Raw genomic sequence first — 72,089 nt, 5'->3', positions numbered from 1 at the left:
GATTAAATATGAATTTTCCAATGGGATTGCACCTCTTCTTAATGGTAAGGCAACAATCATAAGTTGTTTTGAGTAGAAATGGTTTATAACCATTTGCTCTTTTAAATAATTGTAGATTCAATTGAACGTCGTTAACTGGATAGTCCAAGGTACCATTTAAATTGAAAACTGTGACATTTCGACTAATCGCTCTCAGGCGGCATTCATACAAGTGAATCCATGTTGTGTTGTGAACTTTGCAGATCACATTTGTCCATTTTAAATAAGCAGCATCCTTAAAATTTAGAGAGAGCAAAGCATATTATAGTATTATCAATGAATAATGAAATTGGGTTTATACCAACATTATAAGTCATATGTATTGCAAATAATCCCAGTAGGAAGCCTAAGCTAACGATATTGAATCCCATCTTGTTGAATGTCAAATGAATACTAAATCATCATCTCATCAGTGCCATACGTCTATAAAATATTCGCCTTAATTTCAAAAATTATTATCTAGCAATTTAAATTCATTACCGTTTTCATATAAATAACATATATCTATTTATGTTTCTTTAATTCCAAAAATCCATATATCATATCCACCATTGACAAATCCTTAGCATTCAATATTTCTAAAATATTCAATATTCTTTTATTATAACTTTTTTTTGTTCATTAATTTGGTCTATGCTTTGCTTTTATTCAAAATGGGTAGCGGGTATCTCAAAGTGGAGCCCACTCGACTGTAGCTTTCTTACCTTATTATTCATTCTTAATCCTTTCATAATATTAATAATATAAATAACTCCTTATTTTTTTTTTATTATTATTAATGGTATATTTTAAATTCTACCCTAGCTGGCACCCAAATTATAGGGTATGCGCACAGCAAATTGTACCTGCAGTAGGGTGAATATTCTGAAATGCAAATTCCATAATTCGCATATAAATATAAAGCAATCAAAAATGAATTAAGTATTGAAATTGATTTAATATTTTTACAATCCCAGCAATAACAAGTAAGAAAGTTACAGTCGAGTGTGCTCGACTGTGAGATACCCGCTACCCATTTTTAATAAGGGCAAAATATTGCGGTATTATTTTCAAAATATACCGAAAATACTAAAAAAAAATACTAAAAATATACCAAAGGGTATGTTTGGTATATCGATACAGCACACCATTCAAAATATACCATAGACGGCACAATGTACCAGATTATCGGCCAAAGCAACTCAGACCCCTAGTAAGTAGGCGTTTTTGCCCATGCAAAAGTATTTCTTTGATAACTTCCACAATTTTTATCTGATCGCAACCAAATTTTCAGGAATCATAACTACTATAGCAATTATAGTAAGTACCAAAACTAGTAACTCTAGCTTTAAAACTACGCTTGTTATTCGATTTTTTTGATTTGCGGGGGCGGAAGTGGGCGTGGCAAAAATTTGAAACAAACTTGATCTGCGTGCAAACATAACAAATGCTGTCGAAAAAAAATTATTGCTCTATCTCTTATAGTCTCTGAGATCTAGGTGTTCATACGGACAGACGGACAGACACACAGACGGACAGACACACAGACGGACAGACGGACAGACGGACATGGCTATATCGTCTCGGCTGTTGACGCTGATCAAGAATATATATACTTTATAGGGTCGGAGATGCCTCGTTCTACCTGTTACATACATTTCCTGCCGGCACAAAGTTATAATACCCTTCTACCCTATGGGTAGCGGGTATAAAAAGTCATTGTCCGTGCAAGTACTCTGATCATTATATGTACACCCTATGTATATATAAAAAGTGCAATAATTATACAATAGATAAATTTGTGGAAATGGAATATTTTGATAATATTTTGTGTTTCGTGTATTCGGATATAATTGAATTGATAAAATCAAAATATAATTTTTAAAATTATAGTAACATGATATATTCAAAATTCATTCAAAAGCAATTTATCATTTTTGTGTATGTTTATAATTAATTTTTCAATTTAGGACCAAAGTTATTAAGAAATATTTCTAACTATGCCATATTAGTAATAGAAAGGCGGTTTTATAAAATATAATCAAATATAAAAAAATCTGTTAAATACTATAGTATAATAATGCCTTTTAATAGTTTAATAGGCTGAATAAATATCATGGAATATCGTATTTAGATCAAGCAATTTGCTAATTCATGGTTATAGAGTCAGCGATTCAAAATATTGTCGAATACAATCGCGCGCGTTTAGAGTGAGTTATGTACAGTTAGTATAGAGCATTTTCAGATCTAAATCACCACATCCGAATGAGTGTGTATGTGTGTGCACAACCAGTCGGATCAACGTTTGGATAATTATGGCTTATTGTAGTCGTATATGTGGTATGTGGTCGGACGGTTGGTTCTTTGGGTGCAGACGCGCAGCTGCTAGCTCCACTCGAGTCAACTTCACCAAACAGGGAGTGTGAGGAAGAGAAGAAGGAGAAAGAGGAGGAGGAGGAGGATGGGGATGGGGAAGCTTCTCCACAGCTCCTCGTGAGATGCGGTGAGAAGCGCGGCGGATCGCCTGGCGTGCCAGGCTAAATAAATCACTGGCTAAATACCCCAAACGAAGTTTTTTAGGCCCAACAACGCTTTGGTTTTGGTTTTGGTTTTGCTTTCTGCTTGAACATTTCTGTTGTTGCTATTGCTGTTGCTGTTGCGCCTTTTTGCTTTTTGCACTGCAACACTTCAACAATAAATAACCAAGTCATATTTTTCACCTCCGTTTTGCCGTTTTGTGTAGTTGTTGTTGAGTCACTTCCTGGTTTTTGAACTCCACACAGAGTGAGATCAAGGCAGTTGCAGCGAGCTAAACCTGGGCCACATTAACGAGCATATTACCTACTATCTGCAGCCAGAGAAAATATGCAAAAATTGTTGGACTTGCGAGTTGTGAGTCGGAGTTGGAGTCGCAGTCAAAACTTGGAGCTGGAGCTGAAGCTGGAGTTGGAGTTGGAGCTGCAAATCATTAACATCTCTCCTCGACCAGCACCACGAACATATTTTGCACGTGACCTTATTTCCCCCGCACTGCCAGAACCAAGGAAAATGTTTGAGGAGCCACACTGTGTGGTTAGAGGTTTGGCTTTGGTTTCAGCTTTGCCTGGTTTGCAGCGCAACATCAATTTTCGATCACGTTTTAAGTGTCTTGCGCCGTTCGCGTCGCCATCTGCATCGCCATCATCATCATCGCCGTCGTCGTCGTCGTCGTCGTCATCGCCATCATCGTCATCTTCTAGCCCAAGTTAAATGATTTAAAACCAACAAAAAATATCGTGCCAAGTGCTGCATATTGCACATTTTGTGGCCCAGGTCCACGTCCAGGCCTAGGTCCAAGCCCAAAAGGCCCAACAACGTCAGCGACTCGGCCAGTCACTCAATCCAATCCAATCCAATCCGTTAGACGTTGCCTGGTCTAAGGCTTGTAGGTAAATTTCGCTGCGGCTGCCGCTGTCGCTGCTAACAACACAGTCTGTCCGAGAGAGCGAATCGGCTCAGCCAGCACTTACTAAACTGCATTATCACGCCTCTCCATTGCATTATTGGCAGCAGCAGCAGCCGTAGCCGTAGCAGCCGCCGTTGTTGCCATCGCCATTTCCATCACTTCGTGTAGGTTAAGGTGAAAACAAGCTCAGGCTGCAGATATACTTGTTGCTGTTGTTGTTGTTGCTGGATCCAGTGAAGCATCGATCCTAACTACACTTCACTAAGCAGCCACAAAAATATATCTGACAGATGCGACTCGCGCTGTGACTTCGAAGCGGACCAGAGTGGAGTGCAGAGTGCAGAGTGCGGTTGCAGAGACGTGGTTCGCATTGCTACGATTCGTTGCGCTATTCACATTTAGGTGTCTACTTAAAAAATCAAAAAGTTATACAATCCCAGCCAAAACGACATTGCACGCGGCGACTCCAGCTAACCGCAAATCAACAAAAAAAAAGAAATAACAGAAAAATTAAAGAAAAAACTAAGGCAGCCAAAGCATAGAATAGACACTTCAAGATACCCTTTGATCTATTTGATTCAATTATCAAGGTGTTAAGCAATTAATTTACAAACTTTTAATCAGTTTGCTATCTGCGAAATAGGCAACTGTTATGCAATATTAATTAAGTACTAAGAAAGCACGAGAATTTCAAAGCTTTAGCTTTACAGATTTTTAGCTGAAATGAATATACATTTGATCCAAGGTTACTCCATTGATATTTATGAAAAATTAACCTATATTGCATTTAAAAAAATAAATAAAAAATTAACCAATATTTGTTAACTTTAAAATTATGAAACTGCGTTGAATTTTGTGTTGTTGTCAGTTATAGAAATTAAATACTAAAATATTTCCAGCAGTTAATAATGAAAGTACATTTATATTTTAGCAATTCGAATACGATCTCGATAACAGATAATAATATATTCCAAGAAAGTATAATTATTAAAAATATTCTTTTAGACTCTCTGAAGAGTAGATATGAATTCTAAAAGTATTATGTTGACACAATTTCGAATACTCGAAGATTCCATTGCAACCTTGCACAAAATACCCTTTAAAGCTATTTGCATATAGGGTATAGAAAAATGACGTGGCAAATAAAACAGAGCGACGTCTGAAACTGGACAGCGACTTGGGGCTGTGACTGCGACTGAGATTGAGACTGAGACAGAGGGACAGACACAGAGACTGAGACTGAGACTGAGACTGTGGCCTGAGATCGAAGACGAAGCTTTAACTTTGGCTTGTATGCCTTGCATTGTATGTTTGTTGTGTATGCGAGTGTGTGTGTGTGTAGTGTGAATGTTATGGAAATTTGTTAAGTTCTGCATACACAAAACTCGAAACCCGAAAAGCACTTGGCAATTTGCACGAAAGTTGCCCCAAACGGCATTGCCAGCTGTGAGCTGTGTTAAGAAAGAGAGAGAGAAAGAGAGAAGGGGGAATCAGAGTTTACGGAGGGTAGATGTAAAGTTTCTTTTTGATTTTCACACCCAAACAACAGTGCCAGGGCACACAAAAGGCTTCTTCTTAGTGGCGGGCACATGTGACAGCTTTATTGGATTCCCATACACACCCAAAGCTATTTAACTGCACAGCCAATTGATATGAGAGCTGAGTTGAGTTGAGAGCTCGTCGTCGGTTGGCCCCGAGATTTGCTTAGACTTAACTTAACTTGCCACAAAATGATTTGTCAGTTATGGATTTGCTGTGGCCAGACAGACGGACGGACAGCATTGTAGTGAGTGGGAGGAGGGGAAATCCAACTGAGAGATGCCTAATGCATTTGGTATTCAATAATTTAAATGCTATTGGAACTCGAAAGTTGCTCGCTTGGGTTTCTCTTCTTCTCTTCCCCCGTCGGATTTTGGCGATTGCGATTGCTGCATACAATAGCTTTAGCCAGCAGCTGCTGATTGATTGAGAGCTTAAGTCGTTATTTTTTACTTGAGCAACGATGATGATGAGTTGGGGAATTGCTTTGATGAGTTTGGCAAGTCCTTGAAAATCCCTCAAAGGAGTTTTCTGCTAGATCATGTATGCACAAGGACAGCCACACATACAGACACGCTCACACTTACACACATGCTTTGGAAATTTAATATAAAAATTATAAATTCTTTGCTGCTCTTCTTTGAGCCAAAGGATTCAAGCTGTCAACTTGACAGACAATCGCTAAGGCTACAAAACGGACACTTATCGCACCCTTATCCTTATCCTTAACAGCAAATTAATCATGAACGCTTGGCCAGACCAAAGATTAATACGTTCAAACATAAAAACATATTTAAACAGCCACTAGAACTCAGTCTTCTGAGTTGGAGTGGCAGATTTAGTTTTCATCAATTGACACAACAATTATGTTTCTTTATGTCGATCCTTTGGATACAAATTGAAGACATATGAATGGTCTACCATTCAATGTTAAAATGCATTATTTTGCTAACCAAACTATTGAAGATGTTTCGACATAACTTTTAACCAGGAAATTTATTTGTTCGTAAAATTGTTAAGCTTGTTACTCAAATAATTTAAAGTGAACTGTCGATATTTTAACCTAAAATTCTTATTTCAAGATTTTTAAAGATTGAAAACATTTTTGTTATATTTTAAACAATGTATATCTTAACTTTTAATCTCGATTTGATATTTTTCCTTCTTGGTTCATTAAATGTTATTAATGGTATATACAATATTATTTCTTATTATCAAGTTTACCTTTAGAAAGTTCTAATAAATCAAATTAGCATTGTCACATTGTGCACCTAACAGTATTATAAGAGTGTGCTGTAGATCCTCTTCCGCTGAAAATGACAAAATAAGGAAGTCAAGACTCGACACTATCAAAACTCTGCTTGTTCACAAGCATTTGTATCCCACTGTGCGTGATATACAATGAGCATGTGCTTCAGCTGACGGTGGGGAGCTATGCATTTAGTGGCCACAGTAGTCGAATCCTGTCAGCCCACCTGGCTAGTCATGAGAACCGAGTCTTATAGTCACAAATGTCGTGGAAATGTCCACACACAAATGGTGTGTGAACATGTGCAATTTTCGGGAACTATTTGTGGGGTATTCTCGATGAATGGAGAGCGACCAAAATTAAGACTATAAATAAACAAGGTAAATGAAAAGAAAGTCGAGGGATGTCCCGAAGGGAAATGGGAAAAGATTGAGCATGACGACTAAGCAGATCGTTCAGTTCTTAAGCCCAAAAGAAAACGAACAACGATCGATCAAAATAAATCACAAATGTATAGAAAACATTGGGCAAAACGAACGAAGAACTCTAAGCCAGCACAATTTACCAATTTTCCGGCTTTGTCCAATCGTTTTTTTCTTCTTTTTTGATTTTTGGGTAAACAAACGTTTTGCGTAACAAAAGGTGAACACGGCGAGGACAAGAAAATGGCCTGTAGGGCGCAACGAATATGCCCGAAAGGAGAAGAAGAGCGCAAGACACAAAGAAGCAGCTGTCAGTGTTCTTAGCTAGCTATGTTATGTAGCTCATATGAAGAGAAAGGCAGATAGAGTCCCGATAGGTAGATTGAGGTACGTGGTAGTTGTTGTTGCTGTTGTTGTCGTGCAATAGGTAGAATCGACCCAAGTCACAATAACCATGGCAAAAAGCACAATTACTTTGCTCTGCTGGCTAAACAAACCTTTGAAAGCAAGAAAGGACAACAGCTGGCATGCTGTGCGCACATCGGAGATGTTTTGAAACGCTCGGAAGGACTCACAGAGCTCAGCTCGCAGTTAACTGGGCTGGCCTTTTGTTAGACACGGCCAATTGCTTGGAAATAGTCAAATGTGTGGTATCCGTGTCTCTGTCTAGGTAAAGGACCCAAAATGTGTGGTCTTTGCTCGCGGTCAACCCAACGGGACAGGAATTGAGAACTGAGAACTGAGAACTAAGGTCTGCGGCAATATATCAATCCCAAAATGCGGTTGACCCGAACCAAGACACTAATCATAGCTCAAGCGTAAAGGCGTTGATAGCATTTTTCAGGTACTAAGACTTTGACTTCGATGTCGACTTCAACTGTGACTTCTATTGTGGCTACAACTGCGATTGTGACTTTGCCTTCAACTTTTGCGCTTCCAGAAACTCATTAGAGTTTTCTTTTCGACATTTTATTTTGAATTTTTGTGCAGTTTAGCACAAAGCAACAGCAGCAGCTCACAAAAATCTTAATAAATTCATCAAAAATCAGCAGCAAACATCTCACGACCAAAAACAAGCCAACACCAAGCTAAGGGCAACTGAGGGGGCTAAAGGGGAAAGCGGGAGGGAAGCGTTGTGAGGCGTTACCGCTGCTTGAAAATCAATGCCAGGCGATCGTCAGCAACATATTTCAAAACACAAACTTACAAATATATTTAGCATTTTGTCGCTGCTGCCCCCCCAAAAAAAACAACAAAACAACAGCAAGAAGACAACGAGGGGGAAAATAAAAAACGAAAAGCCAAAGCTGCTGCAATCGGACACGTTTCTGTCCATGCCAGTTAGCCGGTTTCGGACTTGCGACTTGCAACTTTATGCAGCACTGTTGAGGCTGCGACTGCGGCTGCGACGGTGGAGGCGTCTTTACACATTTGCATGCTCAAACAGCAATCGATCACAGGCAGGCAACAGTCGAGGCAACAACAGGCAACAACAGGCAACGGCAACCAGAAGACACCGTTCACCCAAACCATATGAGGAGCAGCAACAGCTAAAGCAACAGCAACAGGAGCAGAAGCAGGAGCTGTTGGAGCGGAGGGGAGCGGAGGGATAAACTGGTTTACTCTGCGTACACATGCGATGTTATGCAGGCGAAAGAGAGGCGACTTATTGCTGAGATTTTTCGATCGTCGGCTACGTTTTTGGTTGTGCCAGGAGCAACAACGCTGACGACGATGACGACGACGCCGACGACGACGAGCTGCAAAGTGGAGGTTAAAAAAATTTGCAAAAATATTAACGAAACGTAGCCAGCAACTGCTGCTGTGGCTGTAGCTGTTGTGGCTGCTCGCCTTTTTCCACTGCAATCTGCAATTATAGCGCATGGTTAAGCGGTCCGAAGAAGGTAACAAGAAAAGGGAAAGGGAAGAGGGGTGGAGAGATAGCAGCAGTGCTTTTGACTGGGCGGTTTGTTGAACTTTGACAGGAAGTCGAGTGCCGAGCGAGAGACCAGACAGGAGACTAAGACTAAAACTAAAGCTGAAGCTGAAGCTGAAGCTGGAACTGCGACTGCAACTGAGGCTGTAGCTGTAGCTGAAGCCTTCTGCCTGCTGCTGATGTTGAAGTTGAAGCTTTATTCTCCATTTTCAGTTGTTGTTTTTTGATGTGACTTGGCTTTTGTTTGCTGCTCGGCTGCTTGGCTGCTGAGCTGCTGAGCTGCTGCTGTTGATGGGTGAAGGTTGTGGAGGACATGGACATGGACATGCAGAGTGCTGCAGACAATTGACAATGTGAAAACGATGTCGATTAAGTTGCTGCTGTTGCTTGCATACGACAGACAGACGGACAACCGGACAGACTTCTGAGGGAGTAAGGGCAGCAGGCACACAAAATGCTCTTAACGATCACCGAACGAACGAAGCAAAGTTATGCGAGATTCGATTGTTGTTGCCTTGCAGCCAGTCCCCCATCCACCTCAATCCCTCCGCATGTCTGCTGCATTGCTTCGTCCCTGTTGGTGTAAATTGTTTTAACAGCCTTGAAGGATAAGCAGCCACCGGATTGTGGTTTGCCAATGCAGATGTGTGAACCAAAATGTACATTTATCAAGCCAGAAGCCGAGAATCGAGAACCGAGAACTAAAAACCGACAGCCGACACATACTATAATTTTTGATCGTTTTATTTGACCTACCTAAGGCAGACCTTGAGTTCAAAAACGCAGTTTGCAAAAAAAAAAGAACTAATTGCTCTGCATTGTATAGGCAAAAATGTGTTTTTTCCTTCAATATATTGTCTCCGTTTATTATGCTGCAGTCAGAAGGGAAAAACTATTTACAAGCAGCTTCAAGGTTAAGCCAAGTTTCAATGAATGAAATATTTTCGAGTTTGCTTTTAAAATTATCAAATACATATAGAGAAAAGAGATTTGAAATTCAAATATAGGTTTATTATAAATATTAAATTAAAAAATTGAAAGGGAACTACAAACTGTAAACTACAAATAAAGTATTGGTTGTTTCATATATAAATAAAAAACAATAATTTATAATTTAAAGAATTAAAACGCTCATCAATAATTATGGTGTAATTAAAGACAGCTCCATTGAAAGATAATGTATTAAAACATATTCCAAAAATCATTTAAATTTGCAGCTGTAATAAAAGGCCGAATGAAGAATACAAAAATATCAAATTAAAATAATAGATTTTATTGAGAGGCAAGGAAAATATAGAAAAAAGCTGTTACCATCTTTTCCTCGAATTAATTTCAATTAATTAGCAAAAATACATAGAAACTCAACTTAAAAGAAAACATTCTTAAGTGTAGATAGTTTCGTGTTCAGCTCTTAATTTATTTGAAAGTACACAAGGTTGCCAATAATTGGCACTCGGTTAACATAGGTATGCAATTGCAAGTTGAGCTACCTTCCGCCAACTGAATGTTGCATCTTATCGCTTGCTATCAGATTTTGCCACATAGTCAAGCGATGTTGCGCGTTGCAAGATAACTTTTACACCGTGAAGAGATCTTCGACTTAATTTTGTAATTACTATAATATATCCCTTGGTGCTTGGTACTTGAGTCTTGTTGCTGCTGCTGTCTCACATCGATGGCTGGCATCCTTAACTGCCTGCGATGCTCAAACAACTGCGGGGCACAAACTGAAAAGTGTTGCCCCATGCAACAATTTCAGTGAATGGCCGTGAAGCAACGGCAGCAAGAACAAAAAAATTGAAAACTAACTGCTCCCTGTTTATATTTATATTATATTACGCGTCATGCCAGGCAACAGCAACAGGTACAGCGGGCAATAATAACAATAACGAGAGCAACAAGTGAACGACACGTTCTTCGTTCGCTCTTCTTTCTGGGGGTGTGTGTCTCGGCTAAAGAGCAACGTTTAAGCCAGGTTGCCTTTGCAGTCGCTTTGCCTTTTACTTGCTGCGCAGACGCGCGCGTGTTCGCGCACCCCAACAACAGCAACAGCAACAGCAACAACAAACGACTCTCGAAATAATTATGGAAAATGCATTTGGTCGCAGCGAAGTGGAGGGAAATAACTAGACAGAGAGAGAGAGAGAGAATTGCTCTATGGAATGGGATATAGCATGTTTCCTTTACAGCATGGGCATGGGCATGGGCAATGAGCTATGATGAAAAACAACAAGCTCATAATAAATAATAACCAGGCAGACGCAGGCAAAACATGCGCGGCCAAACGGAGCGCGGGGTAACAAGCGCTAATTATCGACAACAAGCTAAAACAGTGGCCTACAATTACGCAGCGACGCCAGCAGCAGCCGCAGCCGCAGCCGAAGCAGCAGCAGCAGCGATGGTTGCTGTTGCAGTTGGCAGCGAAGCCAGCTGAAGGCGCCCTACGCACCTAGCTGCTGGTGAACTGGCCTGGAACATACTACTTTATAACGACTCTGCGCTGCGAGTTTGGGTCTGACTTTACCTGTTGAAAGCTGCCTGCCTGACTGACTGACTGACTGACGATCAACTTGGCTGGGGGGATGTATGTGAATGTGGATGTCGCTGCTTTGGCTGCTGCTGTTGCTGTTGCTGCTGCTGCTGCCGCGGATGCAACTGCAGCCATTAAAATTTACACAGCTCTTTTTAAGCATTCATCGTCAACGCAGCAACATCGCTGCTGCTGCTGCTGTTGCAGCCTCATTGCCGCATGACTCGCGTCTCCAACTTCATCCCCATCCTCATGCAGAGCCTCATCAGCGTCGTCATCGTCGACGGCCTTTCTCCCATTGGCGGCGACGGCGCAAACTTGTTAACTTCTTGGCATGATGGTCATCATGCAAGCCAAATTCAAGCGAGAGAGAACGCAAACACAAGCCAGCAGCAGCATGCAACAGCAGCAACAACATCAGACATGAGGAGTCTCAAGCTCGTAAAACGCATTTTGAATTCTCTGCCGGAAATTTGAATGAAGGGGAAATAATAATATAAATGTAGATTTATTTTTGCATTGCACTTTGTACCAATTATTGAATACATTTAAAAATGAATATTTAAGAGTTACACAAACTAGTAGAAGAACTATAGTTTATAATAAAATAAATATATTTGTTATGGATATTTTAAAGGGAGATAACAATTAATAGTTAAGCAAGAATCCTATGCTGTATAGGAGATTGAAAGTTTGAAAGCTTAAATTTAAAATGTTGCTATCGATAAACTTGTGATGAAAAGATTGCTTAAGATAATCGAATTAAATTTCTTCAGAACATCAAATTTATGACAAGAATTCGCAATAGAAAGAAAATAGAAAGCTCTATTGCCTAAAAATATATGTCGAGAACAAAAAACCTTTCCAAATATTTGAAAAATAGGTAAACTCATTCGATTCCTTTTAAAAACTATTCAGTGTGTGCTTCTCCTTGGCACAATGATGGATCTGGATATGTTGCTCAAATTGCATGGCATAGTCCAGATTCCTTTGGGCCAGAACCACAGAGCGAGAGCAGAGTGTATAACAAGCAGCCGCGGGTCTGGGCCGCGTGTATTGGTTGCAATTTATAGGCGCAGGATCGGTTACAAGCCAACGAGTTGGTAACACAAACCGGCGGCAGTTGCAACTTGGCAGCGACTCAAGCGTTGGGCGCTGATTTTCATGCTACAGCGGCAACTTTAACTCGAACTACGTTGCCAGGAGATTTGCAACGCATCTCCGACTCTCGCTGCAAACTCTGCATCTGACTCTGACTCTGGTTGTGGTTGTGGCTGGGCGTTAACTGCGAAGTAATTGCGTTTCGGCTATGCAAGTACATAAATTGGATTTGAAATATGTACACATGTTGATGGATTCCTCCGAGCAAGCAAGCAAGCAACATCAGCAGCACCAACAGCAACAGCAGCCCGTGCTGCGGGTATTCGTACCTGCCACCGCCTCCTATCTGTGGCTGCTATCTGCCGACTGCCTCAGCTCGGCAGGGACACCCGGACAGCCGCTGAGTGTTGCATTTCTAAACGGAGTCGATGGCGATGGAGATGGCGATGGCGATGCCGTTGAAGAAGTTAAAAAAGACGAAGAAGAAGAAAGAGAAAAAACACAAACAGGCACCGTACCATTTGTCTTTTGATAATTATCATTTCACTCTGATAGCATCAATTTCAAAACAGTTGATGATTTTTGCTTGCTGCGTGTGTCGCTCGTTAACAAGCCAAACCCAACCAGCTGCTGCTGCTGTTGCTCGCTGTGTGGAACCTGATAAGTAAAATACTCTAGCAAAACGGTAGCCGACGAGGCCCACAAATGCAATGCCTAGGCACTGGACAAGTGTCTGCCCCTCCCTCTCTCTCTCTCTGCAGTGACCGAGTGTGCCACAAAAAATGCTGCATCATGATCGATTTCAGCTGCTGCATTGGCATGTTAACGAACCGTAAACGGACATGGGTCATACAAATTTATAATAACATTACGTAAGGCCAGATTTCTCCAAACATTTAACTTGCAGTTTTCATCAGTATATTTCGAGTAACAATTTGAATTTTTTATCAAACTAAAAAAATAAGTCATTGTTGTACTTCGTGTACATAATGTTGCATACTTTTGCGAGCCCAACAAATTAAATTTATCCAGGAGTTGTAGTTCAGTTCTGCAATAGCAGGGGGCGCCACAACGCGCTTCAGTCGCTATTGTAATGCAATCGAAAAACGTAGCATACTTTTAGGAGCTTATGGATCTAGCCAAGATTAAAACTATAGAGGGCGACACTTGTCATTTTCAATTATGAGTGTTCTTAGTTTTACAGTGCTCATCAAACTGTAAAGCATGGTGAGAAAATAAAATAATAAAAGTTAAATAAACTTCCGTCTTTAGTAAAAATTATTTGCTTTGATGGCGTCTTTATGCATGTGCTCAAAATACCACTTTTGTTGTTCGTTTCTAGTGCTGCAAGTTCGCACCATAAGGAAAAATTTAGGATGAACCTCCAAGCACAAGGTATTACTAATCAGATTATTGTAGTTCAAGTCAAAGTGCCAGTTCTGTGGACCTCCCAGAGTGGTGCATTGACTCAAAGCCAGCTTGCGATTGGACTGAACCTCAACACAGTGATTATCGCCAAGTCGCAGATCGTTCATATCGCTGAGAGTCCAGTGCTGAGCTGCTCTATTAGAAGGATCGCAAGGCATTAAACTAATGCGATTAGTTTGCAAGTCACCAGTAAGACATTGAGTTCGCTGTTGAGTCGGTCGCAGAGTTCCATTGGCAAAGTCTGTGCGTGCTTTCAGCGGGAAATGCTGCAACAAATCAGGTGCAACATTCTCCAAATACCAATCGAAAGACTTGAGCACCGGCAGGTATTCGTATTCCTCCTCTACATCGGAGATGTTGCCAAGGATAGCATTTTTGATTTGCGGGTGATTCTCATAGATAAAAGACTTGTACTTGGTTTTATATAGCCAGATTTCCACCAGACGCTTGTAACTCTAGAAGATAGGGAATATATTATTAAATTATTTATTTTATAAGCAGTTTCTTACACTGAATAGCTGCGCCGCCATTTGCTGCATATTTCCATTGCGTTGCAAGTAACTCCGATCGCTGGGCTGCAAATGTGCCACACGGGAGCAGGGAACTTGGACGATGCGCAGTTCTTGAAGCCACATATAAAAGCTTAGCTGCAATTCGAAAGCAGCTGGTGAATTGAGATCCTCATCGAAATGTATTAGACTATTGAACAAGTCCGCATCCATGCCAAAGACTACAGTGTTTGGCACAGGAGTCTCGAAGGGATTTGGCATGTCCTTCAGTTGCTGCCGCAGCAGTGGCACCTCGCGTCGCCTCAGAGTCCAATCAAAGACGCCACGTTGCTCCTCAATTCGCACATACTCCAGTGTCTGCTCATTGAATCGATCTATTTGAGGAGACACAAGTGTCGGTTCGTGGTGATTGAGCACGGTCAACATTGGCTCCAACCAACCGTCGGTAAACTCAACATTCGCATCCACAAATATTATAATGTCGAAATTGGAATAGCGCACAGCAAATCTGCGTGCACGCATCAATCCCATCTGATCTTCCATGTGAAAGATTTGCAAATTTGGAGTTATGTAGTGCTTCAAATACGCATCGAATGCATCTCTGGACGATTTCTCTAGCCAAAAACCTGTGTCGCTGTAATCGTTGATCACAATTAGTTCAGAGATCAACGTCATGTTAGTTCTGTCTCGCAAACTGTGAAACATTCGCAGCAACGTTTCCAGCTTCTCGTTGCGAAAGATCACAACGATAGACACTGAGTTAAGTAATTCAAAATCCTGATCATATTTGATATTCAGGCAGCGACTATCACGCATATCTGGTAACTCGCGACGCAGTGGCAACCGCTCAGCCAACCAAGCATTATAGCCATATTCCAAGAAGAGCTTCGTATACGCTTTGATGTCTTCAGCTGTTCGCAATTTGAAGTTTTCCTCTGGATCCACAATGCCATCCCAAGTGCTTAGCTCGTAATACAAGGCAAATAATAATAGCATAAATACAGCAAGTTTACATATTTTGCAAATGCATTGAGATTTGGAATTTACTCGATTGTTTCTTGAAATCCAAACAATGCGCGGCACATGCATTATTAGCAAGACGTTGAAGAGACAACTGATTGCTTTAGTTAATATTTAAAGTCAACTGGTTGCCATGGTTATTTAAAGCGTGAAAAACGCATTCGGTATTACTAATTACCCAATACACCACAAAATGTGAAACAAATGAAAAAGTGTAGACTAAAATATTTGAAAATTTGTTCAATTTGTCTATATTTTTTTAAGTGAATTATTTTATTATTATAAAGGCTATACTTAAAATAATATAATGACGATCTATTATGGCATTTCGTAAAATATTGAATCACTATAGTGATATAGTTATATAACTAACAATGATATTGTTATTGAATTCCCAGGGGACTCGTGACTTTGACTGTGCCTAAAAGTATGCAACGTATAATGTAATCCAATAGGAACAGAGTATTTTCCAATATTCAAATAAGACTAATGAAATAAAGAGAGAGGGAGAAAAATGTAATGTAAATGTAAATTAACCTAAAACACACCTAAGTATACAATACAATTAAAACTTAAATAAAATAAAAAAAAAAAAAAATAGAAAAAAATTCAAAAATATACATGTACAGAAAATATGATAATTTGTTTGCAAACACGTTTACTATTCTCTATTTAGTAGATTTACAAGTTAAATATAATGTAACTTTCTGCTATAGAAAAACGTTGACATCAACATTTCAAAATAATGAGCAAAATAAATAATAATCATGCGTACATTATGTTAGTTCAGAACATGTAAAAGCTAAGGCAAATAATAATTTATTTATTAATTAAAATATTATAAATTTCAATTTACTGCAATGACATTGTCAACTGCAAAATAGCTCTAAATAGCCCATTGGCAATTTGAATTATGACATTAAGGAAGACAACAGCCAAACAGCATATAGTAAGAGAACAATTTATGACAAAAGCCTAAACGAATGAGCGAACGACGATTTTTTCCCTGTGGCCTTGCAATAACACTGTAAAGCCAAACAACAACAACAACAGCAAACAATACAACAATAACAAATAACAGCAATAATAGCAACAATAACAAGAACAATTTCCCACGGTACAACGTTACGTATGCGCAATGTGTTTGCCAACCTGAACATGTGTAGCTATCTGTAACTGCGTGCAGAGGGTTTGACTACAGCTCCAACGGGAGGGGGAGACGAAAAGGGGAAGGCAACAGCACATGCAAAACACAAGAAAACAAAATAAAACAGAAATAGAAATAGCATCAGGTTCGCATGTATGGAGAGATATCGAGATACGTTTAAACAACAACATCGACATCAAGGGAAGGGAGGCAGATGAGGGGCGCCAGGTTAGAGAGATAGTAGCAAAGATAGCGAGAAATGTACATTTCAAAAATTTATTTATTTACATTGACATTTTGTGCTACTTGTGCACTTTTTTTTCACCCACCTTCCTCACTCTTCTCTCTGCCTCTCTCTCTGTCTCTCTCCTCCTTCTCTCGGTGTGTGTGTCTCTTCTACCACTTCAAAAACTGCTAACAAAGCTCTAAGCGCTTGTTTAGGAGCCACCAGTTACCAGTTGCCAGCACCAGAAATGAGAAACAGGATGAAGAAAGGGGGCTAGAGGGAAGGAGACAATGTATAATATATTGACTCTACTACAATACGGACATTGTCATGGTGAACGGAAGAGGACAGAAGGAAGCTCAGAGAGCGGAAGACAGGTCAAGGGAGAGTTTATTTCCGCACCTGAAGCAACTCACAAGCAAACGCAACGCAACAGTAGCCGTTGAAGTAGGGAAATCAAGACACAAATAAATATCTAATGCTTTCTATGCGAACTCAATATACGCTTTAAATTTATAATATGAATCATTAACTCATTCACATTATTATTTATTGATTGCAGTGGACTAATAATCATCTCTCAAAGTGCATTTTAGTTGATAAGTTGAAGACAGATAAGGTTTTTTTTTATAAAAGAAAGTTCGTATTTCAGCGATAATTTCGGAAATTCCATAGATTATAATGCAATCTAATAACTAACCGGCCGTTGTGAGGCGAAAGCATGAGTGCATTGAGTATAAATAAAGAATATAAGCAAAAGTAACAAAACTAGGAAAAAGAAAGTAAAAAGAAAAATTGTTGTTATGCTAGGCAAATTTATTTTTTTAACGTCTCTAATTGAATAAGATTTTAGCGTATTTATTGCAATACACTTTAAATTTTCACTTGGCCTTAAATCGGATATGAAAAAAACATATTAAGTACAAACATATTAAAATAAATTAGTATGAATTAATTACTATTATAATTAATAAATTCAGGTTATAAGTAGGGAGGTAATAGTATGTTAAATTACAATTAATATTACTTATTATTAAATAAATGTAATATTTTAAGAATCTTAGATTATTAGTATTCAAATTAATATCTTTAATTAGGAGGTGTTATCTCGCACTACAAAAAAGTTGGCATAGAATGACATTTCTTAACAATATTGCGTTCAAATAAATATCTTCAAATTTAAAATTAATAAATATTTGAAATGTTGATGTTTTTTAATATAAATTACTTTAATTACAATGACAAAATTAAATAATGAGTATTTTCAAAATTAATTTTGTCCTTTACTAATTAGGTGCCAGTTTACTTGACATAGCTCAAATATTGTATTTCGGATAGGGTATAAAGCTGGCCAAGGCTTAGGGGGTGGTCGGAAGCTGGGCGGGGGTGAAACTGCCAAATGTTTGCAAATGCTAAACATGCCCGTATTTCATGCATATTTACAAATTTCGATATTTACAACCCCTTTCCCAGTGCAGAGGGGGCAGAGGAGATGGCAGTCGACAGTCGGCAGTCAGTTGCCTGACAGTCAGCTAGCTGGCTGAAGAGTTCACTTAACAGTTTTATTTGTCTTTGGAAAACTTTAGCCGACACACACACACACACACACAGACACATTGAGAGTCACACACACATGTACACACGTATATAGGACACACTCTTGAAAGATTTGTTAGCCGTCGGCCAGCAAGAGGAGAAGATGTGGAAGTGTAAGACGGACAGGAGAAGACAAGTTTGTCAGTTTGTCTCTCAGCCTTTGGGTCTGCTCTCTCTCTTTCTCTCTCATTCCTCTTTCCTGTGCTGCTGCTGTTCAGCAATGTGGTCAAAGACAAGCCAAACGTGGCCAAGTCAAAGTCGGGGCTGGGCCCGTTCAATATCCTGGCGCACTTGAGCAATTTGTAACTTGATAGAGATAAATGCCAAACCAACTCATTGTTGTCTGTGTTCTCTGCTGTGTGTGTGTTGTGTTGGTGTGTGTGTTTGTATTGTTTGCTGCTGTTGTTTTGTTTATGTTTTTCTTAGCTTTGCATTGACTTGCTGCTCGGACTTGGAGTTTTGCAATTGAGAAACGACTTAGAGGTAGCCTTGTAGCATTTTCTTCTTTTGCTTTTCCAGCTGTTTGTCTAAAATATTTGCACTAATATGGCAACAAAGGACAACAAAGAGATGCCAATAGAAGCGACTAGCAAACCAAATAACTACATCTAAAAAAAATAGAGGAAGGGAACGAGAAAAAGAGAAATGGCGTCAGCATATTGAATGTGAAAACAATGCCCGCTTTGAATTTCCGCTGTCTGATGAACTACATTTTATGCGGGACGCCAAACAAATCAAACTTCAAACTCAGAGATGACCAAAAATATGACAAAATATGAATTGCACATTGCACATTGCGCATTGCATTCCACACACACACACACACACACACACACACACACACACACACACACACACACACACATTGCACACTCACTCACTGTAGTACACGCTCTGTGCACTGCACACAATAAACAATAAACAATAAATTCTGATGTGACCAAGCGGCAAACACAAAATACTAGATGCAACAAAAAAATATAAGGGAACAAAAGCTGCAGCTAACATAAGCTTAAACAAATGCAGCTACATCGAAGCTGAGGTACTCTTTAGTTAAAGGTTTATCAACTTTTAATAAATGAAGAAATATAAAATAAGAAATTGAGCTAAGAAAGAGTAAAGTAGATTTTAAAATCTATTAAAGATAAGCATTCAATATTATGTTAACCTATTTATTAAAGTATTTAATTGCATGTTAAAGAAGAAGGCACATAATATTATATTTATTATTCTGTTTTTTTAATATTTAATATGAATTTATGTAGATAATTCTTCCCACCTTGACGAAGAACTCCGAAGTTTACAATACAAAAGTATCTCTAAACATTTTATGTACATATTTTTCTAATCAATTTTGTGTAATCAACGACTTTTTTTTTGTTAAAAATCAAACACAGTAGTACTTTGTAATTTTTATGCAAACACATAATTTTTTGCTCAATATTTGCTTTATATCAAAATCACTCAACTAAGCCATTTGCAGGAAAATAAATTTGTTATGCTCGTATCTATGGCCATAATTTCTGGGCAACTAATATTTTAAGCAAGGATCGATAAAGTTAAAAGCAGAATATTAAGTGGAGAGCGGGAGCAGCGTTCTAGCATTCTAAGTGTATCCCTTTTAGGCTTCATAAATGATTTAGGCATAAAACCAATTACTTCATAAGTAAGCTAATATAATTCCTAATATTTAAGGCAAATGCTAAAGTCGACATGCTTCTTTCCCCAAAGCAACAGCCCAAAATGAGAGTGCGTCGTGTGTGTGTGCCATAAAACAAATTGGTTAGGAAGTCACAACAACAACAACAGCAGCAAGGGAGAGAAGTGACTCTCTGTATGCATGCATTTATGCCGAAAACGCTCGACATTGGGAACATGCAGGGAACACCAGGAGCAGGAGCAGGAGGAGGAGCGGGAACAGGAGCAGGAGTAGAACCGAGTGTTAGGCCTAGGCGTTTGGACATTCAGCATTCGGCATTGGCATCAACACAGACATTAGGACGGACAAGCGGCCTAAAGGGTGTTGGGTACACGAGAGAGGGAGAGGGGATTCTGACTGCCTGTCAGTTGCAGGCGAGACTCGAGCGAGGCAAACAACACGAGGGAGCCTGGGCATTGGTAGTTGTGTAGATTTGTGGCTAAAAGAGTTAACAGATAAAATCAAATATGCACTGTGCGGTGGCAGCGACGGCCACAGCGATTTGGGGCACGATTCGAACCTACAGAGAGGGTCCCCACTCCCCTTCCCCATCCCTTTCAGTTGCATATTGCCTGCCCCAAGCACAATTTTTAGTTTTTTTGGAAACGCATGCGAATTTATTGTTCCGAGACGTTCGCATGCAATGTAGAGCAAGAAAGGGAGAGAGAGGAGGGAAAAGGCATGTATGCACTGCATTTGGCAGGACAACTGTGGTAGGCGTGGCAGCTGGCACGCCCACTGTCACAATCACATTTCCAACAACCGACGCCCCAGTGACGCATGTGACTCTCTCTATGTGTGTGTGTGTGTGTGTGTGTGTGTGTGTGGATGGGAAAATTGACTAAAAGAAAAACTCAACGATTGACCTACAAAATTGCAGTGCGCCGGCCATGCAGCATGTGGCATGTGGCATGCAGGCCAGAGAGACATAGAAGGAGATGGACTGACTCTGAAGGTGGCAGTTGGACGGGCATACAAATCACGAAAATTTGTGCTGGGAGTGCGCCGAGCAAATCACATGCCCAAAAGTGTTTGAAGCGAAATTACACAGAGGGAGGCACGCGAATCATCAAAAGGGAAAAGCTACAGACAGAGACAGAGGCAGAGAAAGAGAAAGCGAGAGTCTGATGAAAAGAGAGATGGCAGAGTGAAAGGACAGAGCAGAGGTGTGTGGGCAAGTGAATGGAAATAGCAAAGTCCGTGTAATGAAAGCAGAAAAGCAAGCAAATCGATTGGCGATTTCTATGGGACACACGCACACTCACACACACACACACATACATAGAAATACTAGAACAGCCCCCAAAGCAAACACTTCAAAAAAGGCAAAAATGAGAAAAGAAACAGTAGAGAAAAAAAATTAAGAAAAGAAAACAAGAAATCCGTGAAAAGCTCGAAAAAAAAAACTGAAATCAGGCGAATGAAAATGAAAAGTGAGCTATGCGGCATAGAAGTCAATTGTATTGCTTTTCAGTTGGTGTTCCACTCGATACTAGAAATCGTTAAAGGCCAGCTTAGAAGTACGCTCGACTATTGCGTTAACAAAAGCCAAGCTCGCTGTGAACAGCATTCACAATCGGCAATCACAAAAGGAGTGCATTCCCTTTCTGCGATCATGGCCAACAAACGTCATGGCCAAATCGGTAACTTAAATAACTTTCGCTTGCAAGGGTCTTTAAGAAAGACGTCAATATTGAGGAAAAATATTAAAAAGTAGTCCACACATTATTGTTATTCATTAAACCCATGTGAAAGAAAACATTTTGCTTTAATTTAGTTAGTCTTCAAAAATTCTGTGTAACTTAATTAATTTATAATTGTATCGATTATAATATAAATCAACATGAGATTTATATAATACCTCGAATTTTTGGTTTTACTTTTAAGATATGTTAATTTTTTAAATGAAGCTACAATAACTTATGCGAAATAAAGCAATTCTTAGTAGTTTAACAAAAACACAACTATTTTTTCGTGGCATCAACATGATAAGACATTTTTCATTATTAACTCTTATTACAATTAGTGTTTAATTCATGCGAATAAACACAATCTACATACATATAACCATACTTACTTTTTAATATAATCTAATAAATTATTGAATTATATAGCTCTTAGTTAAGTGAGAAATTGATTTCTTTCCTCTTAAATAAATAAAATGAGAAAAAAATTTGAGATACTTATTGGCAAAACCTTTAAAAATAAGTTTTTTTAAAACATGCAAGTAAATTCTTCTTTCTCTATTTCTATCTTTTTTAATAATTCCGAATATTATCAACCTATTTCCCATCAATCTTAAACTATCAAAAGATATCACATCATTCATTCATTACGTATGCCATATCCAAAACTATTTTCAACTAAATATCCTGGCAATATTGTCTAAGATGTCAGCCGAAGGAAAAGGTTATGAATAAATTTCATTTGGCAAGTGAGTGGAAATTTAAATGGTCACTGAACTTTGAGCGCAACGTGAGGGTAACGATGAAAGCAAAAGTTGTTTAACAAATTTCCTGGGTGCGTCTCCCCCCAAAAAAGGGGCTTCTTTCCCCCAAACACCGCAAACAACAATTATACGCTAGGATATGCTATACTATATACAATATATAGTATGGTTCAACATGGGACTGCTCTAATTTGTGTGTTGTCTATTCTGGGTGACGTTAATTGCAGAGCATGGGTCAAATATTATAGCTAATACTTGCCTCCCCCCTCCTCTTACTTTCGGCTTACTCCTTGACTGCTCTCCACAACCGCACCACAACAACCACCTTTTGTTGTCGCGCCCCTGAGCCTGCACCCTGGAGGAAAAACACTTGCCCATCTGTGTGTGTGTGAGTGGGTGTGTGAGTGTGTGGGTGTGCGTATGTGCAATTTAGCACCGTTGGTGAGATATTTAAGAATGAATACACTGAGCTCACTCGCAGTCACAGTCGCATTCACAGTCTCATTCTCATTCTCAGTTCTTAGTCTGAATCGGAGTCGGAGTCGCCGTCTCAGTTCCATTCGAAATCCGTGTGGCAATTCCGCTGAAAGGGGAAGGAGACTCAACCCCAAGCGCAGCGGGTTGCATTTATGGAAAAGAGCGTGCAAATTGGGGTTGGGTTTTAACCCCCGCCAACAACAATAAATGACAATAAGAGCGCAGTTCAAGTGTCAGCCGTGGCCTCTTATTGTCACGCGTTTTCATGCCCCACCCCTCACCACCTGCCCCTCTACCCTAGTTGCTGCCCCAGCCCAGGCACCACTCGATGCCCAAAGGAATGCCTCCACACACTCACACACACACACACTCACACACACATGCACACGCGTATAAATATGGTGGCATTTCCGGTGCTCCGGATGGGCGCCCCAATGTGCTTCTGGCATAAATTATGAATAAGGCAAGAGGCGCGTGTTGTGTACTATATGTGCTCTGCATATGTGTGTGTGTGTGCGTATGGGTGTTTGTGTTGTGCGTATATGTGTGTGTGTGTGTGTGTTTTGTGGTGAGCAAAATGAAGTAAAAGCAGCGACCAGAATGAAATGAAAGCAAGTGCTGTAAAGGGGGGAAAGGTCTGGAAATGAGGCAAGCAAAACAAGAAATGAAAACTATTTGTAAGTTATACGAATTTTCAATGCTCTGCAGTGCTAAGGAGATGAATTGTAATATTTTAGAAGTAATAATTTCCGTGTAGAATATTTAAACTATTGATTCACAAAGAATGAGAATGTTTTTCTGGAAAATGAATTATTTATTTCTTAATAAATAGAAGAATGAATTTACTCGGCATTTCGAAAGAATTATAATGAGAATTGATTTTTAGTGGAAATAGTTTCACAAACTAATAATTTGTATATGCATACTCATCTTAAAATACTTTCTTCCATTATTTTAATTTAAACTTCAATGAGTGAAAAGTTATTTTTGTGAATAGCTTAAGAAATGTTAAATGTAATAGATAATTATTAAAACAAAAACTTGAAATATAAACTAATTAACATATAAGTAAAAAGAAAGATAATCATACTTTTTAGTAAGTTAATTTACGATAAGAAATGTTAGTTCAAATTAATATATATTTTTTTGTTTATAAACTAAACGTAAAATATAATGCGAACAGAACACTTACTTTTTCAAATTTACTTGAAATGTTTAATTACACTTTGGTTACTCTTCTGCTGTCTTTGTTTAAAAAAAAATGAGACAGTTTCAAGGCTCTTTAGGCAGCTCGCAACTGTCTCGATCTGAGTACACACATCGATGTACCCAACTTTGGCAATACATTAAGCGAAAAACTGTCCACTTTCGTTTGCTGGCGAGAGGCGGCTGGGGATGTAGGGGGGGCGGGCAAGCAGCCGCAGGTTACAGGACGACAGGCGAAGGAGATGGAGAAGGAGAAGGGAAATGGAAAGGAGCTGGGGCACGTTGCCGAAGCAAATGTGTCTGGGCTGTAGGCAACAACAAACGAGCTTGACTTCGTTTGCCTCCGCAGCAGCAGCAGCAGCAGTGAAAGCAACTGTTTCAGTAGAAGAAAGCGTGAAAGAGAGATGCGGAGAGAGAGAGAATAGAAAGAGAGAGAAAGAGAGAGTGAGTGAGAACTACCGCCACAGCTTCAGCTTGTTTATAGTATCTCAATAATTAATGAGCTCTTAGGAATTTTTGTGGCGTACGCAGGAGTTGTTTTTGGAGGCACAGGAAGAGGAAGCAGCAGCAACAGCAGCAGCAGCAGCAGCAGCAATAGCAGCAGAAGCAGAACGAGAGTCGTCGGAGTCATGAAGGATGCCATGTTGAAAGGAGAAACAAAGTCAACTGACGTGCTACTCTGGCTTTGCCTTTGGCAGTCGCTTTGTCGCTGTCTTTGCTGTTGTTGTTGTGGTTGTTGTTGCCACTGCTGTTGCCGCTGCGAAAACTTAATGTACAAATATAATTTGCCGCACACACAAACACTTATGTGGCCACCAATGTTGGTGTTGCTCTCGGTCTGCGCGTTGGCTGAGGGAGAGAGAAAGAGAGAGAGATAGAGGAGAAGTACTCCTAATGGCCACCAGTCAAACCAGCATTTTGTTTTTGCCCCTCCGTCCGTCCACAACTATGCGACCCACATAGCCCAAAAATGCTGTGCTACAAAGCTAGTTAGACCCCAAGTCTGGCTGGCAAAGGAAACTGTCTTCTGTCTGCCAGTTGTCACCAGCATCCTGCAGCATGTAAGGACGAGAGCGTGAAGCGAGAGCGACAGCGAGAACGAGAGAATGGGTTCATATTTTATGAATATAACCATATTATAAGGCGCGATGGTCGACAAAACAGTCAGCAACAGTAGCAGCAGCGAGCAGCAGCAGTTACAGACACAAACCAAAGGGACCTCCATTCAGACAAACACATCAAAGCATTTGACAGACAGCATACAGTAAAACATGTCCGAGAAGTGCTGCTGTAGAGGTATGATGGCACTCTTCCACACCCTGTAAAGGAGTATCTTGATGAAGTTATGTCAATAAGTAAAAAAGTAATCATAAGTGATTATTAGTTTCCAAATAATTTATTTTTTTTAATTTTGCCATATTTCTTAAAAGCGAAAATTTAAATTCTAAAAATATTGAAATAAATTTTATTTTGACATATATTGGCTTGATTTCAGTAATATATTTTGTTTAAGCCTTAGACTCTAAACTTTTCTGGTCATTATATTTTATGTGTTGAAGAACATTTTTTTTATAATCTAAAATTTGTAATTTATAGTCCTTAGCTTACAATGACATATTTTAGTAAGTTACATTTCATTAAATATTTACTAACTTAATTTGTTCTTGATAGTCGAAATATAAAAAAAATGTTATTTGGTTACCTTTCTTACTTTTGAAGTCTTTAATATATTCTTATCATTTTAAATAATTAATTTTGATAAATTAACTGAATAAAATATAATGAAGTCAACAGAGTTAAGTTGGTAAGTTGATAAAGCTAAAATACTATATTCGATCTTAGTTTTCATACTGTTGTATGTTCAATTCCATGTCGAAGGACATTCCTAGACAAACAGCTAGCTTACAGGGTATATCAGAATGTTATTCTCATTACTTATTCATTTGCGACGCTTTTAGCGCTAACTCTCTTACACTCGTCCCCATTCCCCGCTGACTTGCTCCCTCATTTGCCTTTGCCTTTGATTTGCTTAATTTGTAAATTGCCGGGATGCAATGTTCCAAATGAGGAGAATGGGGGAGCGAATAGAAAGCGAGAAATGAAGGAGGAGGAGGAGGAGTTGATGGGGATGAGGAATGCTTTTTCATGGCTTTTAAACGCTTCTGTTGGCACGAAATTGACCAAAGGATGTGCCGCATAGAATGTTCATAGTCCGAAAGGACATAAAATGTAAAGGGCATGCAATATTTACGAGAATATATGTCTGTCGCTCTCTGTGTGTTAGTGTGTGTGCGTGTAGCTACATATGTTTTAGTGCCATAAAAAACAACAATGCATAACAAGAAGAACAGCAAACACACACACTCAGCAGTGTGCATACATATTTTATAGCATATTTTATAATCTAATTACCGCGCAATATCGTCCAAAAAATAAATGATCGCACAGCTGGGACGCAGCCAACTTCCACGGGGCGTGGCACAAAAGGGGCTGATAGATGGCAGAGAGGGGAGGGGAGGGGAGCATAAAAATGCCACGAAATTAGCTCGACGCGTTTGGCATTAAAAGCGGCGCCCGAAGCGTGCGGCATTAAAATAAATTGCACAATACACGCGCACACAAACATACATTTTATACATACACACACACACACACACACACCTACACACACCTTTGGCACGCAAATAACAAAAATGTGCCACACACCTCGAACAAAGAAAGCAACCAGCAACATCCAAAGTGGATGGCGACCTCCAGGACCCGAGGACCTTATATTCAGCTCTACCCAATCGACCGCAGGTGTCAACGCTTTCAACGCCTTTTATGGTGCGATACCTCATCCCCCTCCCCTCAGTGCCCACAAAAAGTGTCATATGGAACAGCAACAATAACAACAACAACAACAAAGTCCAGCGCAGAGTCTCTGATAATAACAAAACACAATTTAACGCATTGGCGGCTACTTAAAAAGCGTCGCATGGCCAAGCGATAAGGCGTCGAGCTGGCGAATTGCTCGAAGAGCTCGACAAGATTATCGTGAGGGGATGGTTACTACATAGCTATATTGCTAGAATGTTGTCAGTTGTCCTGGTGGTGGTTGTTTGACCAAATGAATGTTAAGCAGTTGCCTCCAGCCACGCTGTCCTTGTCCTTCTATCCCTATCAATGTGAATACAGAGATACATTATAAAAGGCACGTGGAGGAGCACAGTTTAACTGCCGGTTGACAGGCAACAACCGACAACATTCATTCGCCAAACAAAAGAACAAGCAATAAGGGCAAACTGTGCCACAGTTTGAGAGCCATTGAAATGGACAAGTGATTGGCAATCGTTAAACTTAACAGAAGAAAACACACACAGTAAAACACAAAACAACACAACGAAACACTCGCGAGAAGCGCTTAAAACACTACATAAATAAAAGAGAAATAAAGCGCTTATAAACTTACAGTTTGTATGAACAACAATCACAATTGTGAACTACAAGTTCAATAAAATGCGGGTGCAATAAACACAGTCATTTTCAAGTTATTAATTATTTGTGCTGTTTGACTTTCTCTTTCAATAAATAATGTTAAGGCATTAAGAACTGTTGAAGTGAAAACTATTTGGCAAATATTACCTTAAATTAAATTTCTTTCTTTCTAAAATTAAGATTGTTTACTATTCTAATATATTTATAGTTTGCAAAAGAAACGCCGAATAACAGCTAGCTAAAATAAAGTTAAAATCCTAATTTTATTTGTGATATAATTGTAAATAAATAAAAATAAATAAATGTTGAAATGTTTAACCATAAACAACGGCAATTTCAAGCTATTTGGTGTTGCTTCTCCTTTTAAAGTAAATAATATTACACAGTAATAGGCAAAAACAGTTGAGGTCAAAGCATTATTCATATACAATAACTTCTTCTAACTTTTATATATTTAGACGACAACATTAATATATAATATCTTGAAGCAGTTTATATTAACATACATTTTTTTTTTAATTTTGTAGATTTAATAACAAACATATATATGTTAAAGTCAATCAACGAAAATTTAAACACAGATATTTTCATAAGGCAGTTAAAGTTTCCTATTTTTTAGCAATGATACCTTTTTTAGCTACTTTGTAAAATTAATATTAAAATCATTACAAGACCTGCTATACAAAGTGCTACTTATTAAATATAAAAATGTATATATTTTAAACTTAAACTCAATTGGAGTTGAAGTACCGTTTCCTCTACGTGAAATTCTCTTTAACCCTTTTAGTGATTTCCAATGAAACGATTGATTGTCGCTAAGCCTTGACCTGCACAACATCAAAGGCTTCACATGTTTATATTTACATTTCCCATAGCTTAGGCTTTGAGAGTGAAGTGCTTACACAACACGCACAACTTGGCGGTAGAAGCTGATGAATTACAATCACGGATCAAACGCAGCTAATAGAAACATACATAAGCAGCCGGTTTTGAAATAATTATGTATAAAGTACCCACATACGAGTCTGTTTATAGACAACGTTGATGATGATAGAGATCAATGCATTATTTAGGGGTTATATCATCTGCTCGACTGCACGCGTTTAATGGGTTAAGGTTCCAGGTTTAGTTTGAGGGCTGCTGCCTTTGTGGATTTACCGATTTCAGGGCCAATACTCGCAGCGTTTGCCATTGTTGATGCCTATTTAATATGCAGTTTCAATTGTTATCCTAACTCACACACACACACTCACACATAAATAAGGATGGCAGACACAGACATGGGAAATAAGTGAAGCGCATGCACCTTAAAGCATTCAATGCAAACAATACAATACATTTGCATATATTTATTTATTTTATGTCTCATCCGAAGTTAGAGGAATAGTAGAGGAGTAGGGATGTAGGGAAGGCTGTCACTAGTAGAGGAGTAGGAAAGTGGGTAGAGGAGAGCGGGGGTTTCACAAGTAGGCATCAAGTAGAAAACTGCACAATAAAACTCAATGCGGTTGATGACTGCTTTTTATGCCAATGACAAAAACACGCACAAATTCTTACTATGTGAGTCTTGGACTCTCTTTTTGTGTGTGCTCTCCACTCTCCACTGCATACAATATTTATTGGTTTATTTTATGATCCTTTTTGATATGTACTTAAAGAAAATTTTACATTTATTGGTTTGACAAGCACAAACAACGAGCTGAACGACAAACAAGCTCGATTTTCGTTTCTTTTTTTTTTTTCTTTTTTGTTGGGTTCAAGACGTTGCTCGTATTATAGTTAGTTGGCCGAGGGTTCAGGAATATGATGGGTCAAATTTCTGGTCAATGTCTTGTGCCATTTTCGGTTTGTAATCTGCTCATTTGCTTATAAAATTATTCACCTCATTTGTTGCCCCTTTTTCTGGTTGCGTGCGCTCAAGAAAATACATCCCTCTACCTCTTTCTATCCCTCTCTCTCCCTTCCCCTCCTAACGTCCATCATTCTGGTGGCTGCTTGACAACAACGTTGGTCATTTGATGAGTTATGGCGACGGTTTGAGGCTGAGAGGCAAAGGCAGCTTGGCCGGGCATCTGTTTACGGCCATTTTGTTGTTTTGTTGCCGAGTGCCGCACGTAAATTGTGGGCCATAAAAGTTGAAGTGTGTGCAAGTGTCTCCAGTTCTCCTCCTCCTTCTGCTCCGGAAGCGTTTAATGGCCAATGGCAATTACAATTTGAGGCTAGCAAAGCAAAGGCAGGCAGCTCCTGTTTCAGGTCCAAAGGATTCGCAACCTTCTCGAGCCACTTGCCGGAGCAGCACTCAAGTGTCAATTAGATGCACTTCTCTCTTCACATACGAGGCAATGACGATGAAAACATGCCAACTCACATGCTTCCCTTCTTCTTCTGCTTCTGCTTCTGGCCTTGAAGGCCGCCGCTTTAAGTTCAACCCTCTTGCAAGCTGCCTCACTTCCCGCTTACGACTTGGCGCGGCCTTTGAAGTGGAGTTGACGTCATGATGAAGCAACTTCCTGTCGTTAAAACCCTCCGTTTTGCCCTTCCCTGCCCCTAACCCTCTGTGCTTTTGCGTCAACAACAATTTGCAAGCATTGCGACGTGCGGCGTGTGGGCGTGGCAGCGCCCATATACATATTGAGCTGGTTAACGTCGTCTTCGTCTTCATCTTCGTCTTGACTTTGGCCTAAACAAAATTGTTGTTATGTGTACTTCTCTCTTTGGCAGTGAGTGATATTACAGCAGCCGAGTTGTCGACCAAATTAAATTAGTGCCATGATTCTCTATATTTAGCTTTATTATATCGCTGCAAACGTTTTTTGCATGGACAGCATAGGACCACGTGGCGTATGAGTAATGTGCGTGTAATGATTAGACGTTTGCCAACTCAATTAAGTGGGTCACGACCAAGCGCAGGATTGATGATTAGCTTATTATCACAAAAGTCACTTGGGATTTACATGATGATATATGAGTTGGATTTTTAAATCGATTATAAACAGGAACTCCGATTGAATTTACATTTTATATATTTAAATTGTCAGTTCAAGAAATAAATGTTTAAATTCTTCAGCTTTTAAATGGCACTCTTAGTCTAGAAGTAAATTATTATCTCCATACACAATGAAGTACTTTCTTCAAGTAACGTATCATTCATTTTAGGACTCTGTGACAAAGAATTTTAATAGGATTTTTTCTTACTACATAATCTGTATCTTTAGCCATATACTCTATATAGTATATTTTCCTAATTAACTAAAGCTTCCCCCACTCTGCAGCTGCACTTAACATCATACGTAATTTGACGAATTTCCTTTCTCACTTGCTTTCTTCTATTTACAACTCTCGAATTATCTCCGCTCCGCCTTGCTGCTGTTTTCTTTTTCTTCAACTTAATTGCCAAAGTGGAAAAAAAACGACGATGAAACATTTCCGACAAAAAGTGACTAAACAAAAAATAAAATAAAATAAAGAAAAGTGAACAATTTTTGTTGTGTTGGGCGTAAAACTCAGTGTGTATCTATCTAGTGTGGAGCATGTCCTGTATGTCCTGTTTTGCCGTATCACTTTGTATGCAACCGTCGCCTTGTGGCGTATCAAATTGACGCATTGATGCGGAAGCGGCGATTGCCACAGCGAGTGCTGAATGGTGAATGGAGGATGGAGAATGGCGGATGCGCCAAACAGCACAAACAGGACGAACAGGACACACAGGACCTTGGCGACAGACAGACAAGTTTGGCGAAGAAGAAGGCCAAACATGACTTAGGCGCCAATTTTTGTTAGCTCAATGGCCTAAACACAAAACGCCTTGTAAATTAGCTTGTCGTTGTCGTTGTCCTTGTCCCCGTCATTGTTGTTCTTGTTGTTGTTGCTGTTGTTGTTACGGTTGCTGTTTTTGTTGCATGTCGTTGTGTGACTCGGCGAATTCTATTGCTGTTGGCTGTGGTCGAGTAAATTGTTCAATAGCTTCAAAAAGACAAACGCATGACTCCACTGCGTGAGAGAGAGAGAGGGGAGAAGAGGAAGAGAGCGGGTGAATGACAGACAAAAAGGGCATTATTTTATACGAGAATGAACAGGCTAAAATTCACTTGAAGCAGGTTTTATGCTTCAACAATTTTGTGAAATTCAATTTATGTTACCCAAGGACATAAAACATATACCGAATCATTACACACATGCAGCTAGTGGAGCACGTAAAATATCAGTTATAGTCATGAATACACGTGTGTGTGTGTGTGTGTGTGTGAGTACTCTTCCCCTTCCCCCACCTCTTATCTCTATGCTTGCCCACCCACAGCGTCTTATTTCAGACGTGCAATGACGTAGTCAAAGCGTCAAATGCAGTCGAAAGGAGCCAAAAGCAACAGCAAACACAATGGCTGCTGCTGCTGTCCTGTCAGCCATTCAAGTCTGTCAGTCTCTGTCTGGCTTATCCTTTCGTTTTCCATGGCATTGGATAGCACACGCATCCCTTCCACTCTCTCTCTCTCTCTCTCCCTCACTGCCTCCTCTGCTAACCCTTCGAAACCTTTCCGGGCAGACGATACAAACTTCAAAGTCAAAATGCACATCTTCAAGTTTAATGATAACTTCGAAATAAAAAGGCCAAGTGAACAGTTTGAGCTCTCAGATTGCTCCTCTCATATAGAGCAACCTCGATTCGGGTTTAAGTGTGGCCTCAAGTCGGACTAGCCCAGTGACATTCACACGTAGCGAACATAAATTTCACTTTATGGTTTGTTAACGAGTTAAATTCGAATACACTGCAAAACGCACAAAGTTTGTCATTTGCCGCAGGAAGAAAGCACCAGCAGCAACACCAGCAGGAGCAGGAGCAGGAACTACACCAGGAGCAGGAACTGAAAGAGGAGTCAGAGAGTCAGTGCTGGAGGGTTGAAGCCAAACGTGCCAGAGTGTGGAGCGTGATAAGTATTATAGTTAATGGATTTTTGGGTTGCCTTCTCAGTGCGAAGGGGAGGGAGGCGATAACGCTCTAGTTGTGAAACTTGATTGCTTTGTGTTTGCTCTCGAACATAAAGTTTAAGAAATAATTAAATAATTTTTATTTCAGTTGCTAGTTGCCACAGAAGAAATGAGATCATTAAACACTTTGTTAAATGTTGCAAATAATCAAAGTTATTACATAAGGTACGTATGTATGTATGTAGTTGACATATTTGAATGTTTATGCCACAGTTCCTTGGAAAAACTAGCTACTATACATTTAATAATACAAATCAGAGCTCTTTCAAAATAACTTATCATATAGAAACTTTAGTCAAAAATACTCTTTTGTTTTAATTCGTTGTATTTTAATGAACAAACAGTCTTCAATTTGTGAAGATGAAAATATCTTTCACAATTATAGTTTCATTCCAATAGCAAATTCTTAAACTTTATAATTCAGTTGCCAGTTTTTGGAAAAAAGGTGATAATAAAGCAAGGTTCCAACGCAATTCAGTTGAAAGTTCCAAATTTAACAAAGTTATTTAGTTATTATATAAATATTATTCTAGGTGCAATGATAAAATTAAGAAAATTATGTATATATTTACTTTTATTTATAACTTGACCTTAAATTCGAGGGTACAATGCACAACTCCGAAGAACTAAGGAAGGAACTAAGCTAAATTTTAAGAGCATATGCATATGTTCTTCAAGATTATTTCTTACACTTTTCAACTTGATATTTCATCCTAGAACCCGCAAAACTAAGGACTGCGTCTGAATTATAGAATCATATTATATATGTCGGTTTTATTTATAAAAGTATAAATACTCGTATTAAGCCTATAGTTGACTTTAAACAAAAATATATATTTTTAAAATTTTTTTAAGCACAAATAAGTAATTAATTTGTCACATTTGTATACTATTTACTATATAATAATTTGATTTGTACTCTTTTTGGTCCATTTTTTAATACTTATTTTAGAATAACTTCAATTGACTTGTTTTCTATGTTATCTTCACAATTCTCTAATACTTGCAACGCAGTTAAATCAAGAAGGCTTAAGCTAATTAAAGTTGTTTATTTACGTTTGCTCAGCTGTTTTATTTAAATCTTCAACACAATGGCAAAAGGTGCATTAAGCATTCTATGAATATTTAACAAAACGGGGAAAAAATGAATGAAGAGAACTCGCGAGTTGCCAGCTCATTTCAGTGTTTGCCAAATAAGCCCAAGGCACTTTCATTTTATATTCTTCTCTCTTTTCTCTGCTGATACATTGACATATTATTAAAGTCGTTCCTTGTGAGCTATTTACCGTAATGCTAAGCTGCTGTTTTGGGTATTATATGGCTATAATCTGTCAGCTCTTGAATCGTACTCCCCTTTTTCTTTTTTCCTTACTCTGTCTGCATTGATTACCCGCTCTGGCTGCAGTTTGAGATCTCATTCCTTGGCGACTTTGCTCATTAGCGTTTCATAAATTTGATTAAGACAATCCCATGGGTATTACAGCCAGTGTGTGTTATGTGTTGTGTGTGTGCCTGTCTATTTGTTTGTTTGTTGTTGTGGGGAGGAATAAAGCAACCCTGCAACATCTGCCAAATTAGCAACAAAGCAGCAACCACCATGCTGAATGCATTGCCACTGAATATGTAGATACAAGATACTATATGGGGTGGTAAGGAGGAACATATACATATATATCATAAGGTCTTTTACAATTTTGACGCCACACTTTAATTGGATTAATTTGCATTAATATTTATTAGACGCAAATGCAGAAGGCAGACGACAGACGATAGACATCAAACGGGAGACTGGAGATGGAGATGGAGACTGGAGACAGGACCCTCTGGCTATTTAAGTGCCCATTTTGATATCCAGCAAGCGAGTAAAAGGACGATAGGACAGGCATTTGCAATGCAGAAAAAGGCGAACAAAATGGCAAAAGGCATGTATAAGGACTCAAAAGGAAGAAGCTGCAGGACCTAAAGCTGAAGCTGACGCGCAGTAGCTGAAGCAAACGTGGCTAAAATGTGCACTTGGAACTGTCAAAGCAAATATGTCAAACATCGTCGACGTTTGTCGTCCTTCGTCCTTCGTCCGTCGTCCTTCGCGTTCCTCTTCGTGCTGCAGCAAAATTTTCTATTTGCTTTGCTTTCCAGCGTTGTTTGCACTCATATTGAATGTATGTATCCTATACATATATGTATATATGTGTGTGTGTGTGTGTGTCTCCTGGCGCGACTCCTGCTCCTGATGTGTGTGCATTTGTTTGTTAGCAAACATGTAAGTTGCCTTTGGCCAGCGCCGAGCGACAACGTCAGCGACAGCGCCAAGGGGGCAGACAAGAGAGCGACAGACAGTCGGACAGACAAATAGAGACGGGAAGACAGGGGGAAGACTGGGAGACGGACAGACAGACAGACAGACGGTTCAGCTCACTTCAATCATGTGGCACTTGGCTCGCCCCGAAATCGAAATTTTTCTCTCTGTTTTTTTACAATGCAAGAAAATTCCATTCACGAGCAACATTTCTTGCTGCCGACTTCTCCGCTTCGCTCTCTTTCTTTCGCTGCATTGTACCCAATTCTTTTTTTTCTGTATTTTTGGCAAATACTTCATACTTTACGCTGTCCTCTCTTCCCAAGTTCCAATCCCTTCCTCACTTCTCTGCGTCGTCTTGGCTCATGTATTTGATTTCGCAAAGTGCGCGCTGGAAATTTGATTTCGCTGTTGCCTTTGCCACTGCAGCAGTTGCTTCGACTGCTTCGACCGTGCTGTTGCTGTTGCTGCCACCAATACATCCCTCTGTCAACTCAAAACTCAATAGCAATCACATACACACTTCTCAGGACGACGTCCACACACACACACACTCTCGCACACACACACACAACACTCCAGACGTCATGCATTGTCACATATGTCTGGCTGGAGCACGAAGAGTTTTGTGGAGTACGGGGGACAGGACACTGGAGGCAGGATGCAGGCAAATGGCAAAAGTCTTGCAGCTTGACTAAGTACTTAAATGTCTTCTCTGAGTATTAATTGTCAAGATTTCAACACCACAGCACACAACTCACAACTCACAGAACTCTGAATTTACTATACGGTATATGATGTTGTACTTTGAATAGTATTTAGATTACAGACCTCCCAGTGGATGCTTGACAGCATGTGGAGTACGAACCACATTTGAAATATCCCCCCTGTGGACACTCAGAATATATACGAAATCATTGCAGAAGCAAAACTAATCTATTGAAGCATAACAACTTCGAGTTGGCAAGCGTGAAGTTGTGAGTGCTAAACAACAATCTAATTATTATTGCTTGAGTTGGGCTTTATTATTACTTTTCAATGTATTCAGCAAGATTATTATTCATTAAGTAAATAAAGGATAAATAAATTTGCAATACATACTTAAATATAATATAATTAAGAAGTGATTATATAAATAATTCAAGGGTGCATTTAAATGTAATGAAATATTAAATACAAGTAAAAAAGCTATATTTGTAAATAAATATGACTAAAATTCAAAAGCTTTTGTACTATTTTTTTATTGTGCATGTATATATTCCATTATTATTAAATACAACTGAGCTTATGCTAACAATAAATGTGACTAAAATTGAAGACTTAAAAAGAGATTAACTATAAGTGTCTATACAACAGTAAACGTTGAAATAGCAGTGCATTGAAACAAAACTACAAACGATTTTTTTAATATTTTTTCTGCACATTGTTCGTCTAAAATGGAACATAGAGATAAGAAACAAGAAAAACTCGGTTAAATGAAACTAAGTTCAAATCATCTGAAAAATTTTTTAATCTTATGAAAAAATAACAATTGAATTCAAATTTTAAAAAAATGTAGACTTAATATATAAATATTGCTAAACACAAATCATACAAATATTATTTTATATTGTAAAAAAATATATTGCTATTCCTCAAAAGTTACCAAGTTCAAACAAGTTACCTACAAATAACTTTCGTGTCTATTCTCACGGCTACGTTAATCAATCTCCATAAAAGCTCAGGTGAAATTTGTACAATTGAATAGCTTTATTTGTTATAACTAACAGTAGTTGGGAAATCAGTTTCCTTCCCAATCGTATTTCAACCCACATTGCTCTTTCTCTGCTGCCTCGACTGTATAAATCAGAGTGCTTATAATTTCTGCTACATCAGCACCTTCCCAGTTAATCCCGAACTGCATCATTTGACTTAACAAATGACAAGCTGCTTACGAACAACAGAGCAACAAATGAAGCATCCATCATTTTAAGAGCCACCCAATCAATTATACAAGCTCTTTTGTTCCTGGCTTCCCATTCTCTCCTCTTCCTCCCGCTCTCACACTTTGGTCCTTTCATTGTGAATGTGGAGAGCACAATTATAACCATTCAAATAACTGCCTTCGTCTGACCTTTACGGCAATTAAGAGTTCTTGAATTTGCCATAGAAGTGGAAGAGAGAGAGAGAGAGAGAGAGAGAGAGCAGAGGGAGACTACGAGTATATCAGCATAAATCTCTCTAGCAATCTTATGCCCGGTTGAACCTTAATATGAGGGCTAAAGGCAAAAGGCAAGCGCTGAGTTTTGCACAGTTTTCAGTTACTGTGAAACCATGAGCTGCATTAATAAGCCAACGGCAAAAAAGAAGCGAAAACTCCTTAACAATTTTCCTCCATGTGCAGCAACAGCAAAACCAACAGCAGCAGCAGCAATAACAACGACAATGAAAACATAGAGCAAAACAATCAAGAACACTTTTTCGATCGAGCTATTGATGTTGATAATACTCTATTTATTTAGTAAAAACATTTGTATATTATTATATAAATATTTTAAAACAATTTTAGTTCGATTCATTTTGAAGTTTATTTCCTTAATTAATATTTTTTGTAAATTTATATTGGCTGAGTCAAGCTTAATTGAATTGTCAGCACAAAAGATAATATTACCCTACAATTAATCTTTACATGGTCGTGTTTTAATTAGTTAATAAAACACATTAAAGCTTCAGCAAATGCCGATAGCCATTTAACTCTCAGTTGACTTTCAAATACCACTCACTTGACACAATTTTGCCTTTTCGACTATAAATAATACGCGATTAATCCAATGTTCAATTACATGTGTAGCACAAGGCTTGCCTCGGCTTACGATTGTAAACTGCATTCAATAGTTGTTATACCCAAGCAGCGATTAAGTGCTCAAAAATGATTCCTCTGCTCTTCTTTTCCTTCCTCGACTTTATTCTCTATCCCTCTTGCTGTTGGCAGCAAATCATCATTAATATTCTAAAAGTTGTGGGCGAAGCTTTCAGCGCAAAGTTTTTGGCAAAACGTAAAAATTTTTACCCTGTTTAACTTGGCGTAAATTGTGCGCTATAATAAAAGCGCTGAAGTAGCTGGGGCAAATGGGAAATGTGGGGGCGGCGGGGTGTTAAACAAGGTTTAGTCCATCTTCAATTAATAATGAAGGTGTTAAATTGTCGAAATCTGTGCGGTGGCGCCACCTAGCGACCTACATTAAGCTCCTCTACACACACACACACACACAGCATATAGAATGAAGAAGAAGAAGAAGGAAGAACGCTGCAGCAACAGCAACAGCAACATTCAGCAGCAGAAGCAACGGCAACATTGCCGGCTAATTAATGAAAATGCTTTGAAATAATTATGCATAATTTTTAGTGTATACATTGAGCAGTTTATGGCTGAGTTATTACAACAGCTGCTGTTGAAAGTAATTAGCATAAGGCCGTGGGTGGTGTTGCTTGCTGATGTTTCGATGAGGGGAAGTGGAATTACATACATATGATGTGAGGAGGAGCGCGGAAAAGCTTGCAACATTTTGAAGCATTTATGGCATGGAAATGCATTTTAAAATGCTAAACTCTTATGGAAAGGCAGCTTGACAACTCGATTTCAAAGTAAACAAATGAGTGAAACACACACACACACTACAAGAGAGAAAGAAAAGTGGAATGCGAGAGAGAGAGAGTGAGAGATGTGTCTCATATAGTACAAGTTGCATTGCACAACATGTTTTCCATTTCGAGTGTAAACAAAATTCTAATACGCAGAACATATTGCTGGAAAATTGCTTTCCTTTCGGCAATGCCAACAACAACAATAACAACAGCAACAACAACAAGAACAACAGCAACTGCTACCAGCAACTCGCAACTGGGAGCAACAAGGAGCCAAGCAAAACCGAAAAGCATTGTTAACAACAACAGCAACAGCAGCAGCAGCAGCAGCAACAGAAGTAGAGCCTCTGTTCGCACTACGAGCAGAAGGAGGGCAGGGAAGGAGCGAAGAGAGAAGGGGGGCATGGCTCTGTGGCAACCGAACGAAGAACGTCAAACTTTTGATGTTGCAATTTGTAATTCAAGCAGAAAACGAAGCGAGCAAATTTTTTTCTTTCCGTTCTCAAACTGACGAATATGTGAATGGCTAAATGTGTGAGTGTATATGAGTTTGTAAGTGAGTGTTGGGTTATGTGGGTGGGTGTGAGTGTATGTGTGGGGTGGTGTGTGTGCGACTATGCATGTGGCGTATGTGTGTTAGAATTTTATTTCAAGAGTCTACGAAAGTATAAAGTGCCAAGACGAATTTCAAATATACTTCAGGTCATTTTATAAATTGTTGATTAAAATTGTTGTAAATATTAATTTATTTAATTTTACTACTATTCTAATTAGTAATTTATAATTCTGAAGATACAAAAAGTTTCATAATTAATAATCTAAATAAATTTACAAATAATATGAACAATATAGTATTTTAAAATACTAATAAATGGCTTGAAAGTTAAATGTCGTCAATTCGCAAACTCTTTAAATATTAATTTTTAAACTTTGTGGTATTTTTACAATTAATTTGTATTTGTAAGGGAATAAAAGATGTAATAATAATTATTATCACTATAAATTATTTTATAATAATACCGAAAATATATATATCATATAACAGCTAAATATTCTTCAAATAAGTTTGATTTAAATATAAATTAAATAAATAATGATAATATTAAACTTCCATAAAATAAATCCCAAATAGTGCAATAAGAATTATACATAAAATTAGTCAGTTCATTAACAATTTTGTTAAGAAAAGATTGGGTAATCAACAAACTTTAAATGAAAATTAGAATAAGAATTTTTGCCGAATAATAAATAAGTATATTAAAAAACATATTCGATTATTAATTTTAGTTGCTTCTGAAGTTGCTTGAATTTTATTTATATATGCAAGTTGCCTTTAAAAATCGAGCTGCCCCAATGTGAGTTCCACGTCAATTTCTCTTGTTGTTGTTGCTGCTGCTTCTGGTTGTTGGTTGGTTTGGCATGGCTCGACGACGAGTATTCGTTGGAGTTTGTGCCTGAATTTTCTCATTCACATTTAGCCCGTAGAGTTTTCTTTTCGTTTTACTCGTCTTTTCTTCCATTCATTTTTTCTTTCTTTTTTTTTTTTTTTGCTGGGCACATTGTGTGGGCACAAACCATAAGAAAACTTTGGCGCTTGAAATATTGTTAAGCGTGGCGTTGTCTCTCCTCCTCCTCCGCTCCCCATTTACCCTTGGCAGGGCCGAAAATAAGTGAGAACGGGAGCTGGAAGAACGGAAACTGGGTCTGAAGATGAAGGCGACACAGCTGGCAGTCCGCCGAGGCATTTAAAATGTTTTGGAAGTTTTCGATTTGGCCATAATCCCGGGCACTTGTTTAGCGACCAGAATCCAACTAATGCCAAAATAAGAGTAAGTACCAAATACCGAATACCGAATACTGAGTACCAAGTACTTTTCTTCATATTTTTCAGGATTATCATTGTCCTTTGCCCGCCCCTATCATTAGCGTTTTTGGCATTAATTGTTTAAAGATTAAGATTGTTGCCTTTCGGTGACGCTTCGTTCTTTACCTTTCTGCAATTGTTATTTACTTAGAGGCAGCTCCCTAGGTAGGAACATCCACTTATAAGTAATAGGGAGTGAAGCGGTCTGATCAACGACTTTATGCTTCGTTGGCTCTCTATAAGAAATCGTAAATTGCGTTGAGCGCAGCTGTCGACGACATCATCACCCCTTCTTTTCGTTCCCGAAAATTTCTATTTATTGGCAATTTAAGTGCGATATAAATAATTTGGCATTCAGGTAGAGAAACTGTGTAAGTAACCCTGACTTTGATGGAGCATGTGAATGATCCCTTTATAGATAGATCGAGACGCAGATAGAAGGCATTATCAATTTGCTAGGGTTGAGAATTTGCTCGATTTAAACGTTTTCGGCATCCTCGCAATGAGAATTCACTTTTGTTTGTGGCCTCACCCTGACGATAGGGTTTAATTGATTATGCACAAATCTGGTTCATTATAAATTATAAATAGGGGAAGAAGGTTCGTTGTGATGTGGTTCGTTAGTTTCTCTAGTGGCTTCAATTGCGGTGGTTCAATTTTGAATGTGTTTTCCTTTCGCTCTTTTTTTAATGAATTCAAGTATCGCAATGGCGGAAGTAGTTGCATTTAGAATCAATGAATAAGATCAATTTTGATATTGTTTACATTGAATTTAAATTTTAAATTATATATAAAATAAATTAATGTTCTAAGAAGAGAAGCGAAATAATTTCATTTCTTTCTTTGGTTCTAATCAAATTTTTCAATTGTTTACATTTAGTTTTATGTTTCCAATTTCAATGCTTCATTCAATGCTTTTATATTAAATTAATCGTTTTGTTCTAAGAAACTCTGTCTCTAAGATTCGGACTTCTTAAGTTCATCCTGTATTGTAAAAATATAAATAATGGTTCTGCTTTTTTTTTCATATTTTTCATTTTTCTTCGGATAATTTGAATTTAATTCTTCCATTTTATATATATTTAATTTTATATAAAAAACATATTAACCATATAAAAATACGTCTTTTAAAAAATATTCTCAGCCAAAGTATAATATTCTTTATTGACGCACCGGGGAATTAAATACTACATATTTAGTTCTAGGTTAAATTAAATTATTTATTCTAAGAAACTAAGTCCTTAAAGTAAATAATGCCTTTGTATTTGATTTTTTAAATATTTTTCAGTTTAAATACAGTATTTTATATTGACGTTCGTTCAATTCTATGCAAAATCAACTTCTTAATCCTAAGAAAATATATCTTTAAAGTAAAACTCTCTCAAGTATCTGAAATTTTTCAATGGAATTTTGTTGCTCTTCATCAAACTCTGATTAGGTTAAATAGCTGACTTGATTGCTCTAACTCCGGCAAAAAGCAACACAAATTGAGAGCAAAAATTTCATAATTAATTAAATTATTTAATTTGCTTTGTACTACATACACCAACATAAGACCCCCAAAAAGCGAAGTGCTATGGGGGGGAAAACCTCAAGATAGCAACAAGAAGAGCCAAAATACTCACCGCAGTCAACAAAAAACCTTGTTAGTAATTGCGGTAAATGTGATTAGAAAGTTTCTTACAACGTTCTTCTTCTGGGTTGGCAATGCTTTCCCCTATTTGATTTTTAGCACCAGAAAAACCGAAACTTTTAACCTAGACACCAACTCCCACACACACACACACACACACACACATACACTTACACACAGAAAGCAGTAAATAGTTGGCCTTTTACGTGCGTTAATGATGTTTTCTCAATCAAAAAGTTAAATCTTTCAGAGCGTAAGAACAAATTTTGCTAGCTGCCGAGGCACGCAAAAATGTGCTGCCACACAGCACAGAGCGGGGCAAGTGTGGCAAGTGGGGCAAGTGGCAAGTGGGGCAAGTTCAGTTTGGATAAGGCCTGCGTGTTAAGCGTTTTAGGAACTGTCGCTTTCGGGCTCCGCTTGCCAGCGAATCGAACAAGAAAAGCTAATTACAAGTAGCTAAAAGTTGTGCGTGTTTTCGCTTCAATGGTGGACAACTCGGCTAGAAGCGAAGGATGAGGAGCTGATTTAGTAGAACATCACGAAGGAGGGAGGAACACCTGTTCGAAACTGTTTCAAACTTTGATTGGTTTTATATGATTTTTTTTTTTGGGTTACAACTTTGGCGGCGGCGTCTCGCCAAATGTGTCAATAATTGGCCTAAAAAGTTTCGAAATTTGTTGCAAAGCGTTAATAGAAATGCTGTGTGAATCGGTTGTACAACTGCGTGAAAATTACTTAGTTCAAGCAATTTAAATTTTCTGTTTGTGCAAATTTAATACCGAATTCATTTGGAGAGGTACTCGGGTGTTTGCATTGAAAATTAAATATGATAATCACAAGTTGCAAAAGCTTTAATGTGCTTTTCAAATGCTAAAGTGTTAAGCACCATTGATGTGCACAAAAGTTATCTAAGATATGTTTAAAATGCAGTTCTCCGCATTTCACAGAGAGGGAGACAGAATTTGCAGTGTCCGGCAGCAATTATGAATTCCATTCTAGTTGAGCAAGTTTAGTGCTCCTTGGCTAACTCTCTCATTCATTCGGCTATCTATTCATTCATTTATTCATTCATGTTTCGCCCTAAGCTGCAACCCGAAGTTGTTGCTGCAACATTCCTGAGCTTCATAGCTTTCCCCTCTTGAGTTTTGAAACTCCAGTTGAGTTCCCAGCTATGATTGTGTGTGCGTGTGTGTGTGCGTGTGTTGCAAGGAGTTGCGTATCCCTTTTGTGGCACTGCACAGGCCAAAGCCAAACACTTACTTAAAATTTGAACCCCTTTTTGGCTGCTCGAAAATCGCTTCGCTCCGTTTTGAGCTCAGTTTTCAGTTAGCTTCACTTTTAGTTCACTTGCACTCATTTTGCTAGCACTTGTTTTACTTCTTTTCTTCGCTTCTGTTCTCTTCTTTTTGGAATTTTAATATAAGCCAAGCTTTTGCTAACTGGAATTTGTTGTTTTGTTCAGAGTTGGCATGGGCGAAAAAGTTTTTTATCTACGACCAAATAGTTTCGGACTATTTCTCCATCAATTTTATTGGTAATACTTAGACAAAAGTTTTGCCCACATTACAGAGCGATATTTCGGCTGAATACCACCAAAAAGGGGGCGAGAGAGAGAGCTTGTTTTAAATGAAGGGATTCAAAGCGTTAAAGTTTTGTTGGCCAAACAAGATTTTGTTGCTGGTTTGCGTGAATTAGAAAAGCGATTGTATTTGATAAATTTTGCAACAGCAACTAATAAAGAACTTTGCGACTGCAATTTTGTTTTGATGTGCATGATGTTATGGAGTCTGCTTAATTGTAATTACTTTTGGGCCACTGCCTCAGCTCGTGTCGACCCTGTAATTGCGACAATTGAGTGTAAAAGTTGCCAACTTGTAATTATCACTTACAACACAGCAAACACAGTCTTCCCTCTCTCCCTCGCTGCCACGCTGTCTCTGACCTGTGATGCTCCTCCTACACACACATGCAGCTTAATTAATAGACACGACAAACGTTCCATGAACCAAAATCCGCACACAATCCGCCTCTGGGTTTTGCCTTCACTCTGCCATTTAGCCTGATCCGCAAACCGGCGCAACATGACGAAACAGTATTCTCTCTGGCCGCAATAATAATTTACATTTTAAGCCAATTCTGAAAATGTTATAGCAGCAGCAGTTGAACAAAAAAAAACAAAAAAAAAACGAAAATTTCCATTTTCACAGTTAAATAAAAATTAATTACAACAATTTATCGTCGTCGCTGCGGCCGCACAACAAAAGCAAAAGCAAAAGCCAAAAACAAAAAAAAAGCGTCACAAACGCAACGTAACGAATGAATTACAAGGCATACAAGCCCCCAGGACCCGAAACTGTCCCCTCCCTTCCCTCGCCATTTTTATACTCCTCCCACTATGGCCCAGTAATATGCGGCTTGTTGTTGTTGTTGGCGTTGTTGCTGTTAAACGTCGCAGTCGAGCATCACTGGCTAAAACGCAAATGTTAAACCCTTTCGTTAATGCAGAATAATTGCTACGGTTCGTGGTCCGAGTTTCCCCGAGTTTTCTGTCTGCTAAAAACGTCAAAAAGCAACGGTATTTTTTTTGTCCATTCTTTAAGCTTTTTTTTGTGTACTGTATTCTGTATGCTCTATTTTTTTTTTTTTGCTCCACTGTCTTTCGAAATTAGAGCGACGGACGGTTTGCCGGGAAAAGTGGGCGTATGCCGAGTTCCGTTTCATTTAGTTTTCAGTTTCCACCTAATTTACCCAATTGGGTAAAAGTGCTTTGTCATAATCAGCCCGGGAGCAGGGTTCGCATATCTAATGAATGAGCCTCAGCAGCGGCAGCAGCAGCAGCAGCAACAAGGAGGTGGCGCCATAAAGTAAACTTTTCGCTGGGACAGCAACAGCAACAGCAACAACCGAGCATCATCATGAAAAAGTATCTGCTATGGAATGGGTCTATTTGCTCAACTCTCAGCTCTTTGGCTCGTCGCTTCTTCCGCTCTCCACTCTCCACTCTCCGCTGGGCACATATTTATCGAGTTGCTAATAGGCTGTCACATAATTAGCCTTGTAACAACAAAATCGGATACCCGAAAAGGTAGCAAAATTATTTGGGGAAAGGCACAAAGACAGAGCGAAGCGAAAGGACATTAGCATTAGCCAGAATGAAAGCCAAAGATGTTAACGATAATGTCCAGCCAGCGACTAATGCGCTTTTCACAAAGTGAGTGTGTTCAAGTGTATGTCGGTGTGTACTGGTGTGTGTTGGTGTGTGTGTGTGCGGGTTAAATTCCATTTGAAAGACAGTCCAATGCGCTGTAAACAGAGACACAGACTTATCGCACTCAGCTCGTCGAGATGCAAGATAAGCGCTGAGCAAACGAAGGCAAACGGAACTGCTGCCAAGATTAAAAGAGTTGATTCTCCTGCTCGAGAGTGTGAAGCATAAAAGTCAACTTGAGATGCTCATAACTAAAAAGCCTTTTAGCTTATTATCTATGGCAAGAAAGTTTTGTGACGAAGTCAACTTCACACGTGCCGTCCCATCACGGACAATTAAGTGACATCCTTTTGCATTTTCGCAATTTATTTCACTATCGAAATATACAAATCAAATATTGTAAAGATGTGGCTGTCACAGCTCATAAATTGTATTTATCTGGAATATATTTTCAAACTCATAACATATTTTTATTATAATATTTCTAAAATTTGTGCCTATTAAAATTGTGCCTTAGAATGGTTTCCTAAGTAACAATTTTTTAAATAAAGAAAAAATATAAAATACAATTCAATTTAGAAGAGTTGTATTATAGTTAATTTTATTTAAATCTATTCCCATTTTCGCAATTTATTTTCCTTTTCTAGAAAACAAAACAAATATCATAAAGTTGTGGCTATCTATCCTAGCTCATATATATTTTGATTAGTTAGGAGGACGAAAATGAAGTTAAGTTTTTGTAGATCATATTATAAATTCTTAATTTATTTATTAGAAGATAAATTCTTTATTATTGTATTATATTAGTAGCACACTTTTAATTTCACTTTAACACACACATATGTATATTAAAATAAACTAAGCTGGCTGTTGATTTTATTTGATACTTCAATTTCAACTCTTATTTTCTAGCTTGTTGGCAAATGTTCAGCCCATTTTGAAAACAAAGCTACCCTAAAAATGGCAGACAAAGAGGTAGCTAAGGCAACTTTCAACGTGAGTTGAATGCGGCTTCCCAGAGGTGACATTACATGTTGCCAAATTGACTTTGAAAAATGGTGTGAAAAATGGCATCGAATCCGATGTCAAGGCCAGGGGTAGGCGCAACCCCTCAAACCCCTTAAAAAACACACACTCGTATATATGTAACAGTTAGCGTTAAACTCATTTTGCATTTTGCATGGATGTTGCAATTAACGAGAGAAGAGAAGCAGCAGCAGCTGCAATCAGCCAATAAATATTCGATATGGCGACGAGACGCAATGTGATGCGATGCGATGATTATTGTTTCAACGCCTCAATAATTCGAACCATTTTTTAAAAAATCGCTTACAAAAACAACAAAAATGGCAAAAAAGAGAATGCATATACAAACAGAGCGGTATTCAGAAACCATAAAACGGACATGGGCAAATATTTGTTGCCGTTGGCCAAATGCAAAATGCAAACGCTGACCACGCGCTGTAAGTTTATGCTCAGTGTGTGTGTGTGTTTATTGTGTATCTGTGTTTGTGTGTGTGGAAGGCCATGTTGCTGGCTATGCCAATGGCCAGTGCTAATTGCCAATTATGGACAAATGCGTTCGTGCGCGAAATTAAATTAACCCCTTTTTTTATTCGACTCGCCGTTATCGCTTGTAGATACCTCTGCCCCTCTGCCCCCTCTCTTCTACCCGCCGTGCTTAACATCATCATCCTTGGGCAAGTGCAATCCTCGATCATTTTGTTGCCAAGTGGCCAGCATGTCATCAATCAGCTCTGCCGGGCGACATGAGCAAAACACAACTACGCCATGCGCAAATATGAAATATATTTATATTCCATCCCATCTATAAATTGACCTTTCGAAGAAGTCTTCCAAATATTGCAACCAAAATGGAACAGTACTAAACAGATAAAAGATAAAATGGAAATGTATATTGTAATTCAGATTAAAAAAAATAATTCTTTTCTATGTTAAGCTTCAATATTTGAAAATTGATATTGAATTTTTTTTAATTTTTTGTAATTTCGAAATATGCAAATGAAATATTGTAAAGTCAAAGCTGACATAACTTACAAGTTGCTTTATGTATTAATTGATATAGTTATTTTTATATTTATTAAGAGTTAAATTTCTCGTTATTTGATGTCTTATGAATTTATATTTTTTGGTTTTGGTATTAAATTAAATTTCAATTTTGTAATTACTTGGAATTAATTTCACAAAAATGGAGAATTATATTTTACTTAACTAATTCGGAATGAATCTTTAATTACGTTAAGTTGAAATATTATAGAAATCATTTCCGGTGACTTATTAAGAATAACATAATTTTTAAATGTATACAAATATTTTTTTTATAATAAATTGGAATTTTCTGAAATTTCGATTTAACATATTTATAAATTAAAATTTCCGTTGGATGTATAGAGTATTTGTTATTGAACTAGATTCTTCAGATGCAGCCCCTTTGCCCGTTTTGCCTGTGGTCAACTGACAATGTACATATCGACATGCAATTATTAAAAATTGACTGATTGGCACGGTTACATATTGACGAAAAAGGGGAATAAAATAAAATGCAATGCAAAAAAAAAACACAGCAACAACAACAATAAATTGTTAATGTAAAGACAAAAACAAGTCAACACCCAAATGAGTTAAGTGGCGAACTGAATCGAACCGCATTGAACCACATTGCAAGCGCGCATTAAAAATAATAAAATTTTGAAACTTTCATAAATAGCGACTGACATTACAATTTATTTAATTTTTTACTACCCAATGCATCCGGCATGGCCCCCCTGACAGATGCTTTTTATACCCTGGACACATTAAGCGGAGATAAAGGCTATAAAGAAAATGCAAAGTTAACTACCATATAAAGTGCTTTATTTATTGTTAGTATTTATGTTTAAGTACTTTCCATTTCTTTTTTGATATTTATGATTTTAATTTGTAATAATTCAAATCGTTATGCAGAGTGCTTGAATTTGCATCCTACTATAATATAATATTTTCTAGTGGTCTGGCAATTTAAATGTATATATGTATATTTTCATAGGTAGAAGATACATATATAAAGGTCTCGACTATAAAGTTGCTTCATATGAAATTTAATTAAGTAAAACCGTTTTTTCATAATTTCATCTGCTAGTAAAATAAATATAATACATTGTAATTAAAGCATAATAACATAAAATTGCTGTAAATAGGAAAAAGCCAAGGGAGCAATTCTAAATGAAGCTTTTAGCTATACTTAAAAACTTTAAATTTGGTATTAAATTTGTAAATAAAATTGAAATTATTACAAAATCGATTTTTCTGTTAGAAATTTTCATCTAATTACTGGGTAACTGCTCAGTATAGACACTAGAGAATTGATGCTTGTTTTTACGAGCTTTCTGTGGAGCCTGGAAAGTGCTGTCAAGTGCAAAAAATAATAACACGCATCGCGTCAGATTTTCAGATGTTCAGATATGATAATGCAAACAATGAGCCTTTTCACATGTTGTTTTTGTCAGCTAGCAGGATATTTCATGTCTCCTCCCCCGCCCAGCACTGACATTGTGTGTATGGTTTATAAATGATTCAAACAGAAAAAACCTGTGTACATTGTCTTAACCTATCAAAAGCCATTTTTGTCACTGAAATGCACATGGAGTTGAGAGTTGAGGTTTATTGCGATAGTCGGGGACAATTCTATGATTTCTGCTTTAATGTGTTGCACATTTAATCTTTCTTCTCTGGCTCCGATGTTGGAATCACCTCTTCCTCCTCCTCCTCCTCAGCTTCCTCTGCAAGTAGAGGTTGACTACTGCTAACCGAAGGCGGACGCAATACAGTGAGAACATAGCGACTATTAGTCGCTTTATGATTGGAACGCATGTCCTGGTAACGATGTCGCATGCGTTCGCGTCTCTCCCGATTGCGTTGATCGATCAATTCCTCCAGGTTCACTATAAAACGAATAATGTAAAGGGAAAACTTTCGAGCATGGCTTTGACTTACTACTTGTGGGACTTGGCTGCAAGTTGATTGGTTCGGATCGCACGGTATTTTGATTATGAGGGACTCCAGTGGACCTCACTTCATCTTTGCGCTCCGCAAAGGATTCGGTTATGGCACCAGGAAGAAATATCGATGATGTTTGTATTATGTTGCTTTTTTCATCCCAACTAAGATTCGATTTATTAGCGCCCACTCGAGCTGTGGAGTTTTGCGGTGGAACGGGACGTTTCGATTCGTCGGTGTAGGGCAGCTCGTTGGGAAAGACTTCATCCCAGTACTGATCCTTGAGCAGCTGCGGATGCTCCTGATGCATTTCATCCACAATCAAATAAGACACAGTCAGATTGCGATCAATCATCCAGTTGAGCTACGAAGTAGGAATGAAAATGTACGAAAATATGAATGTTTTACTTTTACTCTTACCTCAAAATCATCATCATCCTCACCGAAAGGATTAATCAAGGACTCTGCCACCTTTAGCCAACCCATGTAGAAGAAGAACTGCAGAATTGTGAGCACTGGAAAGTATTTAAATATCACATTCTGACTCGAGGGACTTTTCTCCGTGTCAACCCACTGATGACCCATGATGGCGCAGAGGAAAAAGGAATAGCAGGCCAGTGTGACCACCTGAGTGTAAACTAATGGTACACTGACCCAATCGTAGTAGAGCAGAAATCCACACCAACCGCGGAAACTATTCAGCTCATCGATTATAGATTTCACAGCATAGTCATCGCGTATTTTGTTTTCACGGCGAGCACGATTCACGAGGCTGGCAGCCCAAACAATTGGCATCCAGTGCTTTGGATAGTAGGGAAATGCAATGTCCAACACCGCAATGATGCTCTTCTCGTTTTCTTGCAGCAGACCCGCCTCAATAATTTGATTGTAGGTGGGAAAACGTTTCTTCACACTGGGAGATATCATTGTGAACACAATCACCTGGCAGAGGCAAACGTAGCGCATGATTGTGCGCCGCATAGCTCGAGCACGATCATCGGCTCCATGTATCGAGGAGCTAACCAGGAGAGCAATCGAATCCGGCCAAGGAATGCTCTTGTACTGCGCCCACCAACGACCCATCACAAGGGTCACAAAGAAGCCCAGCACAAATGACAATGGAATGAGAGTTGAGTACACCGAACAATATACAACAATTCCCTCGAAGGTTCTAGTTCATCAGATGATGAATTAATCCAAATTTATATTAAATATCTTTACTTTAAATATTACTTGCGTGCCGATTCATTCATCAGATAACGATATGAAAGCGTCAGAAGAATGTAAAGAATTAGGAAGAGAATCAAATCCATCCAGACTAGTTTATAAATACTGCCTCGCCATCTATAAAAAGTATTGCTAATTTTTACTTCATATTTTTATTAATAGATTTATGTTAAATTTACCTGCATAACAGCCGCAAAAAGTTGCTTAAATGCCTCGAAGTGGTCACTTGAGATGTATAAGTTACAGTCATTTTTGATACACGTTCACTCACTTCATGAAATGAAACTAATAGTTGAGGCATATATTTCAACATGTAAACTGCAAAGGGTGAAGCAAAGCATACTATAATCTATTAGTAAGGAAGTCTTAAGTTTAATATTATAAAATTTATTTTAAATTCAATAGTAAATAACATAAATTATAATAATTTTAAATATCTTAGATTTTTTAGATATCTTGATATCTCTTTGACACAATTCTAATTACGATTTATTACAAAATGTATTAGTATGGAGCAAATAACAAATTTTGGTATACAAATACTTATTTTAGTTAATTGGTTAAATTATAATTTTTTTATTACTTGTCAGTCAGTTAGTTAAATGGACCATTTTTCTTTTTGGCTGCAATTTAGATTTACAATTCTCTTTAACTATTTTCGTTTATATAAAGAATAAACAAATACCTAAAATATTTATTATTAATATTTCAAAACCTAATAAATTATTGAATTTTATAATACTACGTACATTTTGTTTATTTAAAATAATAGTTATAATAAAGTATAATAATTTTCGATTTTCATGATCTATAAGAGAATTACGATTATTCCTTCGGTTTATCTGGATCACGTGAACTCTGATCGCTTTGTCGTTTGTGCTCTGAGCCCGGAGGATCGCCTTCCTCTTGCAGAGGTCTTGAAGAAGTCTGCTGCGGATGGTTGGATGAGGTGCCACCCGAGGGATATTGCAGCTCCTCCTTGATAAGATCGAGTGCCATAGCAGCCTGTTGCAGCTGTCTGGCATGTCGTTCACGCTCGCGTTCTTCTTTCAGGCGATCAAAATCGTCTTTGCTAGTGCGATGACTCGCCAGATGTTCCTCCTCGGCTTCATCTTCATCTGCTTCTTCTATGCGACTATCAAGGGATGTCAGAGGAAAGGGCTCAGCAAACGCAAGGGAAGAGGAGCTGCGATGGATGTTGAAGCGACGTGAGGCAAATCGAATGCGCAGCTCATTGTCATAGATGAAATCGTCTTCGCCATCGAAATTGGTAAAATCAAGTTCTTCGGTGCTTGTTGCTGAATGTATCTTTGGTATGTGCGAAGAAGTAATTTTGGATATGTCCAATTTGGCAGTGGAAGGTTCAGGCGGTGCATGACGTTGCGACTCATCGGCATAGGGCAGCTCATTGGGGAAGACTTCGTCCCAGTACTGATCCTTCACCAGCGTCGGGTGATCGTTGTGCATTTCGTCCACAATTAAATAACTCACTTGCAAATTGCGATCGATTGCCCAGTTGAGATCAAAGTCATCATCATCATCGCCAAACGGGCAAATTAAAGTCTCCGCAACTTTAAGCCAACCCATGAAGAAGAAGAACTCCAGTGTGCTAAACACAGGGAAATAATAGTTGATAATATTATTAAACGTGGCATCACTCGAGTAAATGTATTGATGCCCAAAGATGGCGGCCAGGAAATACGTATACACTGCCAGTGTGACCACCTGCGTGTAAACTAACGGCACACTGATCATATCGTAGTGGATGAGCATATTGCAACCCGATCGAAACTTGTTCAATTCATCAATCATCGATTTGAGCGAGAAATCATCCCAGATGCGTCCCTCTCTTCGAGCTCTCGTCATAATACTGGAAGCCCACATTATTGGCATCCAGTACTTAAAATGTCCGGGGAACTTTTCATCCATGGCCGCAATAATGTTCGCTTCATTCTTGTTGAGTAATCCCGCCTCAATGAGAAAGTCATAGGTAGGAAAACGACGTTTAATACCGGGCGAAATCATGGTCAACACCATCGTTAGCGAGAGACAAACATAACGCATGATTGTGCGACGCATAAGACGTCCATGCTCATCTAGGCCACGCACCAAGGTGCTCACATACACGGCCAAGGGATCAGGCCAGGGTACGGAAATATATTGACTCCACCATCGCTCCACAATGATGGCCACATAAAAGCCAAGCACAAAGGAGAGCGGTATCAAACCGCCATGATTGCGGCAATAGCGAACGATTTCCTCAAAGAAACTAAAAAAAAACTGTATAACTGTTATTAAAAACATTCCTTGACTTACTGCTTATCGTTTTCGTTGAGTATCACGCGATACAGCAATGCCATGGCATAGAAACAGAAGAGAAATACCAAAAGATCAAACCAGATTATTTTGTAGATACTTGCACGCCATCTAGCGGTGGTTGGCGTGAAACACACATACAGTGGTTAATGCATAAATTGACTTACCTGGCTAAGAGTTTCCAGAAGCAGCCACAACGCTGGCAGGTAGCCACCTCAGCGGTATAGGAAACAGTCATGTTTCTGCAGGTTCAGCAAACAAATCGAAAAATGGTTTCAATTGCTCTAAAGTCAACGCTGCTCTCAATTGTGTTTGCCCGGAAACAATTTCTGCCAGGCCTACTGTATGCTACTTTACTTAGCGAAAGTAGACAAATCCCTTGTTTGCTGTCTGCTCAAATTTGTCAAACGAAATCAATTAGGCAAAGAGATAAGCCACGAGAAGAACTCAATGTGGAATATTTTCATTAATCCTCAGACTTAATTTATTTGGTTAAATGAAATGCTGAAAAAGAAACAATGAAACACATTTTGAATAATCATAAGATCTAATTTATTTAATTGAATTGTGGATAAAGACTTTATAAAATAAGATTGAATTTCATTTAGTTGCATTCATTATTAATCTGCAGTCCTAATTATTATTATTCAGTCAAATAACATATGCTGAATGCTTAGCATTTTATTAAATTGTAATCATCATATACGATATCAGAGTTTAATAAAAATACATTATTTAAAAAATGTATTAAACTTAACTTCACAATTATATAAAAGTTTAATGAAGAGAAAAATGCAGTACAAAATTTTTATAATAATCCTAAATCCTTATTTATCTCGCTCAATTAAATATTAATGTTGAAATAATTGTTTTACAATTTGCTGCATTTAAATAAATTATTTTCAAAATTGATCACAACTTTACACTATTAAGCAATCGCTTATGACTTTATAAACAATTATTACACAACTGTTTCCTATCTTTCAAAACTGTTTTCAAAATTAATCAGAATTTACTATTATTATTATTGAATTCTCGCTAAAGCGTTTATGAACTCGCTCTAGTTGATTATGCTGTTTACACAGCATTCTATTAAATAGAATTATCGCTCTATGCATTTGCCTTTATCAGGTAAATTATTGCTTAATGAACAATGCAAGCTGCAAACTGCTTTGCGGTTCTCGGTCTGCTCTAAGACGTCGAAGACATTTGTGGCACAGTTTTCATTGTCTCTGGCAGCTAATTTGATGCTGTCATTCGGGCGTTAAATGAAAGGCGGCAACACAATGTGAGGTGGAGACAACACATTTGTGGGCGTAATTATTTAAATTAGATCATTTATATTTGCTGGCGACAACAAAGGCAATCACAAATGCCAATTTGCAATCCCAGCCACATGTGCTTAGCACATCTCTCTGCCTCATTTTCTTCGCAAAACTCCCGAGAAAATCCCCCATCTCCAGCAGCTAATTCGCATCTGTGTGTGTGTGTGTGTGGGGATGAGTGTATTTGTTTGTGTGTACAAATACTTAGTAGGTAGCTGCGTCAGTGGCAGTAAAATTTTAATGCCCATACAACGCGTGCTGCCGTGATTTAGACCTCGTCCCCCAACACCTTGCTCCATCTCTGAGCACCCCTTCGGCGCAGTACTTTTAGTATCAAGAGTGAAAGTGTGAAGAGCATTTCGAGTATCTTATCAGCATTGCGAGCATGTATTGTACGATTACGTATACGACTGCGAGTACGAGTTTGAGAATGACTCTGACTGCGAGTACGAGTACGAGTATAGTCATGTTTTAGCTCACGATGATCGTCGCTTCTATGGCAATTGCTGCGTAATCCAAATGTCGCATACACTGAGAGAAAAACTAGAGCATAATTTAGAGGAGATACAAATATAAATCATTACAAAAATTTACAAAAAATTACTTCAGTTATAAATGAAATACAAAATAACTTATTTATTTAATTATTAACATAAAATGTTTATATTTTATATATATATATATTATTATATATGTATAATAAATTAAATATTCTTATTTATTTTAATATGTGGAATATGTAAAAAACATAAAAAGATCACATGTAAATGCAAATAAATAAATTAAAAAATCCATTGTAATGAATATAATATATTAATTATAAAGAAATATATTTAAATATACTTCATAGATAAAAACAGTTTTATACAAAACAAAATTGCAATATATTTATTTTATCTAATATTCAATTTAACTTATTTTCTTAGCAAAAAGCAATGCTGATTCATTAATTTGGTATTAATTGATTTATGTATACGTTATTTCCCTCAGTGTAGCGACAATGTGACGCATAGTCCCATGGAGCTATAAACATCAGTCAACAGCGAGCGGCCTTAGGCCAGAGACCCTCCTCAGTTTAATAATGCCCGTAATCAGTTTATAGATAATTTAATAGTTGCTAATAGATGAGCATTTATCACACACACGAGAAGTGAGTGCGGTTGTCCTATAAATAAATGCGTATATATTTATATAGTCGCAGTACCATATAGCGATTTCTAGGGTATCAGTTTTATAATTATTTCGTCAACTATTTGACAATTTATTTACTTAAGCTATCATGTCCGACAATTAGTACGAACGATTAAATGATGCAATCTTAATAATCTGAAACTGGAGAGTGCTCGTCCAAATTGAACTCGTATTATATTATCAGCATACATAAATTATATATTTTATTGTTCGCATACAGAATAATTGTCAAGCATGTCTTTGACACTTGCGAGTGTTGCGATTGCATGTTGCACTTCAACCTTATCAATTCAAATTTAGTACAGCGAAAACATAAATGAATCGTTCAAAATCTCTTAATTAAGCGAAGATATATTAAGACACATTTTGGAAACTGCATTTCAGAATGAGTTTTCCTGCAATAAATTTCATTCAACTCATTTCTGCAGTTGACCCAAATCCGAGAAAGCTTAAGTGTTATTCAAGAGCCATTTCTCTCCTTCTCTCTAGCGGTTTCTCTCTGATATTGCAGTAATATATGTTTTGTTTTGCTGGCAATATAGCAAAGCGTTTATTATCTTACAGTTTCAGTTAACGTTTTTCACTGAGAGCGTCAACAGCAGCAGCAGCACCAGCAAAACGATTAACACGAATCGCGTCGGCGCTAAAGCCGGTGTCGACAGATCGGAAATAAATAGACGAGAACACGAGAACAGCAATCGATACGTCAATATCAACTCGTATACAACGGGAATACTAACAATCTTATCTGAACAACATAAATAACAATAAATGACAAGTGCAAACACGCGGCCAATTCGAAGAGGCAGCGCTGAGAAATCAGTTGATATCTCCGTAAACCGTAAGATCGCAGATCGTAAAACTTTGCCTCTGGAAACGTAACAGCATCTCACTCCCTCTTTCTCTTTCTCTCGCTTTGTCTTTTGCCGGGTTACCTGCTAATTTTCATAGTCGCTCTAATTATACGCCCTCAAGCAAACTGCCGCGCCTCGCCTCCTCCCGCATTATCAACTACCTGTCGCATTTGAAGTTTTTGTTATTTACCGCTCACCGTTCTCTCTCGCTCTCTTTCTGTTTTTGGGTTTATGTCTGTTATCAGTGTGTGATGCTCGAAGCCGTTTCTCTCGCACTCTCCCGCTGTTTGGAACATTGTCTTCTTATCTTAAAGAACAATTCGAATACTACACGACTGTAACTCAGACGCATTCAGAGCGCGAAGTCTGTCAGTTGTTGTCATCGGACAGCGAATTTCAATTCAATTGAATTCATATTCATCTTCACCATTCACATATTTGCAGTCAACAGCAGTGAGTAGACAAAACGCTCTCTTCGTCATTTATTCCAAGCAAATATTTGGCCAGAGTTTGCAGCAACTGCAGTGCAGTCGGCAACTGTTTCAAAGTTGGTAAGTCAACTAATTAAATACGCATATAAACAAGAGCATAAAACACGATATTATATAAATCAAACATAACTCTTCATTCGACACTGACAATGGCTGCCTCACCTTTTGCTGGCTTTGCCTAGACCCAGTTAATTATCTTTATAATGAACGCGAATAAAAAAGCAACAAATATTCATATAACGGAAAGAAGCAGACACTGAAATGTAAATAAAGAAGACAGAGGCAGCTAATAGTTAAGCATCTATTCTTATCAGTTCGCTTGCTTACTCATTGGATAAGAGGACCAAGCCCAGCGAAATTAAAAAAACTGAAAACTTAAAAAAGGGCTAGTCGTATTTCATCTAGACAAATTAAGCTAGCTCAACTTGAACATAATTAATTTATTGAATTAACTAAACAAATTACGTTAGATTACTACAAATAGAGCAAGAAGTCATTCAAGAAATCTTTTGCTATATTTAGAAATATAAATTTTCCGGTGTTTCTTTTCTTTGTTATACGGAAAACTGACTATTTACTGTCTACAATATATACTATTGACTTAGCCTCGACTTGCCATCGATTGCAAATTGAGCACAATAATTTGTACCGGATTGAATAATCAGGAGTTGTCGCCAGATGTGAATGCTATTGTGACAGTTTAATAGATAAGCGACTGGGACAACGAGTATATAACATAATATATATTAAATGTGCATGATCTTGGCAGCCACAGCTGAGTGTTGAGAGGAGCTTCTTCTATGCACTTGCAGCGATGAATGAACCCAAAGCTTAGTTGAAAGATTGATGGCACTTTTTTTGAGCTAGACACTAATCACAAAAACGCAACACTCAAAGTTTAATGAACCTTCATTGATGTATTTTTTTGTCCCACCAACAGCAGATATCTCTGAGAATGGTGCATCAGTATTCGGCGTGGAAGGTGCTAACGCGTCGCAAACATCTCACTGCCGATGGCACCGAGGGCGAGACAAAGCTCAATCGTGTCCTGGGCCTCTGGGATCTCACAGCACTTGGCGTTGGCTCTACGCTGGGCGCCGGTGTTTATGTCCTCGCCGGTCAAATAGCCAAGGAACAGGCCGGACCATCGGTCATCATTTCATTTGCCATTGCCGCACTTGCCTCTCTACTAGCAGGTGAGTACAACAACAACAACAGCAAACGAGTTTGCCTCTTCATCGATTTATGGTTGCAATTGCATCTGTTCACAGGTATTTGCTATGCCGAGTTCGGTGCTCGAGTGCCCAAAGCGGGATCTGCCTATGTCTACAGTTATGTGTGCATTGGGGAGTTTGTTGCCTTTGTCATTGGCTGGAATCTGATACTGGAGTATGTCATTGGCACCGCCAGCGTCTGTCGTGGCATTAGCCTCTATTTGGACACTTTGCTCAACGACACGCTGAAGGAGACATTCGCAGAGGTCGCTCCCATGAATGTCAGCTTCATGGGCAGCTACTTTGACTTTCTCGCCTTCGGTTTGGTCGTCGTTTTTGGCGGTAAGTTAAAAGGTTTTTGCTCGAAGATTGAATTTCGATTTTGAATTACAATTAACTTCGATATTTATATTAAAATGTAGCAGTTAATTCTTTTTATTCTAATTTGGTAGCTTACGTTCTTTATTAGCATAATAGCAAATGCAATTTTTACAAATGAAAGTATTTAGAATTAAAACAAAAACTGTACGAGTAGGTTAAATTCCTCTAAATTCAAGGGTTACAATAGAACTTAAAAAAACGTAGCACCATCTATAAAATAAACTATATATCAAGGAGAAAAGACTACTTTATGTATGTAGAAATATTTTATAATAATTAAATAAAATATAATATAATAATAATTTTTCATTTTACTTCTTTCAAAGCAGTGGTATTGTTAATATTTGTAAAATCTTTCTAATTAAACATAATAATTATATTTGTACTTATATTAAAGGGATGTTTGTGTAATTTTGACTAAAAGAAAAAAAAACGAAAATTATTTTTTTTGCTTTATTTGCATCACATAAAGCCCTAATTAAAAGTATTTAGAATTTACAATTTGTTTTGGCAAAATTATGTTTCCAAATCTGTCCATCAACTATTCGATTTACTATATTGATAAAACAATATTTTTGTCTTCTGTAGTTGCTCTGGCTTTTGGCGTAGAGACTTCTGCGATGGCCAACAACTTTGTCACCTGCGTCAACATTTTCATACTGGGCTTTGTCATCATTGCAGGTGCCATAAAAGGTAAGTCTAATAACCATATTAAGAAAAGATAATTTCTTTATTAATAAAACCCTCTTCTCTTCACAGCCGACTTCAGCAACTGGACTGTGGATGCAGCTACAATAAATTCCACTAATGTAGGCAATGGCGGCTTCTTTCCCTTTGGCTTTGAGGGCACACTCCAAGGAGCAGCCACTTGCTTCTTTGGCTTTGTGGGCTTCGATTGCATAGCGACAACAGGGGAGGAAGTGCGTGAGCCTCGCAAGAACATTCCACGCTCCATTCTGCTTTCGCTGCTCATCATCTTCCTCTGCTACTTTGGCGTTTCCACGGTGCTTACATTGATGTTGCCCTACTACTACCAGGATGTGAATGCTCCGCTGCCCTATGCCTTCGAGTATGTAGGCTGGCCGGTGGCCATGTGGATTGTAACCATTGGTGGTCTGGTTGGATTGCTGGCCAGCTTGTTTGGCGCCTTGTTTCCACTGCCCAGAGTCATGTATTCCATGGCTCAAGATGGTCTGCTCTTTCGCTTTCTGGGTAAGATCAGTCCACGCTTCCAGGTGCCTGTAACGGGGTCCATTGTGGCTGCTCTGTTTACAGCTCTGATTGCTGGATTGTTTGATCTTGCCCAGCTGGTGAGTCTGCTGTCGATTGGCACCTTGTTGGCTTACAGTGTGGTGGCCATTTCTATTACCATTCTACGCTACATGGAGTACAGCGAGTCGGAGGAGCAGACGCATCAAGGCATCTCGGAGACTACTTCGTTGACATCACGCAGCGAACGCTTCACTTGGAGTTCGTTGTGCACTCAGCTCTTCAATGTGCATCGCATCCTGGAACCAAATGCAATTTCTAGCAGAATTGTGAGCGTGCTGACTATAATTTTCTGTGGGTAGAAAAACATTTCTCTCTGCTATATCTTACTACTACGTACTAATAAATCTCTTTCCCTTACAGGTCTGCTTTCTTTGGGTCTTGGAGTGCTGCTAATGCAAAGCTATCCAGCGATTAGTTCTGGTCAAGCTTGGGCTTTGACTTTGCTCATACTTCTGATAGTGTTAATTCTGGTGGTGCTGCTGCTCACCTGTCTGCAGCCAAGAGAGCCCAGGAGTCGCCTCTTCCGAGTGCCTTTTGTGCCTGTGGTGCCTGCTATAAGTATCTTTATTAACATTTATCTAATGCTGCAACTGGACAGCTGGACATGGATACGGTTCGGTATCTGGATGCTTGTGGGTGAGTTTTGCATGTTCACTTTTCCTTAGCTAGTCGTAGCTGTTGACTAATGCATGTTGAACTAAACTACTAACCAACCTTAGGCATACCCGTATTTATTGCATGCTGGTGTCTTTATGACATACGAAACCCCCATAAACGTAATCCCGAACGCATTGCCTTCTACAAGGCATTGAAAACGCCCAAAGAGCTGCCCACATTAACGCATATGAATGGCAATGGCATCAGCTCCAAACTGAGCACATTAACAACTGAAACCCAGCTCGCTAGGAATTCCAATAGCTTGGATCAGATACAGAATCTGAGTGAGGTCTGTGATGAGCTGAAAGAGCGCAAGCATGCGAATGGCAAAATCTTCTATGTGGAGGACACAAAGAGCGAACATTCGCGCACAACTTTGCCACTGAATGACGGTGAATTGCGTGAGGATGAGCACTCGGTGATAGCCATGTTGGATGATGTGCTCGAGGCTGAGGATACGCAACAGCAACAGCTGGAGGAGCAACAGATTTTCTATCGCAATTTCAGTATTGATTCGGAGCTGTTGCCCAGCGTGATTGAGACAACAATTGTGGCTACGGTGCACAACAGCAGCAGCGATGACGATGACATCAGTCAACATTCGCTGGAGGAGGTGGATCGACTGCATGAATGCCAGATGGCTGCCAGTCAAATGCTGGACGAGATGTTCGACAGCGTTGCCTTCTACGAGCAGCTGCAGGCAGCAAAGCGTAGCAAGGAGCAGCAAGCTGAAGAAGCTGAAGCGATAGTTGAAGAGGCGACTCCAACTCTACTTCGTCCTCAATTGAAGCGTGTTCCTTCTGCAGTCTCAACAGCTTCACAGGCATCGCTTAGCTCTGCTGTGGAAGATCCTTTGCATTCGGAAAAGTTTAAAAATCGATTGAGTCACCTCATTATGCATCCAGCCACACACATGGCAAGGCGAAGCGAAGAGCCGCAGCCAGTTGAGCAGAGTATGGAGATAATCAAGCCCAAGGAGAAACCGACAAGGCCGCAACTGAAGCAATCGAAAAGTGAAACTGATGTCCGGCTGCTGTTGCTGAAGGCCATACGAGAGCTGAAATCAGACAGCGATGAGGAGACGGAACATGGCACAGCTGATGGTAACGGTAATGCTAATGGTGATAAGGCAGCAGCAGCAACTGCCGCAGCGCCTGAAGCTGGCAGCCATATACCGCGCCCACCGAAATTCGATCCGGTTTTGTACAAGACCATAAACAGCATTAGTTTGCACAAACAGCGACCTAGTTTAAGCCGAGAGCTTGCCGCCGCCGCCGCCGATGATGCCAAGAACATGAAGGTAGTATCTGCAGACACAACTCTCCCCGCATCCCTTGCCTCTGCATCCACAGCCACATCCGAACCGGAGTCGGCAATTGCAACGGCAGAAGCAGAGCCTGAGCCGGTGCTATTCAAAGCGAAATTGGAGGCCATATTGCAGCGAGGTCCCTCGCATCGCCTGCAGCAACGTCCGGGATCGGGAGCGGGAGCAGGAGCTGGAGCCGGAGCGGATGCGGCATTGCGCCGACGGCCGCAATCGACGTACATCGAGGAAACAGCAATTGAATGAGCCCAAAGAGGCTGCAATTTTGTAGCATACTGTAAAACTAGACTACACACACACATACACTCTACTAATGTAATCTAATGTTAAGTAGTTGTTGCTCTATAACTGTAGTTGTAGTTGTACCTATATTTGTAGTTGTAGTTGTAGTAGTGTTAGCTGTTAGCTAGTTAAATGGAAGCAATAGTAGATGATAAGTGCAACATTGGGAGGCAGCAGCAGCAGCAGCAGCATCAGCATTGGGGAAATGCGTAAAATTCAATTGCATTGCATTTCTCGAATTTGAGAAAATATTTCGTAAATTTTGCACCAGACCCATCAAAGCCAATTACAGCGATGTGCAAGTACTGCGCGAAACCTGATGAGTGGCAGTAAAAGTAGGAAAGAAGCTAATGAAGATTTATGTCTATATGCTAATGGAACAGTCAATAAAGCTTAAAGAGAGAACTAAACCATTATTGTTAAACTTTTGTTGAAGTATTAATTCTTGTATTGCTAAAAATTTTACTGAGAAGTTATATCAAAGATTTAGCTGCAATCAGATTGAATTGAAATCCTCGTTAATATTAACATTGTTCAAACGTATTTATGAATTGATAACCAAGTTATGTATTATATTTAAGACATATATGTGATAGAAAGATAAGAATAACAGACAACATATTTTAAAATAATAGTACATTAACCAAGTTAATTTCCGAAACATTACCCAATACTAAACTCAACAACTATATAAACCATTTTTCTGCCTGATTTACAGATTAACATTAAATTAATGTTGTTAATTCAGAAGCAAGTTATTACAAATTTCCCCTAATCGCATGTGTTGCATGATGCTTTAAGTATTATAAAGTTTGTGAAGTAATTCTGATACGATTTTCTAGGATGATCATCGAGTCCATTGAATAAATTTTCGAACGATTTATAAGAATGATATTACAAATTGCTCTAAATTCCACGTATTGCATGATGCCTCAAGTATTATAAAATAGTATATATCGAGTCAGTTGAATTAATCTCCAAAGTACACACAATTTGCAATTATTATAGGTCTCTCCATATACTTTTTCTATGGCCTGCCCAATAGCTATAGAGAAATGCGAAGACAACGCTCCGGCTGGCAGAAGCTCAGATATAGCGGAGAGTTTTAAGAGGAAAGAAACCGAAAAACAGAAACGATCTAAGGGGAAATACAAAGCAGCAACAAAATAGCAGCACAATCAAAACTTGATAATTACATAGATGCACTATGTTCTAAGGCAATTTGATAAATGTGAACAATTTGTTGTTATAAATAAAAATCTAGTTGTAATTAATAAAAGTCAAATGTCTCTATACCTTTTGCCAACACGAAAAAAGAAATGTCGAGAGCAACTGCAACACTTCCGGAACTAAAAAGAAAGAGAGAGGATGAGCACAAAGCTATATGGAACCCAAGACGATCGTTAGCGTTGAGCTGGATGTTTATTAATAACTCATGAATAGATCGACGTTTGTCGTTTAATTCCCGAAGGTCTTGTCTTCCACTGACTTTGATAAATTAATTGATGTCGGCTGATCGTTACAGATGGCGAGGAAAGAGAAAGAGGCAGCGTGTGCCAAGTAGTTTACTCATTCCCCTTTGCATTGATTTTGATTAGACTGAACCATCCCCTTGGGCACTTTCCCTTTCACCCAATCGATTTTGAGACAACAGAAGGCTGACTGACTGCCTGATTTATGCCCCCCGTTTTGGGCTGGGCATTTCTCTGGTCAGGTTGATGCTGATGTTGATGTTGCCAGAGATTCCACAGTTGAGATTCCCGGACAAAAATTTGTATAACCACAAGACAAAACACAAGAGGCGAACAACTGGCGACTCTTTGGCGTCTTCGAATTTGGGGGATGGACTGACATTTTGTGCTGTGTAAGTGTAACAAATTGTAATCGTATTTGGCGGCATCACTGACGACTCTCGATTCTCTGAATCTCTGTCTGGCTGAAGGGCGGGTCTCTGACCCCCCTTGCTTTATTATTATTAATTTTGTTATGGTACACAGTAGTCGCGTAAGTCTCTGAAGTCTCTCACACAACTCCCGCAAGACCCGCTTGTCTCTTGTCTCTCGTCTCTCGTATGATGGTGGTTGCTTTTTGGGTTTGTTTTGGCTTCTTTCTGCCACACTTGCTGTCCGCCCCCTTTATCTAGTTGAGCGACCAAATAGTTTTATGGCATATTTATGGGCGCCAAAACTTAAAGTCTCTGTCGTCTCCCGGGCTAAGACTTTAAGACACTCCGAGCATCATCCACATGCGACACTGTGACAAATTGCACAACCCAAAACTAATTAACAGCGCTGCGCAGCGCATTACATTCAATACAATATAAGTGGAAGCTCTCGCTTTTCTCTTTCTCTGGCAGCCTTAATACACTTTTCTCTTTCCAGAAGTTATGCTTCCAATTATGTTTATGATAATCATAAAAATCAAATTAAATGCAAGTTAAATAAACCTGTCGAAAAGGGGTTAAGAAAGAAATCATTATTAATGGAAGAAATTTTCAAAGTATAAATTTAATTTATAAATAAATTGAGAAATTAAAAGAAATTTTATATAAGGTGTAGGATGCAATAATATATATTAAAATTAAATACATAAAAAATATTTTTTTTTATAAGAACATAAATAAAATTAAAAATAAAATAACTAATAAATAAAGATTGGATTTGAGTGAATGATATATTACTAATTTTTTTTTGATTTATCACAGAAAGTGTTCTACAATAAATAATACAAAGAACAACACATTTTTGTTTGGTTGAAAGGCTCAAATGTTGTACAACAAAAATAATAAATAGAAAAAAATGTTAAGAAATGTTTTTCAGAAGATTTGAGCAATGATTAAATTACTAAGTATATAAGTAAAAATGAAAATAATATAGAACACGAGCTATATTAAGAGTATTTGACCAAAGTAATAGAAAACATTAGATTATCAGCTGGCTATTTTTAGAGAGATTTATTTAATAAATAACAAATAAATTTCTAAGAATACATTATTAAATAAAAATTGAGATATAGCAATATTATTAAAGAGTTGTATGATTATTTTGCTGAGAGCAATATAATCGATAATACAAAAAACAAAAGATTTTCATTTCATCTCATTTCTCTAACCTAAATACCCACATTATACGCTGGTTGCTAGGGTATTGCGACATGTAAGCTTTCGGACTGAGCTCTAATAACATACCCTTACTCCTTTTTATTTGTTCCTGTGATGTTTTTGTTTGAAGTTAGTTAGTTCTGCCGGCCAAAGCGGCTTTTCATATTCATAAAAATTGCGAGTTTCAGTTTCCATTTCCTCGGCAATAGACGAAAAACATAATCCGCTTATAGTCCGCTACGACTGCGTATTGGACTCTACTTGGACTTCCTACACCATTTTTATGCTTATCTTCTCTCTTTTATTTTTACGTTTACTTTTTTTGTTGTCTCTTGTTCGTTCGTGAATTGTTTTGAAAATTAAAATATGTTTGTGGGTTTGAGTGTCCAAGCCAAACGACAAAACGGAAATTGTCAACATCGAAAGGGCTCAGGTAAAACAGGAATCCGAATACGAATACGAATCTGAATCTGAATATGAATGTGAGTGCGAATGCGGGTTGTGTGCAACCTGCATGGAAAAACGAAACGATGTGTGGAGGCAAAGTCAATGGGCACTCAACAAAAACATTTTGTCAAAACATAAAGGCGGCTGCTACTGTACGCAAAGTGGATCAGTGGATTTGTCCATTGCCAGCAGTTTGTGGCAGCAATAACAACAGCTGCACCGAGTTGCACAGGTTCTGCAACTGCAACTGGGATTGGGATTGCCGAAAAAGGATTATCATTTGGCTCAATGAATCCCATGCTGTGTCTCTGTATTGTCTATGTCAAGGTCCGAGTTAGCAGACAAAGTTGCATATGCTAAGGCAGCGATTGCATTATTTTATGGGTTGGGATCTAGTTCGTGTAAAAGTTGGATTTACCTAGTTTTAAATGGGATTATGTGGTTTGGCTTAGAAGCCACAACTCTTTGAAGATTACTATTAGGACTAACGTGTTGAATGCGAATCCTCTTGGAATGTTCTACTTTCAACTGCAAATTGCTCACAAAAAAGCACGCTGTAAATCTTTTAATCCGCTCAAAAGAATGATTTTTTGTAGCTATGCTGAGAATGTAAAAATGCAGAGAATTAAAATGAATTTTAACTAATGAATGAAAAATATTTTAATACAATTTTCAATTAAGATTAATTTCTATGATTTAATTAATTTTTAAATAAACTCAAAATTAATTAGAATCTTATGATTCAGTTAGTTTTCTAACGAGCTTCAATTGAACTGTAATTTACGGCACTTTCAGCTGTCGCAAACTCAATTGATGATTTCCACTCACTCCCTTAATATTGTCTTCTACATGTTCAGAGCAATTTATTCGTGTTCATTGTAAATGTCTTTTCACCTTTTTGGTTTGGCAATTGAAAGGACACGTCTTTAAACTAGCTTTTGTACCTTGGCCAAATTGATAATCACAATTTGTTTGAATTTCATTATAATTCGCTTGATTTGTCAGCACTTTCATTGCATCCTCTTGTCTTGTCTTGTTCTGAGTTCCCTTTCAGTTCTCTCAGTATAATTGCTCCTTTGTCATTTGCCACAACAAGGAGCAGCAACAGCAACAAAAACAACAACAGCAACAATGCGAACTGAGGCACAACAAAACCAGAAAAATAATACGCTTCTGATTTTCTACTCGACTTCAATTGATTTTTATAGCCAGTTGGCCAAGCTGTCCTCTCTTCTCCATTCTCCATTCTTCTCTTCATTCCATTTTCTCATTCATCGCATTGTGCACTCAGTGGGTTCTCAACATTTTTTCCCATTTATCTTCGTTTCACTTTTGCTTTGGCCTTATAGTATTTTTCGACAAATGGTGTGCTTGTCATAACCTTTTTAATTTTTTCATACTACACAACTGTGCGAATGCGAGTGCGAGACTGTCTTGTATCTCCTCCGAGAAACCAACGCTACTTCTACATTTTTTAAGAAGAATAATATTTACAGAGCACGCACAATAGACCTAGGCAGCAGGCAACCATGCTGCTGCAGGACTCCTACAACTTGGGCCTGGGCATTGTTTTCACACTGAATTCCATGACAATGAGCACGTTATTGAGCTCAAGATGTGGAGAGGCGAGGACACAAGACACCGAGTGCATAGAATACCAAAGCAGCCAACACAGCCAAGCCAAGCAACCAATTCAAATTCAATTTGCCCCATTATTTGAGGCCCATTGTTCATGTGAAATTCTGGTCTATGAGCTGAGCAGGAGTTACAATGCACTTACTCTTAGTTCTCCAAAGAGAAATAGGGAAAGGGAGATTGAGACTGCGACTGAGACTGAGACAGCGAAGAGACTGCAACGTAAGTTAAGTGCAATACAAAAGGCGGCAGATTAAAAATAGCAAAGAGATGAGACCAAGATGAGAGCGAGTTTCGCTTTTTTCGCAAATGAGGAAATGTGGTCCAAAGTGTCACAGTCAGAAGAAGAGAGAGAGAGAGATAGAAAGGGAGAGAATACGGCTCGACTAAATGAATGCAATAAGTAAATAACAAAATGTCGTTAGCATTTGTGACTGACACTCACAGCAACTAGGGACAGCGAGAACTGAGAACTGAGAACCAAACAGGACAAGGCAGGACAATGGCAAATGGCAAATGCCAGTGACTGGGACATTGCCTTCTGCTTTTGCTGCTGCTGCTGCTTCTGCTTTTGCAATGGGTTTGCTGCCCTTCTTGATGGCATCCTTTTGGCCTGAATGCAGCAGCAACAACAACACTAACTACAACAATATCTCACAGCTGTCAACAGCAACAAATTGCGCGCTAAGCTGACATTAGATTCTGCGCTATGTAGACCGCATGGCAGAAATGGGTCTACTATGATACATGGCCCATAAACTGATGATGGGCTTCAAGGCACAACGAAACTGAAATGCTCTTCACACACACACACACACACACACACACACTCACATAAATTATTAACTAGTACTCTACTATATATTAGGAGGTGCATAAATCGATCCACATTCACAAATAATTGGTTATTCTATATTTATTGCTGTCCGATTATTGCCAATTTAAATTTGGATAATAGCAATATCCTATTAATAAATAACTAAATAGCACATTCATTTGATAAACTGCATAATAATTTATTGCAATTAAATTTCAACTGCAAAATTGACAGTTTGGACAGCTGCACACCTGCAAATAATCAACGTGAAACTGGTGTAGCTTTAAATAATTCTAATTAATAGAACATTTAAACGCGCAATTAAACATCGAAAATGATAACTAAATCGATTAAAAAAGTCACTACTAAATACATATATTAAATTTAATTAATTATCTTCTGAATAAAAAAAAAGATTCGCAAAAGATTTAAAGGTATTCTCAACAAAGTTTAAATAATTCTCAATTACACAAATGATTAAATATTAAGCAATGCTGGGGATCATATTTTAATTGAATAAATGTTTTGTTATAGTAGCTTGAAAAAGTAAATTTGCTATTCACTTCATAGCAAATTAAAAGTATTTTTCTGTATAGCCCATTTGTTGAACACCTAAATAGTAAAAATATATATAACTTACTACCACAGGTTATAAATATGTTTTGCTACAATAAGAATTATATATTAAATACGAAAATTTAATCATTTGAACGTACCGTTTATATATTTATTTCAATTGTTGCATTAATATAAATAAGTTTTGATACAAGAAGAATAAATTAAATAAACTATTTTCTTGTCTAATTTTAATTAGTGATTAAAGGCATATTACAAATTTGTATAAATGATGCAATATGTTTTATTACAAGACATTGTGCATTTTATGTTATGTATATAAAAAGTAAATTATTTTAATGAATATTTAGTTTCATTAGTCCACTTGCTATGCCAATTTAAATTACTGCTTTTAATTTTCATTTCATAATACTTTATCATATTTTTTAATGGCTAATTTAAAGAAGGTCTCCAAACTAATGAGAGAATCAGAGCTCCTCATCGAGCTGGAGACTATTATGGAGCATTCATTTTAGTGCCGCATTGCGCTAGCTCGTTTGGCAGCCATACAGAGTGGCCCATCAGGACATCAAGTGGCAATCATATTAACTGGGGCTAATTGTCAACACACAGGGCAAAACAACGAGTCGATGCCATAGCCATATGCTTTCGACCTGAGCGTCTCCCCCCACCCCACCCTCAGCGGCTTTGATGGGTTCCGGGTTCAGGGTTCTGGGTTCCGAGTTGTGCGGATTGCGGGTTGCGGGTGTCGTTGGCCTTGTTAACAAGTTGGCAACGTTGGCACGTTAACGCTTCTGGCCAACTGCAAAACAGTAGCCGTAGATGTGGAAATGTTTGCCTGCTGATAGGCAAATGTGCGTATTTCAAATGCTCATTAGCCACAATTTTTCGGACACTAAAAGTGCGTTAGTTGCCATTGGCAATGTTACCAATTGTCAGTTGTCAGCTGCCAGTTGCCCAGTTGCCCAGTTGGCACGTGAGTTTTTCACCAGTTGTTGCTGATTGCCTGCCATCCAGTTACAGTTACAGTTACATAACAGTCGAATTGTTTGACTGTCTCTCCGTCTGTCTTTCTGGCTAATGTGTAAGCGCTAACTAACTAACTGAGTGACTAACGTGCTGCTAACAAGGCTCACACACACAATCACTCACACACACGAGCTCACACACGTCTGAGCATACACATTAGATTAAACTCGGAACACAACACACCGTCGACCACGCCCAGTAACAAGCGCAATTACAATTACAACAAAAGCCGCCGCGCCCCTCTGAAAATTTCGCGTTGTTCGACATTATCAATTCCTTTAGTATTCAAATGCTCATTTGTGTTGTTGTGCCTCAACAATAGTTGTTGTTCACATTCATGTTGTTGTTGTTGTTGTTGCTATTATAGTTGAAGTAGTTGCAAATGGCATTACGCGCTTTAAGCGTGAAACCGCGAAATTAAGCACTGACGATGATGATGACGACAACAACAACAACAACAGCAACGACGACAACGACAACGACAACGTTGCCTGCCAGCCACTTGTCAACAAGACTTCAACCTCCATCCACCGAGCTCATCCAATCTCATCTTCATAGCTCCGCCACCCACCAGAGTAGTCTCTTATCTCCCCCCCTCTGCCTTCTCTGCTTACCACGTCAAATTGTATGCAAACTAATCACACGCAAGCATTTGATGCGTTTAAAACACACACACACATACACACTCTCAGCGAAAGACACAAACAGCAGGGAATTCAATGTGCAAAAGCGAGGGGCGATTAAGCAATAAGTACAAAAATTGTTAGCATTATTCATAAATTGAAAAATATTCCAACATTTAAATTTATTTAATTTTTAATGCTAATGTAATATGTACTAAAGTTATTATTTTAAGAATTCTAAAGTGTTTTTCTAAATTTATCAAAACTGTAAAATAAAAATATATAGTATATGTGCATATATAAAAAGACTCTAAAATAATATCACTTGCTTGGTATTTTCAGCAATAAAGTGCATTTCTGTTTCATTTTAATACATTTTTCAAATATTGTATATAAATAATAATATATATAGTATATATATATATAATATATTTCAGTAACTGAAAAGATGATATTGCATAAATTTATTTTGTGTGATTTTAAGATTTTTCCCAAATTCAAAATATGGAAGTATTATTTCTAATACCTTTATTTGAAAATCATGTAATTTTCAAATCATAATTAATAATTTTATTACAACAATCTGTAATTTTCATGCTATAGCCATGCACATTTTTACGTAGTTGCCAAACTTCAGTGCAATCTCAAGATCTTATTTATTATATAAATTAAAATTGAAGAATTCTCAGTGGACTTTCAATCTTCACCTTGAACTAAATACAGAACTAAAATTTGAATTGATATTCAAAACAATAAATGATTCACATATTGAATAACTAAAATTCTGCGAATTCTTTCATCATTATTGTTCATTAACTTAAGCAACTTTTTGGCCCACCCTCGCTTTAGCCACTGACTGAGCAGAGCTGAGCTGAGCTGAGAGCTGACGCTGTTCATCTTTTATAATGTTGGTAATTTGAACATTTCAAATCAAATCTAAACGTCAGTTGGTTACCAGCTGCGGTTCACTTGGCTCGAGGACGTGCACGGCGTACACAGGAATGAGCAGGAATCCTCATGAAGTATGACACGGGATGAGACGAACGGGGATGGGAAGGAGCGAGGAGGAAGGAGAATGAATGGAATTGGCGCCAAATGGAAATTGTCAACGGGCATTGAAATGAAAGTGCAGATTGGAAAATGGCAGCAGTGGCATAGAGTAGAACCCACAGGCAGTTTTGATGAGAAGCAGCTACCACAATCCCTCCTCCTCTTCCTCTGCCTCATCCTCCTCCTCTCTTCCTCACTCTACTGGCAGATCCTTTCACTGTTGGCTTGCATAATAAATCGACTTGTAAATGCAATAAATTTTCAATTGGTGCCACAAAAGGCGCGCATTGAATTTAAAACGCTTAAAGCTTGCAACATAATGAAGAGCAGCCACCAGGCAGCAGTCAGACAACAAGTCAGACACTCGACGCTCTCTGCTAGGCGGTGAAGAAGGACTGGGGGGAAGGTAACAGACTGCTTCAGTCCTAGTTTTTGGGGCAAGGAACGCCAAAAATGTGCAAAGGCAAGGCCAGAAGCGTGGGAGGAGCTGGATGAAAGTGCCAGGCGAAAACAAGAAAACAAATCACGTTTTAATTTTGTTTAACTAAATACGAAAATCGCACAGAGGCTCACTGGTGAGACGAGGGGAGGGAGGGGAGGGGCAGCTGCCAACCAGCCATGGAAGCTTCGCCTGATGACGTGCAACTCTCGTCGCCATTTTGTGCGCTGTCATGCCGCACACAATTAAAGCGCCCCATCTTCAGTAGGAGCCATCTTTCCTCCCCCTTCCCTTCTCTTCACCACCCTTGCAGTGGGTTGTGGTGTAGCATGAGGCAAGCACTGAGCTTCTGAGCTGGCGCACACGTCTATCTCAACCGTCTAGTTGTAGGGAAATTAAATTAAAATTCACTTGTACGCAAAAGTCGAGACAGCCCAACGAAGAGGGAGAGGCAGGGGGAGATGGGGTAGGGAAAAGCGGTGGCAGCAGTCAGTAAGTCAGCGTGCGATTGGAAAACAGCGCAGATTTTTCGCTTTTCCTCTGCTTTTCGAATTTTTATTTCATTTTTCTTTTTGCTTTTTTGGTTCAATGTGGAGCAACAAATTAAATCGTTGCACTGCCTTCATCGTCTTAGCAAGGGGAAAACTATGCTAATGATATACGAAATTGAAATTTTCTTAGAATATGCTAAAATTTTCGGTTAGCAATTTTTCTTGACTCCATAAGTTGTTGCTCAATGCGCCATGGCAGCAGTCTTAAGG

At 38.4% G+C, this 72,089-nt stretch overlaps 4 protein-coding genes across 5 annotated transcripts; 1 reads left to right on the top strand and 3 right to left on the bottom strand.

The window, feature by feature from the left end:
- Positions 1–13,492: 13,492 nt before the first annotated feature.
- On the bottom strand, positions 13,493–15,277 carry LOC133845554 (putative inactive polypeptide N-acetylgalactosaminyltransferase 12). The gene is made up of 2 exons (XM_062280035.1): positions 14,178–15,277; positions 13,493–14,123 (listed from the first exon to the last, which is right to left on the bottom strand). Exons 1-2 carry the CDS (start codon positions 15,264–15,266, stop codon positions 13,509–13,511), a joined length of 1,704 nt encoding a protein of 567 aa, XP_062136019.1. The 5' UTR covers positions 15,267–15,277; the 3' UTR covers positions 13,493–13,508.
- A 33,466-nt stretch (positions 15,278–48,743) lies between these two features.
- On the bottom strand, positions 48,744–50,644 carry LOC133843958 (bestrophin-4). Its single transcript, XM_062277736.1, has 5 exons — positions 50,485–50,644; positions 50,312–50,422; positions 49,499–50,249; positions 49,076–49,442; positions 48,744–49,023 (listed from the first exon to the last, which is right to left on the bottom strand). Exons 1-5 carry the CDS (start codon positions 50,616–50,618, stop codon positions 48,797–48,799), a joined length of 1,590 nt encoding a protein of 529 aa, XP_062133720.1. The 5' UTR covers positions 50,619–50,644; the 3' UTR covers positions 48,744–48,796.
- Positions 50,645–51,061: 417 nt separating this feature from the next.
- On the bottom strand, positions 51,062–52,960 carry LOC133844237 (bestrophin-4). Its single transcript, XM_062278148.1, has 3 exons — positions 52,789–52,960; positions 52,622–52,732; positions 51,062–52,574 (listed from the first exon to the last, which is right to left on the bottom strand). The coding sequence occupies exons 1-3, from the start codon at positions 52,857–52,859 to the stop codon at positions 51,131–51,133; spliced, it is 1,626 nt and encodes a 541-aa protein (XP_062134132.1). The 5' UTR covers positions 52,860–52,960; the 3' UTR covers positions 51,062–51,130.
- Positions 52,961–56,259: 3,299 nt separating this feature from the next.
- LOC133842853 (cationic amino acid transporter 2) lies at positions 56,260–62,891 on the top strand. 2 transcript variants are annotated; one of them, XM_062276128.1, is made up of 7 exons: positions 56,260–56,542; positions 57,423–57,678; positions 57,754–58,038; positions 58,666–58,770; positions 58,837–59,640; positions 59,710–59,985; positions 60,069–62,016. In XM_062276128.1, exons 2-7 carry the CDS (start codon positions 57,438–57,440, stop codon positions 61,574–61,576), a joined length of 3,219 nt encoding a protein of 1,072 aa, XP_062132112.1. In that variant the 5' UTR covers positions 56,260–56,542; positions 57,423–57,437; the 3' UTR covers positions 61,577–62,016. The 2 variants fall into 2 exon arrangements, with proteins under 2 accessions (XP_062132112.1, XP_062132113.1); XM_062276129.1 differs by lacking the exon at positions 60,069–62,016 and adding an exon at positions 62,621–62,891 and having other exon boundaries at positions 56,329–56,542.
- Positions 62,892–72,089: the final 9,198 nt, after the last annotated feature.

The sequence above is a fragment of the Drosophila sulfurigaster genome, chromosome 3 (assembly GCF_023558435.1).
Source record: "Drosophila sulfurigaster albostrigata strain 15112-1811.04 chromosome 3, ASM2355843v2, whole genome shotgun sequence".
NCBI classification, from domain to species: domain Eukaryota; kingdom Metazoa; phylum Arthropoda; class Insecta; order Diptera; family Drosophilidae; genus Drosophila; species Drosophila sulfurigaster.
Note: the sequence above shows the minus strand (reverse complement) of the source record. Positions and strands in the feature narration are given on the sequence as shown.

What these genes read in the sequence shown, in the direction of transcription:
- LOC133842853 (XM_062276128.1), top strand. Translation starts at nt 57,438, where the DNA reads ATGGTGCATCAGTATTCGGCGTGGAAGGTGCTAACGCGTCGCAAACAT. An exon ending in CATTGCAGGTGCCATAAAAG is followed by an intron (nt 58,771 to 58,836) that starts GTAAGTCTAATA and finishes TTCTCTTCACAG; the next exon opens with CCGACTTCAGCAACTGGACT. An exon ending in CGGTATCTGGATGCTTGTGG is followed by an intron (nt 59,986 to 60,068) that starts GTGAGTTTTGCA and finishes AACCAACCTTAG; the next exon opens with GCATACCCGTATTTATTGCA.
- LOC133844237 (XM_062278148.1), bottom strand. Translation starts at nt 52,859, where the DNA reads ATGACTGTTTCCTATACCGCTGAGGTGGCTACCTGCCAGCGTTGTGGC. An exon ending in TTCTGGAAACTCTTAGCCAG is followed by an intron (nt 52,733 to 52,788) that starts GTAAGTCAATTT and finishes AACCACCGCTAG; the next exon opens with ATGGCGTGCAAGTATCTACA. An exon ending in CTCAACGAAAACGATAAGCA is followed by an intron (nt 52,575 to 52,621) that starts GTAAGTCAAGGA and finishes GTTTTTTTTTAG; the next exon opens with TTTCTTTGAGGAAATCGTTC.
- LOC133845554 (XM_062280035.1), bottom strand. Translation starts at nt 15,266, where the DNA reads ATGCATGTGCCGCGCATTGTTTGGATTTCAAGAAACAATCGAGTAAAT. An exon ending in TGGCGGCGCAGCTATTCAGT is followed by an intron (nt 14,124 to 14,177) that starts GTAAGAAACTGC and finishes CCTATCTTCTAG; the next exon opens with AGTTACAAGCGTCTGGTGGA.
- LOC133843958 (XM_062277736.1), bottom strand. Translation starts at nt 50,618, where the DNA reads ATGTTGAAATATATGCCTCAACTATTAGTTTCATTTCATGAAGTGAGT. An exon ending in AGGATGATGATGATTTTGAG is followed by an intron (nt 49,443 to 49,498) that starts GTAAGAGTAAAA and finishes CCTACTTCGTAG; the next exon opens with CTCAACTGGATGATTGATCG. An exon ending in GCAGCCAAGTCCCACAAGTA is followed by an intron (nt 49,024 to 49,075) that starts GTAAGTCAAAGC and finishes TTCGTTTTATAG; the next exon opens with TGAACCTGGAGGAATTGATC.